Genomic DNA, 70,776 nt, shown 5'->3' with positions numbered 1-70,776 from the left:
GCGTGGGTCTGTCGGATACATTTTCCAAAGTAATGGAGGAGACGATAAGCCAGTATTCAGTAAACTGGTCCGCAGTCTTTCCCTTTTGCAGGAACAGTTCCCGGAGTGATTTGCAGAAAGGCATTTGGAATCCTGTGCAAGGATCCTGATGTGCGTATATCGACACACTAACCAGTTAAAAACATATTTTTTGTGACAAAAATAAAATAATCTCCTTGGGCTACCAAAAAATTTCACTTTTACATATGTCCCATTAAATGAATGTGTTTTTTCAGTAGCTGATTTTGGATTTGGGATGCATGTCATTTTATCTTAAGAGGGAGCCATTTCTTAAGGTAGACTAATAACAGTCCCATAACAATTTACATGATGAGGGCATTGCAGGCCTTCAGTACTGTAAATATTTTTTTATTCTTGATGTATGTCTATGTTCAGTGTAAATGTTAGGGTGGATGGCATGCAAATGTATATAGAAGTAGGTAGGTAAGGTTTCAGTGGCTGCTTTGTTTAAACAACTAATACCCAAGTGCAGGTGTTGAAGCATTTCAAAATAAATGCTTAGGAGACTGGCAGTTAGATTTACAATGAGTTTGCTAATGAAAAGTTTTGCTGAGTGGCATCTCAAAAGCAAAACTAGATGAGGTTATCTTTATTTTTAAGCAACAAGCACATTTTAATGTTTGAAATCAGTTTTGAAGTCATTTATTAATTTGAATTTATTAAATTAAGACATACATTTTGGTCATTTATATGCAAAGCATAAATACAGTTTTCAGGAGAGATAACACCATTTTTTGACTGACTGATTGATGTATTGATCGGATTGATTCAGAAATACAAACTCATCTATCTTTGGGAACCTGTGGGGATATGTTGCCAATCATTGGAAAGTCCTGGATTCAGAATTTCCACAAACACAGGCTAAATAAAGGTTAAATCAAAATAAGCATTTGGACAGACATATTCATGAAGGGTAAAACCAGAGAACACTTCCAGGAAACACATAATCTTTCTGGTCAGCAGGTATGTTGGTGTGTGGAAGCTTGGAGATGAATACCTGGAAGTTCATTTGTGGATGAAAATGCTTTGCTTTACCTTTATGACCTCTGCTGGATGGGAAGCATGTATTTTTGTCTCGCTGTAAATTGTGTGTGTGTGTGTGTGTGTGTGTGTGTGTGTGTGTGTGTGTGTGTGTGTGCGTGTGCAAATCACTGTTTTAAAATTTAAATATAAAACAACTCCTTGAGCTTTATTCGGTCATTTATTTATTTATTTAATCTTATTTTCATATTCAATGAATGACCAAATCATTAACAATGTCTAAAATACAAATAAACTTTTGTTGCATGTCAGCTATTTAAAGATCAAATAAAGAGGATCATAGTTATAGTATTTCAAGATCTAAAGACAGGTCAGAATTGATTGAATGTTTTGTGAATTACCAAGAGTAAATAGGATAACCTCAGCAAGAGGTTGCAAAATTGCATTTTTGATTATAAATTGCTGTATCTCCAATCAGCATTTTCCATGACAGACAAAACCATCTGACTGAAGATCTCCTTTGTCTCTCCTCTAGTAAGTGAGCAAATTATTATAGAAAATCTGCTGCAGTGTCAATTCAGTTGTAAGTTTTATGTTTTTGTTTGTTCAGCCTCATGGTTAAAATACTTTTCAGTTAAAAAGCTCATTCCCAATTTTATGAAGAGGTCAAGAGCTAGAATAGTTTTTTTATTAACTTATGTATGTACAAAAAAAAATCACCCACTTATCAAATCTATGATCAAATTTAAGAATCAAACTTTAAATCACCGTAATATTTTCATTCTTGTCTAATGCAAAGCATTCTACATTTCAATCAGGTTGCCCATTACACTTCATGTAGCAAATGTGGGTGCTGAATGTGTCACTTTGTCTTCAGGTGCAGCATTATGAGGTTGCAGTCTGTCAGTGACCTTCAAAAATCAGGCACTATGTAAAAGAAAGTATCACTATCTGAATGATATTATCCAAAACCACCACAGGACTGATCTGGAGTAAAATACCCAGATTTCACCATGGGATGACCCTGGAAAACTAAATGATTGTAAAGAATGGGCAGAGGGCTACTGAAGTCTCCTGATTTCTGGCTTGTCCATAACACACACATTTTGCTATGAATGGAGATTTAAATCCCAGATCTCAGGCATGTCAGTTAGAAATAGTGAAATTTCTGCGTGACCAGTCATTCCTTTCTCAGTGACTCATGAAAATGTTCTGCCTAGTGCTATCTATAACATGTCTCATTCATCACAGTTTCCTCTTTCATATTTTACTGGCACACTTTCAAATGACAAAAACAGCCCACTGTGCCAATTGCTGAAGGGGCTTTCCTACATTTTAAAAAAAGAGAATAGCAATAACAAGCAAATAAGGATGCAACTGTAATTACCATTTGAAATGAGCTGACCATTTGGAAAAAGGGCTTCTCCCACATCTTATCTTCTACTTACCCATTTCCCTAAATCCTACTTTTGTAAAAGTGAACACATTTGAGGATACTTTTACAAAGTTTGTAAATGAGTCCAGGGAGGCAACATATGGGGCTAAAACATGATTTTTAAATTTCTGACTGTCCTGAAAGAAAGAAAGAAAGAAAGAGTAAGGATATGAGAATATGAATCATAATTTACTCATATGTAACCGTGAAAAGGATACCTTCCAATTTCATTAACAGTGAATAGAGTTGTATCAAAGAGAATAGTATCATAAAGATGGTACTGATGATGACAATCAAAAATGATTTTCTTGTAATCACTGGCTATGCTGTGTCTTTATAAAAATGGGTAAAAATGGCCACTGCAGTATCTCTGTTGCCATGAGTCATCTTTGTTAGCAGTGGCAAAGCCATGTCTCCCCCACCCCATGTCAGAAGCATGGTAGCATTCAACTGCAGATACTCCATACTAAGACCAGGTATTTGTTCACAGCATTACTTTCAGCAGTACTTCCATGTCTATGACGTTCCAGTGCTATCTGCATTTAGATCACACCTATTCAAAAAAATTCATAGCAAGCCAGCAAATCAGAACTCTTAGATTTCCAACTTCAATAGAGACAGAACATACACTGTGATGCACATGGAGTTGACTTGCACATGAGGCGTGCATGCCAACTGCAACCATTTTTCATATTACAAGGCACTCATGTAAATCTCAGGATGCATATGGAGTTGTCATGATTTAGAATGCCTGTGGTCCAGCATCCAGCTACACCAAACAAAATATTCCCTGCATTCTTCATTTTATCTGCTTTACAACATCTTCAAAAACCAAGGACACATTGAGCCTTTTCACTTCCCAAATCCTATGAATAGAGTTTTCACCTCCCTATTGCATGGTTTACTGGTGTGCTGTGTGAATCCCGGTCCACCCTGTGAGCTGCAGAGAAGAAATGGAGGAAAAGCAGACAAGAAAGTGACCTCTTAGCCAGTAGATCTCTCCTAGTGGACTTCACTGCTGCTACAGCCTCAGCCAAGTTCAAATATTTCCAAGAAAAGTTTCAGAATGCAGCCAATGACCAAGGTAAGCTTTTCCAAACCTTCTCCTTTCTCATCTCCCTGCAGAAGATTTTGACAATTTCTTTGAGGAGAAAGTAGACAAGATCCGTTCATCTTTCAACCATATTCCAAAGTCTCTCCTAAAATAACCCCCAAGCTCTAACCTATTTTCTTAATTCACACCTCTCCCCGAATCTGACATCCTCAATCTGATTTCAGCTCATAAACCAACCAATCCAATACCAACAGCTCTCCTCCATGAAACTGCACCTACCATCCTCCCATGCCTCTCTCATGTAATTAACTCTTCACTAACCTCTGCAATTGTCCCAGAGTTTCTTAAGCAGGGAAGGGTCCACCCACTAATTAAAAAACCCACTCTGAACTCCTCTCTAGTCAACAACTATAGGCTAATCTCCCTACTCCCATACCACTCTAAAGCTATAAAACGTGCTGTGTTTAACCAAATCTCCCACTTTCTTTTTTACTTGGCCCTAACCAATCTGGTTTCAAAGCTAATCACTCCACTGAAACTGCCCTAATTGCTGTAACTAATGCACTATCAGCTGCCTTTGACACAGTCAACCACCAGATCCTCCTGTCTGAGCTGTCGGCCCTGGGAATCACTGGAACGGCCCTGGAATGGTTCTCCTCCTACCTCAGACGTCACTCCTGCCAGGTCTCCTGGCAGGACTCCACATCCTTGCCCTGGTTTCTGAAGACAGGCGTTCCACAGGGATCAGTGCTGGGACCACTCCTGTTCCCTCCACTTGGAGAGGTCATAACAGCACACGGCCTGTTGTACCATTCATATGCAGATGATACCCAACTGTTCATCTGCTTCCCTCCCAAGATGGACATGACTCCTCAAGTATCAGTCACACTGACATCTCGGGCTGGATGAACAAGCAACAGCTCGAACTGAACATTGTCAAGACTGAGATAGTCTGTGTCCCAGCAAATATGTCTCCTCTGAGGAACCTCTCAATTTGCATTGACAATGCAAAGGAAATGGCAACCACAGCTGCCAAAAACGTAGGGGTAATTTGGACAGCAATCTGCCTTTCAAAGAGCATATTGCAGCCTACAGATTCCTGTTGTTCAACATGAGGAAGATCAGACTCTCCGAATGAACAGCTCAAGTTGTGATCCAGACTCTCATCCTGTCACATCTGGACTACTGCAACTCGCTGCTTGCAGGCCTCCCAGCATATGCCATCTGACCGCTGCAGCTTATCCAGTACACAGCAGCCTGTTTGACATTCAACCTCCCCAAGGAGGCCCATGTGACACCTCTCTTTGAGTCCCTCCACTGGCTACCTACTGCAGTGAGGATCAAGTGCAAGACCTTGATACTAACCTTTAAGGGACTTAATGGATCAGCCCCCCAATGCATAGAGGACATGATCAAGCTACAAGCCAGTTAGGGTGCTGCGCTCTGCTACCTCGGGTCGCCTCTGTTTTTCCGAAATATAAGGGCAGCATCTCTTGGACTGCCTCTTCTCAGTACTGGCTCACACTGGTGGAATGAGCTTCCTGCCGAGATTCATACAACAGACTCCCTGGGCGCCTTCAAGAGAAAGCTGAAAACTCATGTTTTCAAGCTGTGTCTCTAGTCTACCTTCCTCTCTATCTATCTATCTATCTATCTATCTATCTATCCCTATGTTCTATAAAAAACACTCTTACATTAGATTAGCACCTAACTCAGTATCTTACTGACCTCTTGTAAGACTTCTCAATAACTGTTCTTAGCATAGTGATTCACTTATTTGGAAGTCGCTCTGGGTAAGAGTGTCTGCTAAATGATGTAATGTAACGTAACGTAATGTATTTTTTTCTGTGTTTCAGAACAGAGTTACTGTTTTGGGGACTCTGCTCCCTATGATATGGTACTTAAATCTTAAGGTGATTCAATCCTCTATCTTCTGCACAGTTATCATTTAATATCTGTTAAGAAGACAGTTGTGACAATGCATATGGATTATTTCAGTTTTAAACTGACAATAGTGCTAGAATAGTGCTAGTAGGCTTGACGATTACCTTTACTCCAATGCAGAGGAAGTTGGTCCTAAGGTTAATGGAGATGACTTTCCTTCCAATGCTGCCCTTCCTGTCCAAGAATGGCGCATGCTTCAAGGTTTCCAGTAACAAAGGAATAACAGTCAGGAGGTGGTGGATATTACTGCCTAGAGATGTTATCTAAGCCTTGTCTCTTCAACAGGGTGTGGCACATTTTTAATATGCCAAATCACATATTTCATGGTAATAACAGAGAAAAGGCAGGTAAATATTAAACAAGTGTTTATTATTTCTCAATCTGGCCTGAGCATTAATCAAGACTGAATTAAACATGGCTATGGGCCTATTAAGGGTGCTAATTTGGCCAATAATATCACACCATTACTTGTCTGAGTCACTGGAACTGCTTTGTTTTATAGTGTATACGAATATGAATGATCTAATATAATATCTAATGAGGTTTTGTGTTTGCACATTTATGTAGCTGTACCCCCCCCCCCCCACAAAAAACAATATTATTAAAAATAACCTTACAATGTTGATTGTTCATTTTCTGCTGAAGTGACCATAAAGTTATTAATATATTTTATTGATTTATTATGTTATTAATTAAGTTCAGTAAATCAGTAACTGCTTCACTTCAGATAAGAACACTTTTCATTAGACTGACTTTCTGTTCTTTTTTCAAGTAACAACATGATCATAGAATTTGTCGCATCGCTTCACATTATTGTATTTCTTATAATGGGTATTAAACATTAAATGACAACATAGTAAGTGTTATTCTTGTGTATGTATGTATACATTATTATTATTATTGTTGTTGTTGTTGTTGTTGTTGTAGTTGTTGTTATTTTTATTATTATAAATGTATTACCCACATTTTCACAGATGTTCAGAGTACAATATTTTCCTTCTGTGTTTAACACTGAAACATGAATAAGTATTAAGTCGTTCAGGGTGCTTAAAGTTCAGTTCAAGTGCATAAAGACACAATGGCATCGCCCCAAATGGGACTTCAACCTGCTGTCTGTTTAAAAGCCTGGCTCCTTGACCACTTTCACTGCATTCTGTAAACATATGCGACATATTCCTTCATTCCATGAAAAAGTGACTCATATGCCATAAATCACACAGAGAAACAACACCCCCCCCCCAGGTGATCACGTGTTTTATTAATACTGTTAAGAACCTCATTAGTAATTAGTGCTTGTTTTATTTTAAAAGAAATATTCCTGGGAAATAAATAAATTGTCCACTAAAATATGATGGCTTTTCCTTCATCTCTAATAGTTCTGTATGGTGCTGTGTGTAATAGTTTGCCACTTTCTTCTTAGTTGTCCATGGTGTGGCTAATTCTTGTTTTGGGAAAGTGTCTGGATTGATAAGACTGAGACTACTGTTTAGCTTGGTTGTGATCCCAGTCATTGTTCTCTGTGGGAATGGCTTCACAACCTCATGGCTATGTCCCAGAGGCTTCCAGTTAACAGACAGAGGGGAATGCCCAGCACTTCAGCATATATCATGTCAGACACGCAAGGGGATAGAAATACAATTAAGCCTCAAGGAGAGGATTTTCATTGAGTCTTTAGATCAACACATTGATACATCATGAATTAATAGGAATTAATAGCACCCAACGTGCACAACATACAAAACCAACAGAACTGTCTCAAAACAAGCTAGCTATAATATGCATACAGTGAGATGCAGGCAAGACAACAACAAGACAATCCTGCACCACCTTCTATGCCGAGCAAAACAACACTGCATGCAATAAAACTGCAGAACAAGGAAAAGCCTTTGTATCAAAGGAATATATCCCAGATGAGCCCCCATTCTTGATCCTCCCATTTTAATTACCCCCCCCCCCCCCCCCAGTGGGGGTGAATCTATTACATTTGCTGTTTTACCATCTCATGCATCTTGGTTAAAAGGCGAGCTAACACCAGCAGCTTTCTGTGATTCCAAATAGAACCTTTTTAAATGAAATTAAATTTCATGTAATTAATCTAATTTAATTTGGGAGCGCATGTGCATGTGTACTCCTCAAAACCACGTTTTTGACCCCTATCGCTCTGCTCATCACAGAAAGGGGAAAAGGGCTGTTGATGCAAAACCACCAACATCATTGGTGACGTAGCATGACTGAGTTTCATTGAATTATATTAACAATCCATCAGTGCAACATGTCGTGCTATGTTATAGACCCACACGCACCGCACACTGCACTCAGCATAGACAAGTGCTTTCCATGATGTGCCATGCCTTTTCATGAACTGAAAGTTGGGTGTAGTCCTCGTCTGATACATATGTGCATGTGTGTGTCATTGTTTTGTCATTGTGAAACAGAAGCTCAGTACATTCAATGAAGTGCCAGGCTGTTCATTCCAGGCTCCTCACTAATTTAAGGAGGCTGATTCAGGGGTCCGTGTGGTCATGAAGTAACCCTGAGACGAGACGTGTGGAAACCTCTCATACACGTGCACGCCAACGGCAACCATTTTTCATACTAAAAGGCATTCATGTAAATCTCAGGATATCGAGAGGGGTGACGAGCAGACCCTGGCTGACAGACACACCCCTTCCCTGATGGAAAAAAAACAAGTTGTTCTGGCGATGTGGGCACCAGATCATTGTCATCAAATGGCACTGATTTCACATGCAGGCCGTTGAACTCAATATAGAGATGGATTTACAATTTAGGCCTCATACCTACTGTATTAACAAAAGTGAATGTATGAAAACCTATTGTAGCTATATCATTTTGAAAACATGGTTTTGTTCATTCCTTTTTAATCATTTGTTTGTAAAATACAACACTTATTGCAATGTTTTAAATAAAAAAAAACTGTGTATGGTCAATAGATAAATAAGATCATTGACTTTTATTTACCTTCACCAGATGCAGGCATAGAGCACTTGGCATGTTCATTCTTTTCTTTCAACAGCTATTTAGTTCACTTTTATGAAGGACTTCTATCCCTGTTTGCATCTGTTTAGTTCAACTTAATTCATTTCCTGACTTCATCCAGCCCATCAGAAGTAGCCTTTGAAATAACAACAGTAACCCCATTTAAAGAGATGGAACCGGCAGTTCCCACAGTTACCTCCTTTTGAGTTAATTTAACAAGCATCTGTGAAACCAACAACCACAGCAATTGCTCTGTGAAACAAGAGAATGAACTCATCAGACATGGTAACAGTCATTAACATGCAGAGCAGGGTACCTCAACTACTTTTTTGAAGGGGTTAGATTTATTTTTTTGTTTTTAAATGTACAGGGGGCCCAGACATTTTTCACTTCTCATTGAAGTGAAACATTCTAGCTATTACTTATTGTGTTCATGAGAAAGCACCATGACCTTATGTTGATTATTATTTTTTTTAAATAATTATGAAAAATAAAGAACAGGTTTTTATTAAAAAAATAAAATGACACTGAAAAATACAATTCAGGACCAAAATCATTAACAGGGGAAACTGGAAAAAACAAACGAACAGAAATAACAGCACATATTGATGAGAAACAAATGGGTCCGTACGTTTTCTCATCTTTCTTATTTACTTATCATAATTACTTAGTTCTATCTTTTTCTATTTAAGTACAAACAGAGGTGGAAAACTCCAGCTTCAGAAAGTAAAAGTCCTGCCACATATTTGTTCCACCCATGTACTACACCACCTGAATTTAATTAGCACAACTCTTCGGCCAGGTAGAGGAGCTAATTAGTGAAATCACCTTGTTTAGTGAATGGCTAGAACAAATACATGGTAGGACCTTTACCCTCTGAAGCCGGGGTTTTCCACCTCTGAGTACAAAGCACAAAAAGAAGTAACAGTTTGACTTTCCTATAGTGACATTTCATCATTTCAGTGTTTGTTTTTTTCACTGAAACCCATTGAAGTAGCATTTTTGTTGAATGACACACCAGTCTTTTCATTTGTTTTCTGAGAGTGACATTTACAAAGAAAATATTATTTTTCATTGAAATAATTAACACAGCTGAGGTTTGGGTCCTGAACCAAACCCTGTTCTAATGTGAGCATGCATGCATAGGCCTTGCGTGTTTTATTGAATGTAATAAACCTCTCAGTGCTTTTTGAAGCACACGTTCTCGGGTGTGTGCAGACTGTTAAAGGCGCTTCTGGGGACGCGTGTGTGAAAGGAGTCGTCTTACAGGAAGACATGACCTCAGAGTAGCAGCACCATGCCAAATCGGGGAAACTCGTTTCCTCCCTTGAGATAGCACCTTCCACATGTTTTTATCAATAAAAGTGGATTTAACAACACTGCCCTTTTCTAAAAGCCTCTGCGTCATCCTGTGGGCAGATTATGAAAGCATTTGCTGTGTCGCTTTGTCTATCAGTGATGAATGGAAGCAACAATGGTTTCTAAAACTGTAGTTTACACACGGCTGTTGCTGATACTGTTTTTGGATGTCAACATACATGCCAATGGTAATCCTGGTTATGACACCTACAGTATGTGCAATGTGAGAGTATCGAAATCAGAAACATAATATTATAAATGTAAAGCATATATGTGTCTAAACGCAACACCTAAAAAATTGTATATTATATATTGAGGTGGTGGTAGGTGCATGAAATGTCAGTCAGAATAGGCTTGAATGCATCATGGTGCACTGAACTGTTTATAAAGACTACAAAAAGTAACAGAGAAAAGCAAAAAAACAACCCATTTCCTTTCTTTGGGGCTTTCACGTCCCAATAAAAAAATTATTAACTGAAATGACCAGTGGAAGGGAGGTCACCTACCCCTGGTAGGCAATGGGGTCCCCAGCTTCCTGGTCAAGGTCAACATTGGGGACAGGGTCGGGTTGGGGTTGAGGGTGGGATCAGCCATCGCCATTTTTGTAGGGAGCAGACTCTTTCCAGGTGTGCTGAGAGTCTGTTTGGCACATGTGGTTTGTTCCTTTGGATCACTTCAATGTATGTTGGAGCCTGAATGGGTCTGAGCTGGGAGGCAGCCCATGGATGATGGGCTATATGTACTGTATATATGTCCTGTAAATTATTGCAGGGGTCAATGTGACCCCAGGTACACTGGTGCAAGAAGCCTCGGATTTAATTCTGTTGCACTTGTATTTAATCATAAAAGCACAAGACCGAATTTTATCTGCGGTTCGACCACAGCATGAATCATCTGTGAGATATTTGACCGTAGCATTAAGAGAGGTCATAACTCTGACCAGAATAATAATAATTTCGAAAAATGACGTGAATTGAAATGGCTCTGCTTTGAATGGAGGCTGAACCTGTGGTGACTCCAGGCCCGTGTGCTACGGGAACATTTTGTTTTTTGTGTATTAAAGAGAAAGGTCGTGGCCCATGATGTCACCGCTTGTCTGTGTAAACACGCTTGTCTTGGTGCGCCCCCAGCACAGGAGCAAGAGTGTGCCCATTCTGAGTCCTGTCCCGGACACGCGTGGGCCGTCTGTGCCACTGCTGCGCTCAATTTGTGGTTTCACTGAGTGGTGTCAGTTAATTAAAAACGACCGGCCCAGTCAGACGAATCCAACCCTTTCGCAAGGTATAAAAGCCAGGAAGTGGCAATGACAACCTGAATGAGCTGGAGTTGTCTTTGTAAAGGTAACTCATTCTCTTTCCTTTTGTGACCAAAACATTTGTTGGATGTTATGTTAGCATTAGGAGAATGAATATGGAGTGTGTTTTAAGCTACATTAACTGTATTTAGAAAAGCCGTAGAAATTCTTGAATATATTCTGTACAATAAATGTGAGTGTTTTGGTCCTTCTTTTTTCTTGCAGTTGATCCAGGTGCTCATAATGGCTGGTTCATTGGTACTTGCAACACTTCTGGTGTTGACAGGTGTTCTCCTTCCATTCTGTGCTGCTCAAGGTAATATAACCATGAAGCGTTTTTAAGTAGTTTTTAAAAATCTGTCAAAGTGCTGCGGCAGAGGTAACCCAGGGAAAGGATTTGGTTGGGCATACATTGCCAAGCACACACCGTGTCAGTTTCCTTCTAAAGACGGATTTGTAAGACGCATGGTGGATCAGGTGAAACACTCCTCCTGAATTTAATATTCTTAATGTGCCACCTTAGACTCATCTCCCTGCTACAACAAACACAATTTAAACAATTTACTGCACATTTCCATGCTGCTGAAATTACTACATGTACAATGACATGTTCGGAATATTTTGTTGTTTACTATATTCAGTATATTCTAGCACAGATATTGTGTTTTTTATTCACATGTACATTTAGCTGTATAGCAGATGCCTAATGGTTTAGCTGCAGCAAGGAATAAAACTGGGAACCTTTTTAGGGTTGTGAGCTCTACTCCGTACCGCTACAGACCACTACTCTATTCTCTGAACATGTCTGTTGTATAACAGCAGTTGTACTGGTGTGGCTGTTTCCCATGTGGCAGTGAACACCTGATGTTATTTGTTCTCCAGTGAGCTGCAGGGGGCGATGTGGAGCTCAGTTTTCCAGGGGTCATGCCTGCAATTGTGACTACAACTGTCTGACTCACAATGAGTGCTGCCCTGATTTTGAGTCTGTGTGCACAAAAAGTAAGCTGGCTATTCAGTATTCTACCTCAGACTATTCTATGTAATGTATACTGGTGATAATTTTCTGGAGTCCGTCATTCAGGGATTCAAAATCAAAGAAATGGTGTCAAGTTGGTTCAACTCAGCAGTCAGTAGTTTTCCCAAGCCTGGCTTAGAAATGCATGGTGTGATGATGACGATGATGATGATGATGGTGATGATGATGATGATGATGATGATAATGATGGATTGCACTTATATAGTGCCTTTCAGTTTGTCAAGATGCTCAAGGTGCTCTACAGTGAAGGGAGGGAGCTCACCTCAACTGTCTCTAGCGTGTGATGCACAGCAGCCATTTTGTGCCATAATGCAGTGAAATGGTGCATTGGGTTCTGTTCCCAGGTGACTCGTGTCTGGGACGCTGCAGCGAGGCCTTCCAGCGAGGCCGCCTGTGTGACTGTGACCCTAACTGTGTTCTCTACAAGACGTGCTGCTCCGACTATCTGACCCAGTGTGATGGAGGTATGCCGCTTGTGTGGCAACTTACTGTTTTTAACATGACAACTTGAGGTAAGGATTGCATAAAAATTGATTATGATCTTTTTTAATTTCATTTTAAAAGCTACCACAGGGCCAGCAATCACAGCCTCACCTGTGACAACCAAGAGAGCCAGCTCACGCAAAGACTCCAAGAAAAACAAGCCCAAAGGTCTCCTAACCCTTTACGAAGAAGCTAAATTATGTTTTTGTTTGCAAATGTATAGTACACATAAGGCTTACTTCAAGGTGTGTTTTCCAAATGCATATACCAACTCTTCATTAAGATTTGAGGGGTAAATCTGATGTGCAACATTGGTAGAAGTGTTGAAACACAAATGTACCCCACCTGGACTCCATTTGCCATAAATATGCCATAAATATGTCTGAGAGACAACTTTTGCTTAATGACATTACCACCTTTCCACTCCTTCATGCCTTCAGATAGTTCTGTTAGTCAAGGGAGGCCTCGTGGCCATGTGTCTTTGTACGTTTTGAAAAGCCATTGCCTAATGTTGTTAAATTCATTCATTTAGAATCATCCAAGAAAAAACCCAAGAAGCCGCTCTCATCGACTGAGAAACCTCCCAACAGTGAAAGTGAGGAAACAGCTCAAGGTAAGTGAGTGATATTGCACTCAAACCACAAAGGGGTATTCAGTCTACCCGCAAAGTACTTAAACGCTTAGTTGCCATTTTGTTTAATGCTTTTTCAAATCCTTGCATACAGTTTCAGCAGTCACCACAATGAACGCGAAAAACCGAGTGAGGATAAAAAACGCAGCACTTGTAATTTGCGACTAACCACACGCATACACATTACAGTGAACAGTACTATAAGACGTGCATATTTATAGTAACACCTGAGGGACTGACCCAGTGGATGCAGTCACTCATGTTCAGTTCAGTTCTTCCTGCAATTTCATTAGGTGCAGTTTGAATGCATATTTGCATATTTTGTAAATTGGTGTGGATTGAAGCATTCTCTGAATGAATGAGTTTAACTATTAATGTGACTGCTAGCAGAAGAAAGGACCAGCGCTGCCTCCTCTTGAGATGAAGGTCTTTTATATATAAAACGAGCATTTGGGTTCCCCCTCAACATTTCAGAACATGTGCTCCCCAGATGCAATTTGCGGGTTGACCTGCTCCCTGAGGGGCTGGTCCCTGGGAAACGCGAGTAGCCAGGTGAATTCTGGGGAAAGATCATAAAGCGCTGCTTTACACTTGTCACCATCCCGGCATTTTATTTACCTAATTAAAGATTAATAACTGAGGCAGGCCACAATGTGCCCAAAGCATTGAACCATTTCCAATACCTAAGTAATAGTATGCGGCTGTTACGAGGTTTTAATATAACTCACAGTAAATACAGAAGGCACAATTAACTCATGTTAACTCAATTTAATCAGGGAGTAAGGTGGTAGTAGTCAGGTTGTATCACGGATTATAGCTACAGCACTTATAGTAGCAATTCCACCCTGGTGCAACGTATGGTGAATTAACATTAATTAAGTCTGTGTTATGTGTTAGTGTTGGTAAGTGGCATTACTGTGATGGTGTATCATTCTAGACCTCCTGCCCCTGTCCACTGTTCCCCCACCCACCCAACATGTTCCAGAGATACAAACAGACGGTGATCACATCTTGCAGGGGGAGACTGGCCCTGCTAGGCCTGCAGTCTTCTTGCAGTCTCAGGGTGTAGCTTATTGTGGAGGTGTACTGATCAGTGTGATGGGCATGAGGGTTGGTGGAGGTTTGGTGGGTGGTGTTGCATGTGCTGAACCCAGACGGGGCTCAGCTGTAGGTACTTAAATGTCTGTCACCAAATAATGGGAAACAGATGTGGGACGTAACCCATTTGGGTCACATTGGGATCAGGGTGCAAGCACTGTGTAAAGGCAGGTGAAAACATCATGTTGTTAATGGTGTGTTTAGCTTTCATGCAGGCCGAAGACTCTCCGCTGGCTACCCTGCCTCCGGTATTCCCCGCCATAGAGGATCCTGCCTCAGCTGTGAACAAATACGACACCTTGGGTATACCGGCCAATGCCCACTATGGCCCCGCCCCTCCAGTGGTCCCTTCCCTGGATAACCCTGCTTTTGGCCACACCCATCCAGCAGTGCCCTTCATGGAAAAACCTGCTTTTGGTCCTGCCTCTCCAGCAGTGCCCTTCCAGGATAGACCCTCCTTTGGCCCCGCCCATCCAGGAGTGCCCTTGCAGGATAAACCCGCCTTTGGTCCCGCCTCTCCAGCAATGCCCTTCCCAGATAAACCCACCTTTGGCCCCGCCCATCCAGGAGTGCCCTTCCAGGATAAACCCGCCTTTGGCCCCGCCTATCCAGCAATGCCCTTCCCAGATAAACCCGCCTTTGGCCCCGCCCCTCCAGCAATGCCCTTCCAGGATAGACCCTCCTTTGTTCCTGCCCCTGCAGCAGTGCCCTTCCTGGATAACCCCGCCTTTGGTCCTGCCTCTCCAGTGGCACCTTCCCCAGGAAAGCTCATCTCAGGTCCTTCCTCATTGCTCCTGTCTCCTGTGACAGGTAATAGATCTCTCTCACTGTCAATGGATGTTTGAAGACTGTTTGGCTGCTGTGGTATTTCACACATGCTAATGTGTTCCACATTAAGAGGAAATGATTGGACAGCCTCACACATCCCAGAATTCAGAGGTTATATATCTACATCTTTGGTTTCCCTGACACTGGGTGTTAAGGATGCATTCTGATTGATATTTATCAGTTGATAATCTTTTTAATGTAACTGGTGGGAGGGATCAGGTATGAGGATGGAGGTGGAGTTTCCTGATGTCATTTGTTGTATTGTAAAGAGATACAGGCGAGAAAGCAAATTTAAAAAAAAACTCGCCGCTGACTCACCCTCATAAGCGGGCCAACAGAAAATAAACAACTGGAACAAAGATGCTAAAATAAACCTGGCAGTAAAGAGCGTGAGCACTCTCCTTTTTCAAGGCTCTTGCTGTTAGTGTAGCCACTAATACTCTTGTTCCTTTGACAGCTGATGCTTCCTGTCAGACTCAGCCACCCAGTCTTGCACTTGTGCGCCAGGATCCTCTGTATCTGGGGGGGGGGGGGGGGGGGGGGCGTTAGCCTGCCATGGCCCAACAGACAGACACGTGCAACAGGATGAGATTATATTACATTACATTATTGTCATTTAGCAAACGCTCTGTCCAGAGAAGCTTACAATTTTTATCCATTTATACAGCTGGAGAATTACTAAAGCAATTCTGGGTTAAGTACCTTGCCCAAGGGTACAACAGCAGTGACCCAGCAAAGAATTGGACTAGCAATTCAGCTATCACTTATCACTGTGCTACACTGCTGCCCTCCATGATAGGTCTGTAGTAAAGTGTTGACAGTAGGAGGCCAGTGCTGCCTTAATTGGTCTTATTAATTGACTTTTGCCATGGCTCTGTGCTGCCCATACAAATCCTGGGAGACTACCACAATTCCATCCTCTCCCATGATGAGGACAGCACCAACAGCTGAGGGAGAGTAAACACTCCACCTTACTCCTGTTGGTGTGGTGTTAAAACCTGGTGTCTGTCGACTGACTGGCGCTGTCCCCACAGGTCAGGGGCCCCAGACTCCTCTCTTCATCCCTAGAGCAGAGAACCCAGCGTATGCTGGCCCGGTGTCAGCGATGTCCCTCGACCCCTCTCTCACACCCCAGAGCGGGATCATAGCGCCCGGGCCAGGTGACACGCAGGCACCCTCCCCGGACAGACCCCTCACCCTCCTTCTGAACGTTGGCCTCTCCTCCTCTGCCGGGCCGTCCACCGGTCCTGTCAGGCCCAGCACCCTGGCAGATGTTGCCGATGCCCTGCTCTCACAAGGTGGCGGCGAGCTGCTCATCGAGGGGACCATTCAGATCGGTCTGTATTTCTGAATTCTGCCCTTACCACATTGCCCTCACCACGCTCTTTTCTGTTGTATGTTTTACACTCCTGACTGTCGCATACACTGCTGTTACATTCCCCACTGTCACATTACTGTCACATACACTACTGTCACATTACTGTCACATACACTGCTGTTACATTCCTCAGTGTCATACATGCTACTGTTACATTACTGTCACAAACACTCCTGTTACAATACCGACTTTCACTTACACTGCTATCCTCCTTTCTCTGTTATTAATTTGCCTGCTAAAGGCAAAAGCTAAGTCCTGTTGTCCTGTCTTTTATTCATTATTACTTATGTATAACTTATGTGAGTTTGCACCTCAGTGATAATTTTTCAGAAAAGACATTCCTAAAGTTCAGAAAATGAACATGCAATGAGAGGGAAATGAAAGAATTGGAGGCAGTGGGAAAATTGCATGTCTTCATTACATGCATCAACATGTAATATATACAATATACAGACAGAGAGATAAGTTGTATAAACTGTAAATTCATTTTTAATAATGTTTCCTTAAATTCCTCCCTGCCTGCCTCTGCATGGTGTGACTATCCTGTGATGATGTCCAGGTGACTTCAACGACACTGACCTCTGCAGTGGCAATCCCATCGACGGCCTGACTGCGCTCGGCAATGGCACCATCGTGGTGTTCCGAGGTATGTCCGTGTGGGAATGCCAGTTTCACTTGTCCCACGCACTTTGCTACCTTGGGCTCATTCACACTTGCATCATGATTGGATTGAGTAGGGCTGAAAACAGCCCTTGTGTACTCACTGCAGTATCCGAGTCAGCTCGAGTTACTGCTTCTCATAATAAGGATTCAAAATGGATCTTGGTATCACTTTATTTTTTAATTCAACTTAGCTGTGCGTGTATGGTTATGCTGGAAGCTTGAAGAAGTGTGAACCATGCCAACATTTGACGAGCAGTAAAGTGTGTATACAAAGTAATTGAAGCATTTTGAGCTGGAGCATATCATTTGTGGTGATAAAGACTCTTGCAGTATGACAGCATGATTCTGGGGATAAATACAGGACTACTTAAAACAGGTAGATTGATTGATACTACCAACACATGAGAGTTTGTACCAACATGGAGCCAAAGCCAATACAGCCATTTATCATAGTGCTTGACTCAGAAGTTTTGTGCACATAGCCTCTGAGAGTCCTCTGAGAGTTTCCTTCTAGAGGTATTTGAAATGAGCTTTCTTTGAAACATATTCAATATTTCTGTTTTCCACCATGGGATTTAAGGGAAGGAGAGGTGTGAGTCCATTTTGCACACATAACACATTGAACTGAGCACAGTGTTAATAAGTCATCTCTGCAGGCTGACAGAAAGCAGAGACTGTGTGAAATCTGAAACTGTATCGGTTGACATAGCTGGCAATTTGACCTTTGATCCCTCTTGTCACCAGGTCACTTCTTCTGGACACTGGATGCCGACGGGTTGCCAGGCCCGGCCCGCAGGATCACAGAGGTGTGGGGCATCCCCTCGCCCATCGACACCGTCTTCACCCGCAGTAACTGCCAGGGCAAGACCTTCTTCATGAAGGTATGTGGGAAATATCCTGCATGCACCCTGAGAATGCCAGACTGCTTATAGGATGGCCAAACGATCTTATACAACAAAGCAGGTATTCAACGTTGCGTTGAAATTGTCATGGAACTCTCAACAGCAAATTTAAGCCAAAGTTACTTTTAGGTTACTTGAAACATTTTTTTTTTAATTTCCAAACACTCAACGTGTAAAAGTAACTCCTTTAAATGAAGAAATCAAATGCGGGGGCTAGGAGGAGGTATTCTATAGCCCCTGTATTTTATGTCTTATGGTTAACAAACACTGTTAGGATGTCCTTCTTAAAACTATTTTATTTGTCTACCCTCAGGGAAATAATTACTGGAGATTTGACAATGGGGTGATGGACCCCGGATACCCCAAGACCATCTCATTTGGGTTCCATGGACTTTCTGGGAGCATCACTGCTGCTCTGTCTGTGCCCGCGAGTAGGAGGAGACCAGAGTCTGTCTTCTTCTTCAAAAATGGTGACAGCCCCCTCCTCCAACACCACCCTCTGCATCACATGCAGTACACTCAAGAGTAAATTCTCAACAGAGTGATAAGTTGAAGTTTCATAGTAACCTCTCACCAGTAACCTTCACTGGTGAGAGACATATTCCTGTCAGTGCATGGCCAGAGTGAACAGGACAGAGGGCCTTCAAGTTCATGTCTTCTGAAATCTGTAGCTCCTGCACCACAATGTATCCATCACTGCACTGGGGCATTGCTTTTTTACTTGGTGCAGGGATAAAACTGCCCCCCAGTGGCACACCATCATCACTTCCAGCATCTTTCAGTTCCCACTGAAGTACTGTCCAAGCCCAGACTCTCTTATCTTCAGGTCAAAGGGTGATGTCTGCTGTTAATGTGTGTCTCTGTGGTCTCTTTGCAGGAGGCCTGGTACAGAAATATACATACCAACCTGGGAGCACCCCGACCTGTGACAACAATGCCCCGTCCCCTGCCTACGGTATGAAGAAACGACTCGCAAGACAAGCAGGTAAAATACCAGTATGAGAAATTTCCTTCCAGGCTTTTGGTGGCTATCTTTAATAAGAATCATTGCACTAAAACCTGTCTATGTGACTCACATTGATATCCTAAAATGAGAAATACTGAGGTAAATGGCTGAAGTACGTAGGATCACTCTGTTGGTGAGGAATGGCTGCCCTATTGTACAGTGCAAAAGAAAAATGACTCAAGTTATGCAAAAAATTCACTCAAATAATACCTACATAAGAGTATGGGGAGGGTAATGTGGGGTAATGAATAAATTATTTTATACTAGGGATGTAACGACACCAAAAACTCACAATATGATAATACCACGATAAAAAGTCCACAATACTTATGGTACGATACTATGGTATGGTCCATGATAGGATAAAGTTTATCGCGATATTAAAAAAAACGAAGAAAAATGATGACTTGAGAAATTTAAAAACTTGAAAAAGTTGTCCTTTATTAAATAATAAATCAGCATTTTTTATTTGTATAATTTGTTTTTCCTTTTAACTTAGTGCTTCTGCTTTCCTTCTTTAATAAAATAAAATAAAAGTAGCCAGCCATGACCTAAGCATGTGCAAAAATTGGCATGAATTGTCTTTGGCAATGAATGATTGAACTATGTATGTACAATTCAGTGGCGGCTCCTGCCAAATCTCTCAGGGGTGGCAATTGTTGCAATGATGGCTAAGGTGACCCATTCAATGGGCAAATTAACAGCTAGCTAACTAGACAATTGTCACATTGCATTGTGCAAATTAGTCAACTAGCTAACTAGCTATCCTTGAAATTGTCACATTGCAAACAAAGCATTGGCTACTTCGCAGCCTGCTAGCCACGTTTTCCGCTCATACCAGCTCCAAGAAAATCCCATTATACGAACCCCCCCCCCCCCCCTCTTTGTAGATACTTGCTTGATGTTTACATTTGGTCTGGGTGGTCCTAATTCTTTAGTTGCCAATGTATCCTGATTACTACAATGACTGAACGGGTATTTCTCTTAATGACACGATCGAGTTGCTCTGAGTTGAGGTAATGTTAGCCATATTGACCTTGAATGTGACAAGATCGCTGGCTGCCCCGGAGATCCCTACACCAGGTTACGTATGATGAAAGCACATTAGTGCAAGCCCACCCGGAACCCATACAGATTGCATTGCAGTGCCTGCAGTTCGAAAAAAATTGCCTTAACATGAGAGTCTTTCAGAGCAATCTAGGCGATTTTCAGCCAGACTGAAGTCGCCCGAAAGGGGCAGTACTCCACGGAACACGACTTGACACTGATTGGACTAGGATATTCAGAGGCAGGACAAACTGTCTAGAACAGTCACAGCTCGTGTAAAACTGTGGTAGAATATGATAGAAAAATTCACTCCCTTCTCCCCCTTTGGTGGTGCGTTGCCCGACCACCCTATGGAACAAACCGCCCCTTGTACAATTGCAAAACAAAAACAATACAATTTTCGACAAGGAGAGATAGTAGAATGCAGCTATGCTAGCAAAATAACCATGTAATATCCTGGTAGATTTCGTCACAGTCCCACGACGGTATCAAGACATTTTTTATTGCGATATCGCGACATTCGATGTATCGTCACATCCCTATTTTATACTGTTTTAAAGGGGAACTTTTTGAGATTAACAATTGAGTTTTGCTTTTGGAAACTTTGAACAATTTTAAAACATTTCAAGATTAATCCTGAAACTTTTAATCTCCAAAAATGAAATACTGATTGTGAAAAGTCAAAACCTTACAGAATAGTCACAAAAGATTTTACATTTATATTTTGTATTTTTTCTGTCCCTAACATCCTTTTATACTGCCACAACCTGCTTTGAAGAGCATACAAAAATAGGAATGTCAAAAGGCTATAAGCACAACTAAAAATGTTTCATGCTAACTGAATACAAATCGCTGTTCTTGGCTGTTCTGACCTTTAAACACAGATTACTGTGGTGCTTCCCTGCTGAATGCCAGAATGGAGGGGGGGGGGGGGGGGGGGGGGGGGGGGGGGGGGACGTGGCCAGTGCATTTAGTATGTAACAGACAGCAGACCTAAATGGAATTCACTGGTTTGTGTTTGGTGGCCAACAGGAATTCGCCTGGGTAAGGAGATCAATATTAAACTCTCCTGGAAAGGATTCCCCTCGCTGGTGACTGCCGCTGTGTCCATACCCGCCCCCAAAAAAGCAGACGGATACGACTTCTACATCTTCTCAGGGGGTAAGCAATCTATGACAGATTTAACATGCGCATCTAATATACAGGAAAGCTAATGAACTGCACACTTACATAATGTCTTTCCAGTGTATTACTTGTTGCAGATGTCTTTACCTGTTATCCATTAATACAAGACATTTGCTGAAGCTAATGAAGTTCACTACCTTATTCAAAAGGATAGCAAAGTCATTCCCAGGATTTAACCCCATCAAGTTTAGAACTCTAGCCACTATACCACATATTCCCCCTAGTATATCCCTGTGTTTGTTTCAGCAACATTATAGTTTTGAATTAGGCACAAATGAGTTGAATTAATTTAACACTGCCTTAGTAGCCTCGTATACAAGCCCGAGTGTCAGGAGAACAGGAGAGTTTGCTATGTGAAGAGCAGGAATATTAACATGAAGAGGAAGGAAAGTGCAACAAGGTCCAAATTTGGGCATTTGTGGTGTCATCTCATGAAGTGTATCCACACCCTGTGTGTATGGAAGGGATGTTAGATAAGACTCTGACCTCATGGTTATGTCTGAAAGAACCCCCAAAAAGGACTCCTGTATAGGAACACTCCTCCCATCCCAATTCCATGAAATTCTACTTACCTGAATGTTTAGAAAAGTCATAACTTTGGGGCAGGCGGTTAACCTGCAATTTACTGTAAAACACTGTTTTCCCAGGCAAAGTGTACAGTGTGAGGATTGATGGAGAGCAGCTCGCCCTGGTCCCTCCGCTGAACGTGGCTGCCCCACAGAACTCACTGAGGAGCTGGTTCAAGTGCCCTTAAACACGATTCCCCCCTCCCCCAAGACGGACCGGACCACAGACATCTCGCTTGAATTTTCTCAACTTTTATTAATAAACGAAAGAAACATTGCTTCATAATGACTGCTCACAAAAACATTAAGTAAAAACACCTTTAAGCATGGCTAGGCAGATGTATAAAAAGTAAAACAAAAAACACACGCTTTAGACACAGGCTAACTGCTAAAGCAGTTGAAAAGGACAGCCATTAGTGCATGGTCCCTCTGGGAAAGTGGCCACGCCCTCCCCTTGGAAAGCCAATACCTGAGGAACAGAGAACACCACTGTCAATCAGGACAGCAGCAATAGAACTATCTGAGGCTGGTTCTGTGTGTTTTACATTAGAACAATACCACCATCCCCCCAAATAAAAACAAGCAAAACAACAATGTACAGATAATTTACATATTTTGACCCCAGGGGGTGCATTTGTCCATGTGCCAAAAATGTTTAGCTTTTGCGGTCTGATTTCTGTACTGTTTTGTCTCTGCTGTTCTACTGTCATTAAAAAACAATTCAAATCAAAAAGGTCTTGGCCTGGTGTTGTTTGCTAAGACTCTGGGCTCGCTGGGATTGGCTCACCTCTTCTGATGAGCTGCCGTCCCTTGGGCTGGGGCCGAAGGGGCAGGGGCGAAGTAGGCAGTCGACCGCTGGGTTTCGGGAGACTGCTGCTTGTATCTGAAGGGGGCGGAAGGGGATTCTCCTTAATCGCAGCACAATAAGATGGCTCTGGTGAGCTTGACACCCATTAACGGTGGCACAGGGGAGTCTGGGCAACAACACCCAGCTTAAATAAAAAGGGCCCCAGACTGTACTTTGTTGAGAAGGTGACGCTCACTGGATAACAGGGGAGCAGAGGTTTACATTGAGAGGGGACAGGGGGAAAAGCTGACATTATGATGTTAATAAGATAACGGGGCAGCAGATGTTGACACGGGAGGGGGGGTGGGGGGGGAGCTTGCTCCTGGCACGTTTCAAATCTGGTACCTGCAGAGCTGGAGGTGGGCTCCTGGCTGGTGGAGGGAAGGCTGGCGTCGTCAGAGGGCTGAGCGGACTCCACTTCGGCCTGGCTGTCGTGGGACACCTCGCCGCCAGCCCTGCTAAGAGGAACGCGAGCGTGTGAGGATCGCGAGTGTGTGAGGAACGTGACCGCTTTCCTGAGGTTATGGTCAAAGAAGTTCTCTTTGCACGCCACCATCCGATTCAGCAGGAGCTGCCTGAGAGAGCCATTCTCCAGACTCTCAACAATAGCAAAGATGGGGAGAAGAGTACTGTCAGTGAGTTAGAACGCTTGAATGAAAGAATGAACGGGCTGCCTGAGAGTGAGCCTCTGGCCCTTTCGGAGGGCAGAATGAGCCTCACCCTTCGCTCTCGGCCTCCGCGAACACCTCGTCTCCGTCGTCCCCCGGGACAGCCTCCCCGGGAGCCGCCAGCCCCGCTGTCGATGTGGTCACCATGGGAACGGACTGGGAGGCGGTCTCCGATGCGTCCGAGGGGTGCATTTCGCTGAAGACGGTTACTGAGGGAGGAGAGATGGATGCAGAGGAGCGCTTTAGGTTGCTGTGCAAAATGCACAGAGAGAGGCAGGACACTGAGCAGTGAGGGACTGCCTGAACACTGAATGGGAATGAGGGTCGGTGGGGAATGCATGCTCATCCACAGCCTCAATGTAGAATAAAATACAGAATAATACACACTATGTAGATATACATAGAGAATATATTTTATTCAATATAATACTTTATTCGATATAAAATTTCATATACGTATTATATATATATATATATATATATATATATATATATATATATATATAAATAAATTTTATTCTATATTAATTATTAATTTTATTCTATTCTTATTGTACTATTCATTTTATTCTATACTATTATTGTTAAAATAGAAAATATAATTTACTCTATATAAAATGCATTTCATCCTGTATTTAAAGCCTAAAAAAGAATAAAAAAGTCTGATTTAATTCTATGTGAAGAAACTCGGTGGTCAGAGCAAAAACATGTGTGCATGCAGTTACCAACTGTGCTAGGCCAACTCTTACATGCCAAACTGGACACTACAGGAGGCCCATCAGAGCCGAAGTGAACATCAGGCGAACTGAATCAATGGCAATTTCCAAAACTGACAACTAATTACAGTACAGGTAAATACAACGTGGGTGTGTGCGTGTGCCCATACCTGGGGCGGCCACCTGCAGGGGCGTGGTGGGGACGCTGCGGCCCCCGGACTCCTCATCGTGCGCTGACAGGAACAGGGGGCTCTCGTACATTCCCAGACCTGCACATGTGAGAGTCACAGTTACCACGGAAATGGTTTCCAAGGTGGAGCTTACAGCAGCTGAGGGTCGCGATGGGTTGCAACGTGTGAGGCTTTCTACCTCCTTGTGATGCCAGCTGGCCCAGGTCGGAGTGAGAGGAGCTGGCCTGAGGCATGTCCTCGGGCGGGCCAAAACGGAACCGGGGGACACCGGCCACCTGGGGCGAGCTGAGCACACAGAGAGGAGTGAAGGGGGTCAGAATCGGCCCGAGGACGGACCAGGCCTGCACACAGGCCACACATTCAGAAGCACTGGAGAGATTGGGTCAGAGCAAAGAAACCAAACACTAACCCTGCCTGAAACACACAGGACCTTCAGAGACTTAAAAATAACCTTTAACTGATATCAACACTAGACAGTAATACTGTAATAGTAGACTGCAAGTGCAGATTAACACTGGCTAGTGACTGATGGTCACAGGTGTGACCCCGCATGAATGAGTGGTATGCAGAGCCGCAGCGGGGCGGTAAGCTGGACTCACTGGATGGCTTCAGCGAACCCGTCGGTGCGATGGGGCACCACCAGCGTGGGCGTGCTGGGCACCATCCGGTCATCGTCATCGAAGAAGTGCTGCTGCGGTGACACAGAGACGGGACACTCGTGACCAGCTCATGCGAACTAGAGCGGGATTGCGCTACACGATTGGAAACGTTTTCCCCGAGACGGCAGCACGTTTGTAAAGGAATGTGAGGGAGAAGCATTTTGTAATGTGAAAAGGGGTCTCTGTGATATTCACTGGTCTGAATAGGCCTGGACACTCATGACAAACTCACCATGCTGCCGATGCCTGGCGTGAGCTGGGGCCCTCGGCCGACAGACTGGCGGCGCATTGGAGCAGACTGGCGCTGGGGTGGGCAAAAACACAAGGGCTTTACTACAACACCAACATGCTGACACTGCTGTGCAATGACATGACAGTGCAATCTCACATTATTGTCATTTAGCAGGTGATCTTGTCCAGCGCGACTTACATAGGTTACAATTTCATCCATTTACACACAACTGGATATTAACTAAGTAAGATGATTTAGGTACCTTGCCCAAGGGTACAGCCAGTGTCCCAGCGGGGAATTGAACCAGCAATCTTTTGGTTATGAGCTACACTATGCTACACTGCTGCTGACATTTATTTGATGACATTATGGCAAAATTAAACCCGAAAGCGCTAAAGCTCAGCAGTCTATAGGACTGGGACGAAGCCGCAGGGTTCTACAAAACAAAGTGGAGGTATGTACTTGTGCAGGGGGTGGTCCCAGCTCCTGGGCAGGGGGCTGGATGTAGAGCCGTGGGGGCAAAGGGTGGGGTGGTCTCCGTGGCGACTGCGGCAGGCGGGGGGCCTGCCGGTCCGTGGGAGTGGTGGTGTTGGGCATCAGCTGCTGCTCCCTGGGGGCGTCGGTGGAGGAGGACTCTGTGGTGCTGCTGCTCCCCTCGCCTGTGGGGTGTGGGGAGCGAGGTGAGAGGGTGTGGCTTACCCAAAACCCAGCACACGGGAGGGGTGTGGCTTACAGCACAGGGTAGGATGTGGCTCTTCTCTGTACTCGTTAAGCCTCTTACCACTGCTCTGGGAGTCGGCTTGCTTCTGAGCAGAGTCCGGGGCTCCAAGGCTTGCCTCGTTCTCAGTGCCGGGGTCAGTGGCATCAGGGCCCTAGGAGACGGGGAGAGAGAGAGAGAGAGAGAGAGAGAGAGAGAGAGAGAGAGACAGAGAGAGGGAGAGGGAGAGAGAGAGAGAGAGAGAGAGAGAGAGAGAGAGAGAGAGAGAGAGAGAGAGAGAGAGAGAGAGAGAAAGAAAAGGCAAGGCTGATGGGCGGAGCTCGACAAATGAGCACACTGCAAACACTGCCCACTGTCTGCAGTCCCCACGCTTCCATTATGACTCATTTCCCAGGCCTGACACTTCAGCCCTTCAAACCCACACAGCAGGCGTAATGCTCTTCAGCGTTCTAGTAAATCTCACTAATGACTAAGCCTGCAAAAAGGACTCCGTCAGGCTTCTGGTGAAAGAGGAACAAGGCGATACACATGCTGTCCCCGGGTGTAACATGAATGCAAATCGGTGGCTGTCTGCTTTAGTGCTAGTCACAGCGCCCCCCGGTGGTGAGGGGGTCCTGGGGGGTGGGGGGGCTCACCTCGGGGTCGTCTCCCTCGTAGGGCTCGTTCCCATCCCTGCTCCCGCTCCCCTCGCTGCTCTCCTCTCCCTCCTCAGCCATCCCCGTGTCGTCGTCTTCATCCTCGTCATCATCGTCGTCCTCCTCAGGGTACTCCTACAAGAGCAAAGGGTCTGACCGCTACACTTCCACAATGGCTGACAAATTAAACTAACCCACTCAACCAATGTAAAACCACTACTGTGCATGCAAGTTAATGAGGATACCGATACCACCTTATTACAGTGACTGGTGCATTATATTAAACAAAAGATACTATACTGCCCATAATCACTGTGTTTTCTGTATCAACGTTATGTACCATTTTGTAGTAATAACTGTCTGGATGTGGGTTAGAGGCTACTGTTTATTCGTGCCGACAATTACAGTCTCAATATTTTATATAAGCCATCTGTAATGAACAGATGTTATTTTAATGTACTAGTACTGATATTTGTGACAGCTGTGGATTTTTACTGCATCCTGTATACATATCTTGGTTACACAACCACAGCTGGCGTGTTCATGGGACATTTGGACGTCGTACCTGCTCCTCCACCTCCTCCTGCTCCTCCTCCTCCTCCTCCTCCTCTTCCCCCTCGCTCTCACTCTCGGTGTCGATGACGATGACATCGTGCTGCCGGCCCTCTGGCGAGTTCTGGTTGCTGAGCTGGGACTCGGAGGGCTCCGCCGGGACGGCCTGGGACTCGCCGTCCCCCAGCATGGGGTAATCGTCCTCCTCCTCCTCCGGCAGCTGCTCAAAACAGGGGGGTGCAGACAGAGGGAGGCTCAGTGTGGCTGGCCAACAGATTCCAAGCCGAGGGCATCCTCTGAGCCTGTCTTACCTGGCTGGCATCCGGGGCCTCCTGGCTCTCGAGGGGAGCCTCGTCCTCAGCGTCGGGGCTGTCTTCAGGGACAGCTTCCTCCTGGAGAGAGGAAATGGAGGCTGACAACTGGAGGACGCTGAAACAATTTGAGCACCCTATGCACACAGTGCAGCTTAAGGTCTGTAAAGCAACTTCAGCTCCTTCAGTCAATACTTACCTACAGCTGTGTACATGAGAGGACCTGTAAGAGGAAGCTCACCTTCACACCCACATTCAGAATGTGATTGTGGACAGCTCATCCTCAAGACCCACTCTACGGATGAGGATTGGTAGGAGGTCACCCCAAGACCCACAATTAAGGACGAAAAGGTATGGGTTTCTCTCCATCCAGACCCATTTCAAGGATAAGAACCTGTGGGTAGCCCAAAACTAGGCCAATTCCAAGGAGGAGACAGTGTGGGGAGCTCACCTCCAGACCCACTCTACAGAAGAAAACCAGTGGGATTCTCACCTCTAGGCCCACCCTCTGGACGATGCGTAGCTTTTTGGGAATGGGCGCTTCATCAGGGTCCTCTGTGGTCTCTGTGTCCCCGACGCTCTCCTGCTCCTCTTCACGAGACCTTTTGGGCATTGAGGTGCCCGGTGTGGCTGAAACTACAGAGCACTACAGTCAGAGCCAGCTGCAGAAACACGCGGGGGAAAAAAAAACACTAATTTTCCTGCGAAAAGGCGAGGGCAGCGCTGCCAACATCGATGGGTTACTGGGTCACTGCTAATGTCAACAGGTTAAATGCTAATCCGTGTTCCAATCTACAATACTTGATCTTATTCCAAAAGCAGCTACCAACCTAGCTAGCTTTCTAGCCATCAAGATATAAGGAATATTGCTCTCTAACTTGTGCAACGACCAACCACTGAACACTTACTACTCCATTCCTGTACACAGTAAGAAGGCAATTAACCCAACTATGAACCTGTCTGTAGAAGGGACAAATCGCACAGACTCTGTCTCTCCCACACCTGTGCCAAAGACTGACGTGGACGTGGAAGGCCTCTCCATTGGAGTGCTAGGCCCCGCCTCCATCATGACCGGTGCTGGCTCCTGATTGGCTGGCTCAGCGGCCGGCAGGCTCTGCTGAGTGGGCTGGACGAAGGCAGTGGCCTGGGTCTGCTGTTGCCCGGGCAGCACGGCCTGCGACAGTGCTGCCGGGACGTTGGGGCTGGTGGACCGCACGGAGACACTGGTGCTCCCGAAAACCATCACATGCTCCACAGGACCCTCGGTGGACTGCATGGCTGCGGACGGGGAAAAAAAGAAAAAAAAAAAAAAAAGAAGAAAGCCTTACATCTCTGACTGCACCACAAACCCACCCCTGGAAGCACAGTCACAGTGCCCTTCCCTTTGCAAAGTATTCATGGGAATTTTCTCTTTTTTTCTTTATTTTGCTTTTATTTATTTTACTTTCATTAAATATCTTTTACAAGAGATACCTGGCCAAAAAGAGAAGCACATGAAGTTTCAGGCAATGACACATTTACAACAAAAACACGAGGCATTACAACTGGTGCCGCTATGAGTTAAAACAGCTCCAGTCTATTTCATTTATTGTCATCAGTAGTGGCTGCTTGACTTGACTTGCTTGACATGTGGTCTTGCCTCATGGTAAAGTTACTGGTTCTAAAGTCACTGAGCTTGCCCTAAAGGCTACAAATAACAAATATTTATTTCCCTTTAGTGCCAAAACCTCCTAAAATGATGGCATTCTCTAAGATGAAACCACAGTGTGTTCGCCTTTCCGCATACTCTTAGTCATACTCAGAGTCAAACCATTTCTGAGTCAAAGCAGTAAAAACCCCTGGTTTTCTGTATGGATTTCCAGAAACTGCAAACGTACGCCACCTTTTGGAGACGGCCGTAGTCTCCCAGACTCACCTTCCTGCGTCTCCACCTGGGTGGTGGGCATGACGGTGGCAGTGGGGGTGGGCGTGGTGACGGGGGCGGGTGTGATCATGGGCCGGATGCTGGCCCTGGGGGTGGACTTGTTTCCTGGGATGGCAGAGGGCTTGCTAGGGGTTGCCGCCACAGGGGTGGGCTTAATGTTGGCCGTAGGGGGCTCCGACGTGCTCGCACTGTTCGGAACAATGGGGGACATTTTCAGCACGCCACACACCGCTGTCGCAATAAAAAGCGTGTGTCCTGACAGCGATTCCCTCCGGTGCATTACCTTCCTCTGTCAGTGGCTGGTGTAGTCTTCAGGGTGATCTGTCTCTGTTCAGCTGGCCTCTGCTGCTCCTGCGTCTGAAAAAGAGTGGTGTGTCACAAGCAGAACCCAGAACTACCACTCATGACTTGTCCTAGGTGTACAGGAAGTCTGTCTATAATGGCAGATCCTGGATCAGTCTCCACACTTCTCACTAAATGGTTGGAATCTAGCCTAGGGGTTCATCAAACCCATCCTGAGGGAGTACCAACATTTTCCAAATAAAAGGTTGAAAATTACACTTAGTGTAGATAAACTGATCCTGAATCTGTACCTATACTTTCTTAAAAAGGTTGCAAATTACACTTGATGTAGGTAAAATAATCCTGAATCAGTAACATTTCTTCCAAAAAAAAAAGTAATACACTTGGTATAGGTTGACTGATCCTGAATCAGCACCAACAGTTTGAGAATTACACTTAGTATAGGTGAACTGATCCTGGATCAGTACCTTGCTGGGCCCCTGCTCCGGGGACTCGTCCCTCTGCTCGCCATGCCTCTCCTGCTGCTCGCGGAGCTCGCGGAGCTCACGCTCCTGCCTGCTGAGCCGCCCCTCGTACTGCGACTTCAGTGCGCTCAGCCGCACCTCCAGCTCCTCCCGCTGCTGCTTCAGCTCTTCGTTCTCCTGTGCCAGCTGCTCCTTCGTGCCTGCGAGGACGGCAAAGACAGGGTTCGAGGGGTCAGGGGGGCCGGGACAGGCGTGACGGGTGGCCGCTGCCGGGGCGGTTCTCTGAGGGCAGCTCACCGTTGAGCTGGCTGATCTTCTGCTTGGCCCCCAGGAAGGCCTTCTTGGTCTTCTCCTCCTTCTCAGCCATCTGCTGCCGCAGCTGCTCCTCCTGCGCCGCTCGCTCCTGCACCTCCTGCCGCAGGCGGGACAGCTCTGGCTGAAGCTTGCTCACCTGCTCCTGCAGGCCTTTCACCTGGCCGTCCCGCTCGCCCACCGTCTGTCACACACACACAGACACAGAGAGAGACAGAGAGACACACACGGCTACATTAGGCACTCTGAAATGTGTCCATTATCCGGTTACACTCCGTTAAACCACTGTTTTCCCAAATGTTTAACACATTCCACCAACCCCTCATTCAATTCAGTGTGGAACTTCAGAATCCATGGAGCAGAACAGATTATTACCTGTATGGGTATATGGCGTATAGCTCAATCTATGTCCTACCCATTAGTATTTGCCCTGCATTAAGCCCTAAATCCTAAGGCCAAGGAAATAGCACAGATTAATAAGAGAAATCCAGGCTTAACATCTGAGTCTTCAAAATGTGTTGTTGGTCACATAAAATTTATGCTCTGTAAAAGCAATCACTTTTTATTTCAAACCAACACACCCCCTTTCGTTAAATTAATTAGGTGGTTTTCATTAGACATTTTTTACGAGGTCAAGCTGTGCCTCCAAAAAACAAAGAGAAACCACATGGTCACAGTGCATCTGCAAGGAGGCACTGCAGTAAATATCTGGACCAATTCCCATGCAGGGTTACCCTATAGTGTGGCCCTCGCCCCCAGTCCTCACCTTCTGCAGGCTCTCCACCTGGCTCTCCAGCTCCCTGATCTTGGCCTCCCCCTGGCTGAGGGAGGTCTTCAGGGCCTGGATCTCCTGAGCGGAAGCCTGCTGCGCCTGCTCAGCCTCCTGCTCCCGCGCTGGCTTGGCGGCCATGTCCGCCACCAGCTGAAATTGGAAAACGGACTGAGTCCACAGCCGTGCTTTTATACCATGAACAAATACAAAATAAGGGTCCATTACAGGCGCGCTCTTTTTCTGGCTCCTGATTGGACCTCAGGAATTATACCCATTACCGATTCGTATTTCACTGATGGAGGCTGGGGTTCCGGTACTGAACAATTTATTACATTGGTACATTATTTTTTATTATTATACAATTACTACATTATTATATTTCATTACTAGTTATCACACTTTTTAAATTTATTATCACTTTGCAGACACTCTCAGTCTCAGGTACCGACCTTGTCGTGCTGCACCTTAAGCTCCTCGTACTGGGTCTTATACCGCCGCCCAATCTTCTTGACCTGCGTGATGGTCTTCGCCTTCTCTTGGATGTCCAGGACTTTGGCGTCCAGCTCCTTCTTAAGGTTGTCCCTCTCCGTGGTCACCTTGCCCAGGTTCTCCCGCAGGTTCTGTAGCTGGCTCTGCACGGTGGTCATGGAGGCTTGAGCCCTGTTGGGTGGGATGGGGGGGGGGAGAGCAGAAAAAACGGTAACCTCTACAGCAGCGGCTTCCACACCAAGCCATGGGGATTCACAGTTCTGGAGACTTCAGAGACAAAAAAAACAGACGTTCCGACACCTGGAACAGCAGGTGATTCAAGTAATCATCCAACCAATGGCTCCAATGGATCCAAGTTTATAATTAATGCTTGACCAGAAACATGCAGGTTGTTGGTGGACAAAGGACAGCTCAGTCTTTTTTACCACTGACCTGGCGACCTCGGTCTTCAGCTTGGCGGTCTCCTCGGTCAGCTGCTGGATGCGCCTCAGGTGGGCTTCCTTCTCCGCCAGCAGCTTCTTGTGCTCCTCCGTGTCAGTGTCCTTTTGCTGGCTCATGAGATGCTGCACAGACACAGACACACTCAAAACCAAACTCTGCCTTCAACCTGAGGGCCACAGAAGGGTGGGAGCAGGTGGCTTGGGATTCCGCGGTGAAAGCATTTGCACAACTGGAATTAATTACAGGGCTGAGTCCCTGTCCCCACGCAAGGGCTTCTGGCAGCTCCTTACCTGCGTCCTGGCTTTCCAGCGTTTGATGTCCTCCTCCAGAAGCTTCTTCTCGGCTTGAAGCATGCCGCTCTTCTCGCTCAGCTCTGCGTTCGACTCCTGCAGGGGCGTGATGTCCGCCTCCAGCTTCCGCACCTGCAAATCAGGAAGCCAATGCCAGTCAGTGCAGGGACTCAGAGGACCTCAAAGAGACACTTTCAGTGCCGGAACCGTACTTAAAGCATGATACACTGAGAGCACTGCGCTGTGCTATCTACTTGCAATTTGATTTAATTGGTTGCTTGCACTGTCCTCATCATCCATGTCAAATCCTGCTCTAGCCATTTTCACCCCCCAATATTCTGAGCATATAGGCCATGGTCTGCACTGGGAGAAGCGGCCTTGCCTTAGCCTGTGTCTGCTGCAGCTCCTGCTCCAGCCTCTCCTTCTCCTCTCTCAGCATCTTGTTGGTCTCCACCAACACATTCATGTTCTCCGTCTTCTTCATCAGCTGATCGTGCTGCGCCAAGGTCTTTGTGGTCACCTGCCGTGCAATGAAACGTAACCGTGACGTATGGGTCACCACATCCAATGGGGATCTGAAGAGACTGCAGTTTCCATTTCTGCTTCTGGTGGTATTCCCAAATATCAAACTTTAAACTGTCAGCAACTTCAGCTGATCTTTCCATCCTGGATGGACTGGAGGCAAGCTAAAAAGACATGATCCAAGCCTATCCAGACAATATGAAGACCCAGCCTGGCTGACATCACAGCCAGCATTTTAATGCAGCTATCATAGTCTCACCTGCAGCTTCTCCCGCTCAGCATTCAGGCTGTCCTGCATATCCTTCAGCTCCTTCTCCAGGTGCTCCACCCTCTGCCTGTAGCGCAGGCTTTCCACCTGGGCCACCTCCAACTGTGTCTCGGCGATCTCCTTCTCCCGGCGCACAAGCCTGGGGAGGGGAAAATTTTTCCCGGGGCAGCGATGAGTCCAAACGGCTTGCGGATGAATCAAAAATCATTACGTTCGGTCTGGGACAGAGAGGCTAGTTTTACCTGAGGATCTCCAGGATCTGCTCGTGGGACTTGCCCTCCTCGCTCAGGGAGACTTTGGGGTGGCTGTCCTTGGCGGCTTGCTGCACGGACGTCACCAGCTTGCTGCCGAGGCTCTCGATCTGCTGGTGGAGCAAGCTGTTCTGCTTCTGCAAGTCCTCCATGCGGGTCTTCAGGTTGGACACCTCCTCCTAAGTTTTGGGGGAATTGGGGGACAGCAGTAAGGGTCTGGGGTGGGGGGGGGGGGGCACAACCAAACCAACATTACCCAGAAGCCTTGGAGGCTCGTCCCACTACCTTCAGCCTCTTCTCCTGCTGCTCCCAGGCCGTGCGAGCTTCCTGGAGCTGCGCACCAGCCTTCCGCACCCTCTCCTCCAGCTGCTGCCGGGTCTGGGACACCTCAAGGGCCTGCTTCTTGGCGGCCTGGAGGGCCTCCACGTCAGCGGCGTGCAGCATCAGTTCGCGCTCGTACTTGTTCTGCGCTTCAGTGGCCAGCTTAGCCTGCAACCGTGACCACAGTCATAAGGTGATTTGGACACATACCCAACACATGTACACAGTTCGCTCAGACTAACTGTGGTTGAATAATGTATGCATGGGGATTATCGTGTCAGAAATTTACGGCCACGCGTCTCTGCTGTTTCATTGTGTCGCAATAGGCTTCCATGCCTGAGGTCACACCTGCTGCTGACTGTCCTGAGTGGCCTGCTGCTCCTGGACTGCTGCCGCTGCCGCCCTCTGGAGGGCGTCCTGGAGCTCCGACTGGATGTTCCGCAGGCTCTTCTTCAGCTCATTCATCTGCCCGGACAGACAGCGAGACACAAGACTCCTCAATGCAACCCCCAAACAGACCCCACCACAGATTATTCACAGTGCGTTTCTGAAGCAGAACCCTCGCAAGAAGGCCTGCAGTCATAACACTGGGACCAGTGACATGGCTTAACGTTGACGCACAGACATGTCTACCTCTGCTTGAGAAAGCAACCTTGCTTATAAGTAAAAATAAGGACTAATCTCAAACTCTTTACAAAAAAATGCAGGCCAATTCTGTTGCAAACCAAACAGGGCCAGAAATGCGATTTCCTGACTCCCCCTGTCGATCTGAAGCTAATGAAGCTCTACCTGCTGTTCCACAGTCTCCACGGCTTTGCGCTTCTCCTGCTCCAGGCTCAGCTTCTCCTTCTCGGCCTCCATCAGCTTGGTCTCCAACTGCTTGTGGTACTCCTGTGCCTCCTTCAGCTGGGTCTCGATGGAGGAGCGGTTCTGCTCAGTCACCTTTCAGACAGAGAGAGAGAGGGGGTGGGTCAATGAGAGGCCCTTCCATGGCTTAGGCCAGGCCAATTGTACGCACCTCCTCTTTCCCCTCAAGGTTTTGTGCCCTACCTGCTTCTCCTTGCTGAGGGACTCCTCCAGGGTGAGCACCATGGACCTGTACTGGTCCACGCTGCTGGTGGCGCTCTTCAGACGCTCCGTCAGGTCACTGTTCTGCTCCTCGGCCTGTCGGAGGCGGGACCGCAGCTCCTCTATGTCCTCAGCCACCCGGGCCACTATTACGGGGGGGAGCAAACAATGGATCGTGGTCACCTCGGCAGTGATATCACTGACTGCTCATCAAACACATCAGTATCTGGAAACAAACCTAGTGGCATATGCTCAAAAAAAAAAAACAAACATTCTCCTGGACTGTTTCATTAGTTTCCCATAAACCAGTTACAAGCCCTTTGGTTCCATGGAAAAGCCTAGCCTCCTTTTCCTGCAACATTAGAACCTCCAAATATTGCTTTTATCTAACACACCAGAAAAACAAAATAACCAGCCCCGACTAACTGAACTCCTGTATCTGGACCGTAGACCACAGCTTAATGTGCTACTCTAAAAGCCATTAACACCACTAAACACAACTAAACTAGCAATTAAATGCATTCCATTTTTCACAGCACCCAGACTACACTCTCATTAGCACCACACACTCTGGAATGTGCTGCCTGTGGACCTGCAGAGGACTCACCTTTGGGGCCGGGGCGCTGCGGGGGCTTTGGAGCAGGCTGGTTCTCGGCGTTGTTGAGCTGCTGTCTCAGGGTGCTGTTCTGCTGCTCGGCCGTCTTCAGCAGCTCCTTGGTCTTCTGGTGCAATGCAGTCTGGGTCTCCAGCTGCCGCCTGACCTCCAGCAGCTGCGTCTGTTAAGAAGGCCACCAGAGAGGGGCTGAGTGAGACAGACCTGCCATAGCGTGGAGCCCCAGGGCACTGTCCTGCTTTTTGGTGCTTACATCTTGGCTGCGGCCCAGGGCGTGCCTCTGCTCCACCTCCTGCTCCAGCTTCTTCTTCAGCTGCACGATCTCCCGCTCCAGCCGCTCAATCTGGCTGCTGAGCCGCTGCCTGGTCTCCGTCTCTGAGCGCTCCAGGGTCAGCTTTAAAGGATGCAAGAGCCCAGCTCAAGCGTATGCTTCAGTATTTGCAAGGGCTTTGAGAAGCTTGTGCGCTATTGATTCTGGTCCTCTGGCCCAAAAGTGGCGGAAAGGGCTCCCCAAAACAGTCAGCTGGGCACTGTCCATTTTCTCCACACACTGAAAACCCACCTAAAGAATACATCTTGACCATACAAACTCTGACCTCTCCTCCTCCTAACGCTGCGGTAATATCATGTAGCCAAGATAATAAGCATTAGAGGCAAAAAGTCTGGTGGTAGCCTATATGATAAATACGGCACTGATGATTATATACTTACATGGCCAAAATATCTATTACTTATTCCCCTGTGTTTACAGAAAATATTAAATAAAGTACAGCAAATTTACAATGTTGAGTCCATTGACCAACATTTTTCTTGTGTGAGAGCTACACATATAATTACTTATGTGGCTACACGCCTCATCTTACTGCACTTTTCGCCGTGGATAAGAGTGTCCACTGAACAAATGAATGTAAATGTACCTGGATGGACTTGAGGTTGGTGAGCAGCAGGTTCTGCCCTCGCTGTTCGGCCAGCATTGACTCCTTCTCCTGAGACAGCCTGGTCTCCACCATCTTCATCATGTCCCGCTCCTTCTTCAGGTTCTCGCTGCGCACCTGGGGACAAGGCAGCACGTTCGTACACCATGGCTTTGACGTATTCTCGGGAGATACCCCTGTGATCAACCTCAGCCGCTCCATTCCCCCGCCCACGGCCCTCACCTCGGCCAGGGCCAGCTTCTCGTTGGCAGCCCGCAGGTCCTGCGTCATGGTGTGGATGATCTGCTCCTGCCTCTGGCTGGTGGCAGCCATCTTCTGGCTCTTGTCCCGCAGCGATGCGATCTCACGCCGGTAACCCTCCATGTTGTCCTGCAGCATCGCATACCTGCCAGGACCAGGACATAACCATGAACGCTGGGGATGACATGAGCTTCTGTGTAGCAGCATGGTGCAACTACAGTTGTCCCATGAAACAGTAAAACCCAGGACATGAGTTTGTTTGGATGTGCAAAGCATTTACAGGTGTGCCACATAAAAACCTTTTTCTTTGTCTCCTTAATGTGTCCAGTAACACTTGTCTTACGGTTCTACTTGAAATACTGGTTTGGATAATATGTGCTTAAAAATGCACTTAGGGTTCCCACTAGATACATGTTATAAATGAAGTAAACTACTAATAATTCTTCAGAGAGCAGTAACAGTTGTCCTGTAAGGTTTTTAGTTCTTGTTAGTAAACAGACATATAAAGTAGCTCTTCAAATCCGTATGGTATGTGCTGGCTTACCGTTTGGCAGCAAAGTCGAGCTGGGTGGACAGCTTGGCATTCTGGGAGCGGAGTCCTGAGAGCTGCTCCTGGAGCTTTTCATTCTGCTCGTTCAGAATCTTGTCGTTTTCTGCCTTTTCCTTCTTGTATGTGTTGAAGACCTCTTGCAACTATACATATATTAACACACATCAACACATCACTAACCATCATCTCAACAGTGCAAAAGCATACACATACACACATAAGTATACACACACATATATTTGAACTTTATACATTTGTAAACGTACACACACACACACACACACACACACACAGACAGACATACATACATATACCAGAGACACTATAAAGAAAAAAGATACCTGTACTGTATGTCTGAATAACAGTCCTGCAAAAATATTAGGTACCATATTGCCCTCTAGTGGCTAGCTTGGAACGACACATGCATTTCAAAATTGCAAGATTTACACAGGGCAAGTTTAAAGTAGGTAGCAATAGGGCTGGGTATCCTTTAATATTTTTCGGTATCGGTGCCGATACCGGTACCTGGAATTCAGTGCCGCTACCAAAACAATACTTTTTTCGGTTCCTCATTATGCTTGTTGTTGTTGTAAGTTTTTTGTTGAAATTTTCATTTCATTTGACAAAATAAACCAACACTTCTCAATTTCCACAGTGCAAAGTACTTATTGTTCTCTAACTGAACAACTGCAGCTTTTATAAATAATGAAATATCAAATGTACAGAATTATTTTACCGTTTTATTATTCTACCAAAGGGCTTTACAGTCAGGTTTACAGTTTATTGTCAATCCATTTGTAACAATATTTTTGAATTTGTGAATCCATGTGGCTTGAACTAGCTAATGTCAGAGAAAATGAAAAAAAAATGACTTCATTTGTAGCGAGCGAGTAACGTGTACTTTTTTTTGTAATGGCTTTATATGCAGTTCACAGAAATTTATATATATATATAGTTTTATAATGAATCCTATATCTGCCCAGCAAGCTAGCAAGCACAGTTAAAAGTGACAACAGTCGCACTAACGTTTCTGCAATTTTCCACTTTTAGGCACTGACAAACGTTTGCAGCTAGTTAGCTCTATTTTTGTCTGAGATTTTTAGTTGAGAACCCATTACAATGAGGAAACTAACTAAGTATCTACGTATTGGAATGTCAGTAACCTTGGTGTAGCTGTCCACTCATTCATTCAGAAAGTTAAAACAATTCGGCGAGGAACTCCCTTGCCACGGGAACTGGCAAGTGCTGGCTCGATCCGTATATATTTCAATGTTCATACACAGTTCAGTAACCATTAAAGTTCAAGCTACTTTATGACTGTAAATTCTTGTTTTCCTGTTCCTGTTTCTTCTTGCTGTATGCCGTGCTGTGTGCTGTCAGCCAATCAGAACCTTTGGTGCATTTTACAAAACATCTGATATTTGTTGAGAATTTCTTTGTGAGCAAAGCCTTAAATGAGAAAGCTAACAGGGAGTCCTCATCACAAAGTACTGAAATGTTGCATCGAATGTGTAAACAGATTTCGATACTTGGTAGTACCGACGTTATTCAGTCGGTGCTTTAGAAGTACCTCGATACCCAGCCCTTGATAGCAATGCTTAACAGCAGGAGAACATTACATAAGTAGTGGCAGAGCCCAAACGTAGTTAAACCAACTCCCACCAAAAAGGTTTGGACTTTTCCTCCCATAAAACCTGGCCATGAAACTGACACTGCCTGCTGAACTCAGGCCAGCTGCTTGTTCGCCGGTGCTGTGCAGACCCACTTATCTTTATATTGAATGCGATACTGTAATCTCTTATCCTGACGATATACAGACCCACTCATCTGCGCAGAGCCTGCTCAGATCTGGCTCATGTCAAAGCGGAGCAGGCCTGTCACTGCGAGGGGCTAGCTCACCTGTCTGAGCGCCGTCCTGGCCTCCACGGCCTCCCTGGTCCCTGCTGCCGCCGCTCTGGGGGGCATGGTCCTGGCTGGGGTGCCAAGCAGCGACGAGCGAGGAGCCGAACCCCCCGGGGCTCCTTCTGGGGGGAAAAAGGCAACAGAGTCTGTCATAAGGCCATGAATCAAAACCACGGGGTCAGAACAAACAGGGTGAGAGGGTCATATCCTGACTGACTTAGAGTAATTAAGGGAATGTGTACTGGGGGAAGGTTTGGGAGGACTATAACAGATCCGAAAATTCATACCAGTCCCTCTATATCCAGGCCACAGAGGAAGAACAATGTCATACTTCAAATAAGATTTTTTTAAAGACATTCATTTAACACATCTCACGAATATCCAACCAAACCCCTCCACTAGAGTCCATTGAGAATTCTCCCCAGTACACCTTAAATTCCAATATTCAGGTGGAAATGATGAGGAAAATCTTCTGTAGTTTCTCGCAGTTACGGTTACTCCTAACAGGGAAGGAAATGGCACTCATAGTACACAGCAGTTGGAGCCTCTCCAGTTCATACCAGCTCAGTATACCACCTACTACACAATAGGTGTACCACCTAGCACAGAACCCACTCATTACACCCACCGGCTTCTGGGAAAACCTAACAGCTCAGACTGCACTGTGCCACTTCCATCCCTGTGAACGTACGTTAAACGCAAAGGGCGTGGAGGGCTTGTGCCAGCAGATAGCTCTGACCGCACTGTGACACTTCCTTGCCTGTAGACATATGCGTAACGCTAACCACAGGGAAGGTTTGTGCCAGCAGATAGCTCTAGGAGCCATTGGGGTGCGCTCACCGTGGCCCGGCAGGCTGACACCGGTGGTCTGGGCCAGCAGGATGCGGTACATGTCACGCTGCCGCGCCGCTGACTCTGCCAGCTGCGTCTGGTGGCTGCGCTGCTCCTTCAGCTGCTCCACCTCCCTCCGCGCCGCCTCCAGGCTCTGCTCCAGCTCCGTCTTCCTGCAAGGGGGGAGAGGAGTACCCTGTCAGGCAAAGACCAGTCCTCTCTGACCTCTGCACCCCACTGGTCCCTGTCAGACTGAGCTCACTCCCCTGGGTCAGATCCTCCACAACCTCTACACCCCACTGGTTCCTAAACTACGGTAGGAGTGCTGAAGGCAGTGTGTGGCTTTTCTCTATGGATTAATAATAAGATGGCTCATTTCTGCCAACAGCGTCCTTAAGTACTGTAGTCATACTGGTAATGAGCAGGGCTCATAACCGAAAGGTTGCTGGTTTGATTCCCCGCTGGGGCTCTGCTGCTGTACCCTTGGGCAAGGTATGTAACCCAGAATTGCCTTAGTAACAATCCAGCTGTATAAATGCACAACAAAAAAAAATTAAGTGGCTCTGGATAAGACAATAATGTACTGGGACAATAATGTGATGTAAGCTTCACCCTCCCTTGGGAACTTTCAAAACTTTAACAATGCAAGCATGATACACATCCTTCATATGTATCATCACAAGTACATTTTGAATTTTCTTCTGTCTTTGCCTAGAGGAAAGGACATTTTCATCATTATGGGTGGGAATCAGAGTAACTCACGATACAATACTATCACGATAAGGTGCCCACGACAACGATGGTACCACGATACAGCGATTCTGCGATACTCAATACATTCTCAAGACAATCATCTACAATACATCACGATATCATATTCAGCAACGTAATGGTGTAAATTCACGCGCTAGCCGTTAGCTAGCTAGTAACACCGTGGTGTAGGTCTGGAGCTACGTTCAGGGTAGTCAGGGAAAAGTCAGGGAAAAGGTAATGTTAGTTAAGTAGTTGCTAAAGGGAACCCATGATGAATTCGAGCTGAGACTGTGATGCTTTAACCACTTTCTGTTTTTTAGATAACGTTAGGTAGATAAGCTTTTGTTTAAATACCTGATCACGCAGAATACTAGTGATACAATTGTAAAGTACCTTTCAAATTAGACAATTTTGAAAGTAGGAGCTACCTAGCTAAGTTGGCTCACTACTCAACTGAAGCTAGCTACAGTCTCTACCATCCAAACCGCTTAGTCTGCATTTCATACTGAAATTGATTTGGACAGGTCTTATTTCCAGGGAGGACTGAGAAAGAAAAGTTGCACATTTCTTCACTGCAAGTTTACCCTCGTTCATTAGATAAGCGCCACCACGAGGAGTCATGAAGTAGAGACTCTGATAAGGCGAACTGGTGGGGGAATCCGTTTAGAGCGCCTGTGTGTTTTAATAAAAATCAATATTTGGCGCCAGTGTATCGATAACGTATCGCAATAGGAAGTAATACAATATATTCCCATATCAATATTTTGTCCCACCTCTACTCATCCTCATGTTGTACAACTAATATGATGATTAATCATATCACTACTACAACACTACAACTAATGTGTGCCTGTGAGGGCATCGGCTGTTGGCAGTATTGGAGAGGGTTTCAAAAACTTGGCAGGTCTGGGACCTGTAGCTACATGGCGCAAAATCTCACTGGGCCAGCTGAGTACCTGGAGGCAGCAGTCTCGGTTTCCTCTTTGGTGCGGGCCTCCTTCAGTTCCCTCAGGGCCACCAGGAGATGCTGGTTTTGCTGCTGCAGCTCCTCCACGCTGCGGAAGGTGACCAGGCGTTGAGAGGCCACCTCGGAGCTGCTGCTGATGTCAGCCGAGCTTACATCCTCCCCCTCACGCAGAACACGGCTCCCGCGGGCCTCCTCCACCTCTAGCAGTAGCACACGGATCTGCGGCCGCAGAGGCAGGGTGTGTCATTTATCACAGCAGCCAGAAAAGGGGGGGGGGGGGGCGGTTGGATTACTGGGACCGCCAGGGGTAGTCTGGCCTCACCTGCTGGGACTGGTCGGCCAGCTGCAGCTCGAACTTTTGGTTGTCCCGCTCCACGACCGAGGCACGCTTGTTGGCCTCATCTGCCTCCTTCTGCAGGCGGTGCATCTCCTGGAATGGGAGCCCCAGCAATCAAAATGACTCCACCCATTAATATATTACTGCTATATATCTGCTTAGCCAATGCTCTTATTAAGACTGATTTACATAAATTGTATAGTGTCCATTCACATAGCTGGACATTTACACAATTCAGCTTAAGCACTTCTCTTAATGGTAGCGCACTGCCTGGCAATCTAACAGGCAGCTGTTAGGATGGAAAGACCCACCCCTTACCACTGGGTCACGCTGCTCCCCTGAGAGGCTCTACATGTGCTGGCACCCAGCTCACCTTCATGGCCTGCTCCAGCTTGCCGGACAGGCTGGTCATGGATGCCTGCATGCTCTCGTACTCCTCCCTCTGCCGCTTCAGGACGGGAGCCACTGTCTCCACCTCCCGCACAATCTCGTCCAGGTACTTATTCACCCGCTTGTTCTCCAGGCGCTCCAGGAGCAGCTTATCTTGGGCTTCCACAAAGGCATTGTAAAGCTGAGGAAACAGCGTCCATTAGGGAACAAGGGGCTGCCGTCATGGATCAACAACACGCATCCAAAACATGGGAACAAGCAAGTGATGTGCAGGAATAAGGCAATGTCACAAGACACTGCAAATGTATACCTCTGTTAGTTTCATCCCAGGCTTCACGATCTGGGCCACTGCTGCCGCAGTTGGGGACATACTGGTCAGCTCTTCTTCTGTGAGGGCTGCGACCCCTGATGAACGAAAACAGACTTATTACCCACACGTCTCCACCACAACCAGCCCGATACAGGTAACATGAAGGGTTAAAAGCGCAGCCCTCTCTTTTGTGTCTGTTTCTGCCACACATCGCACCTCTGCGATTGGAATCTGAGAGCAGCGTCTTGGCATTCTCCAGCTCCTTTTCCAAGGACTGGATTTTGTCCTTCAACTCTGCCTCTGTCTTCTCCTTCGCGGCCACCATTTCTGTCAGCCGCCCCTCTGCGGCTTTGGTAGCTGTCGATGAAAAAGTTAAAAAGTCAGTTAAAAACATTTCAGATGGTCTTGGGAAAAACTAAAATCCTGGGAAAGTCCTTTGGTTGCTGTAGCGAAGGGCGAGAGCAGTCACCCCACCCGGCCTTGAACCCGGGTCTATGGGGTACCAAACTGCAGCTTTGAACGCAATGCCAAAGTTGGTGTGGCAGTCAAAGCGCATACTCAACCGTAGTGACAGCACTCTGTCACAGCTGCACACACCCATCACTCTGAAATCTGCTTTGTTAAGCCCCACAACCTGGTTTGTGTGCTTAGAGCTTCCAACCACACCCACACACTCTTTAATGTGATTCTTTTCTAGTTCTTGGCTTCATCCCTACACAATAAAATTTCACTGTACCCAGCCTGCCTGCTACGTAAGTAGGCAGCTTGCTATCTTGTTAGTTATTGAATTTATCAATTAAGTTTAGCAGACCAACATCTTGTGTTCTAATTAGCTATGTGCAGTGAATGGTACGTAGCCCTCTACTAGGTTTTTGCATGCCCCATGAGATTGCTGTGAGTGCTTCCTGTCCCCGTTAGCGTTCCCTGCCACTGCTCCGAGCATCTCTCACCCTCTCCGGCCTCCTTCAGCAGCCTGTGGAACTCCTCCACAGCCCGATTCAGCTCCTCGTTTTTCGCCTCAGCTTCCGTTGCTGCAACCTTTTGGGACCAGAACAGCAGCAAAAGATGAAAGACCCAAGAGTGATATGCCCTACACAACTGCATGCACACATACAGAAAGAAAACTCCTCCCCCATTAAGCTCTGGATGACACGCTTGCCTTGTACAAGTTGGAGAGCTTCATGTGCGCGTTCAGTTCGTTTCGGAACTTCTCCTCCATGGCAGACTGTTGGTCTTTCCCCTACAGAGAAAACAGAAGGACTGAATGAGAAATTAACGTAGAAAGTGCATTTAGACTGCACAATGAAAACAGTACTACCAGTGCACAGCAGCTGGAGCCATTCCAGCTTTTGCCAAATGCAGGTGACTGTGGCAAGTGGAGGCTTCAGCTCAGTATGCTTGCTTCTATAAAAACCTGACACATCTCAAATTGCTATGTGCTTTCCCTCCCTGGACTTACAGGTGAACAGCAACTAAAAAAGAGCCAAGACGCCTACCTCTTTCAACTTCTTCATCGACTCTTCCACTTGCTTCTGGAAGCTCTCATTTGACTTCTTCAGGTTATTGACTTGGTCCTGGAGTCTAGCCACCTGCAAAAGAAAGGGCACAATGTAAGGAAACTTACATGGTAGCATACAAATGCAATTTTCATTTTCATAAACCTGAGTTCATCTGATCCATAGACAACCAGCAGTGTAAATTACCTTTGATCATTCCAGAGATGATAATAATGTTCAATGTAATAATTCAATATCAAATCTGTGATCACTGTCAAAGCATAGTACTGTCAAAATATTATTCTTTAATTTCCATATTGTGACTGTTCACAACTTTATCACTAGAAACCCATCTAAGGGCCTAGTGGGATTTTGTCATTTGTCTGTCACAGCTTCGACAGCTCTCACTAACAAATAAATGCATCTGGTACCTCATCTTTCTTGCTCTCCTGGCTGCATTTGAGCTCCAGGATCTCCTTGCCCTTCTCACGGGAAACAGAGATGAGCTCGTCGGTTTTGGCCTTCAGCTCGCTGTTCAGCCACGCCGTCTGCTTCTGGAGGAGCTCCTTCTCCTGTTCCAGCCTCTTCTCTCGGTACTAAAACACAGCCACAGTCTTGCGGGTCAGTAATTGAGTGCCTACCCAAACAAGATCTCGCTGCTTCCACTCCATCGGTCCAGAGCACTCCAGGGGAAAACACACAGGGCTTACCTTGACTGAGACCCCGGACGACTGGAGCTCATCCAATTTGAGCTGGAGCTCCATCTTCGCAGTGTTCGTCTCCTCAAGTTTGTCATTGAGACGTTTCAACTCCTCTGCAAAAAAAAAAATGACCTACTGAAGTCGGCTAACGAAATACGCTACTTGTTTTCAGGCCAACATAAATGTTTGCTCTGTGAATCCTTCCCCTAATCTAATACAATCGATCTTTGCTGCATTGGTTTGAGTGCTGACAGGCATTCTGAAATGCCAGCTGTTGCCTTTATCTGCGATAGTCCCATACCGCTAAAGTGCTCCGCTTCTTGCGACGACTTCTCCAGTGTTCGTGTCAGCTCTCGGTTCTCCGCCTCAAGTTCATATTTTGCTTTGGACAGATTGCTCTACAGCAGAAAACAAGCAGAGAACAGACACAAAAATTCACTATTTTAAAATACGGGCGTTATAGGTAACTTAACGCACGTGTTTGTCATTTCTTAAGATACTTTTTTAAACGCATAATGCAACCCCAGAAAATGAATGAACGCCAACTTAAGTAAGAATGCGTTCCCGGTCTTAACCTGCTGTGCTTTCTCTTCTGAAGTTTCATGCTCTTGGTTGCTGCTTTTAAAACTGGCCAACTCATCACCTGCAGAGGCAAAACAGTTTACCGTTATTTTGCGGAAGCGTTTACACTGCTTTCCACTAAACCGCATTAAAATGATCAATCCTTGCTATCAGTCGTAATTGCACTCACGGAGTTTGACGTGCTCCTCCTTCAGTTTGTGATGATCCTGTGTTTGCGACAAAAACTGTTCTTGCGTGTGCGCCAGCCGTTTCTCAAGTTCAAAGTACTGTTGCTCTGTGAGAATTTGACAACGGTTAAGTTTTATGGCATGCATATGCAAACTACTTAACTTAAAAATCAAGCATTTCAAAATGGTACAGGAAAACGATACGAGTTTGCTAAAACACGGATAACCAGCCAGTTAGATAGCAAAATACACATAATGGATGTTATTAAGAGATTGAACATTTAGCAGTCTTGCGTGATACATAGCAAATGAGCTGGATCAAGCACCAGTTATCGGCTTAAGCATAATGGCTAGTTACCTTTAGCCATCTAGCTACTGACTGTTAGCTACCCAACTAACTAGTACAAAACGAATGTGATTCAGATCATTAGCTGGCCCACCAATATACTGTTCTGCTAGCAGCAAATGAACAAATAATCAAAAAGAAAAAGACTGAAGTATTGAAAAGCGGAGCTAACGTTATGTCTTTGGCTAGGTCGCTAGCTAGGTCTCAAGGCCTTCCTGTTGCTGCCTAGAAATTCGTCACATGTAAACAAAAAGTTTCACATGCATGTCTTTTGGATACGTTAGCGAACTTGTCTTCTGTGTCCAACTACTCTTAACATACCAGAAGTAAAACACCATCTTGGTTAAGCTAGCTCTACAGCAAACTCTGATTGCCCTCCATGGAATGAAGTCCTGCAGCTAGCAAGCTAAACTCTGCGTAACGCCAGCAGAAACGCAGTGCCACTTACCGCTGTCTACTTTGAATCGCTCATGTTCAGATTTTTGAGAATCTATTTCTGACTGCTGATCAGTGAAGAACTTCTCTAGTTTGTTTTGAACGGCTTTGGGGAGTTTAGCGATCTCAGTTCGCTCCAATATCTGCAGCAGAACTGACGCCATCGTAGCCCCCCCTTGTCCGAACCAGAGCAACGCAGATCCAAATCCACCGGCTATCCGAGATAAACTACAATGTACAATGAGCGGATGCAGTATGACGACATCTTCCAGCGACGGAAAACGTACAACGTAGTGCACCACGGTAGCTGGAGTATTCACCGTCCAATCACCTGAGGACAAAGTTGACACCAAACGACGTTTTTCAGCGAGAAAAATGGTGCACATTGTCCAATGATCCTCCAATATAGGAACCGGTATGTGATTAGTGCTTTATTTGGTGGCCAGTTAATTGCGTTTGTGTTACAAAAATGTTTTAGGTGAATATCCAGTTGTAAAAGTGCATAGCTAGCAAAATAGCAAGTGTGTAGCTAACAAGCTAATTTAACGTTAGCGAATAATTGTAATTACCAGCAAACTAACTGTTATCATGACAGGGAGAGGCTACTGAGCCAACTAAGTGGGTAGCTAGTTGCAAATTTCATTGCCATTATGTCTGGTTGAATCTGTTTTACATGAAGCCAAGGCGATGACGTGTTCTTGTTGATGGCGCTTAGACTGAGTTAGTTAACGTTAGCTATTTTAACGTTAACCAATCCTCAGTAGTCTAATGCTACAAGCTACAAGAACGTAGCGTAGAAGACTGCCTTTCAGCTATACGTGTAAATTTATAATATTTCACACATAATATTTCGGAGGATGTTGCTATAAGCTTGGGATGCAGTGGCTGTAGCCATACGTCTAGCTAAATAACTAGCTACGTGGATCAAAGGTGCCAAGCGAGCAGTGTGTTACAGGAGCTACAACCTAGAAGAGGGGCTTCGAAATGCTGGACGCATTTAGTTGATAAATAAATAAATATGCTTGTGACCCACCCCACCGGAAAATGTCCCCTAAGTCAAATGTATATCCTTTAAAAATATTGTCATAGTACAGATAGTTGCATAAATTGCACAGTAGCCAAGTGTAATGCTTGGTCTGACAAGTGGTACGCGACAGTACGGTATGTTGCTTCATACGGACTCACCAGTGCGTCCGATTTACAGTTTGACAACCACACGGACCTTTTGGAAGTGAGCGGTGACACCCTTTGTGTCATTACTAAAGCAAAATGTAAAATGTGCTTTGATTGTACATGTGTGCAGTGTTTACACTGCTGTTTCTACTCAAGATGATAATGATAGTGATTATTACAGTCACTTAGCAAATTCTGTAGATGATTTAACCTAATATGTATTTCTTAATTTCTTAATGTGTTTCCAATTGTTCTTTTTGCTCTAGTTTAAAGTCAGAATGGGCCGAAGCTACATCGTGGATGAATTGGTTGAGAAATACCTCGTAAATCTTAAGACCATAGATGCTTCCTATATCACAGGACTCTTAATTGGGCAGGTAAGGTCAATGTGTTTGGTTCACTTGTTTGCACCATACTATTAGATTATTGAATGATCACCTGTATGGATAATGGATATGTCACCAAATGTCTCATTTGATTCAAAAGTAAATCACAAGATTATGGCCCTATTTATATCAGCTACAAAAGGGAGAACATTAATCTTGGGAGAACATTAAATGTGGCTTTCATCTTTGCTACATTTTATCTCCTCCTGGAGGGGTTAAACTGCATCATGCCATGTACTCCTTCACACTCCCATATAATTGTTAAGAGGTGGAGTTACCCCTTAGTCACAATGAAAACCATCCACAGTGGTATCACAGTGGGCCGCATTTCCCATTAGCACAAGTATACCCATTCAAAACAAAAAAAGACAACATTTACAGTACTCTGTATTGTACTTACTTGTTGATAAACTGTGATTTTCAGCTCAGCTGAAAATCATCATCTTTTCTGATCAACTCACTGATTGGCAAACCTAGGATTGGGGTGGTCCTGTATAAATGGGGGAACCCAGAAAATTTCTGGGTTCACAGCGTGGTATAAATGACAACAGTGGGTAAAGAAACAGGTATTAAAATCCTGTGTTGAAGCTGGGTTTCTGTGTAACCCACACCCGAATGTCTTTCTGAAGTTTTCACCACAGAAAGACTTTGTGGTGCTGGCAGCACGGACCCCACCGAAGGAGAAGGAGGCTGGGGGGTCCTCGTCCGATGGTGGCGGGATGGTGAGCTCACTGGACGACATTGACGTCCAGTGGGTCTCTGAGCATGCCAAGCAGGTGAGTTAGAGGTGAAATGAAAAGCATAAGTTGGAAAATATTGGTTGACACTTCACACCACTTCACATGGTTGACACTTGCTTAGCTTGTTTGTGGGTCACTTCACCATTGCTGTGTGTCTGTCAATGACCACACGCATAGTGCACCAGTCAGGCACCCAGTGGCTTTTTAAACAGGATCTGAAATGGGACAGTTCTGCGCTCCAGTTGTGTGGGTTTCAGCTCTCCAGCCTTGCACTGCTGTCACATGCCAGATTCCTTTGCCTGATGTTCACAAAGTCCTCCTTTCAACCTGTCTCTGTCAAAGGTTTCCCACATGTTACCCGGCAGTTTGGCAGTCCTTGGTGTATTCCTTGTTCATCCACCTGAATTGTCAAAAGAAGCCCAGAATTCACTGAGACGGGTGAGAGATTCATTATATGAATATATATTCATGTCATTGTTGTGCACTTACTCAAAGTGTCTGTCTGGCCAGTCACATGTAGAGAAGTCTCACTGGATGCTTTTATTAATGTTCATACTGTACATCTAGAGGGAACTACTCAGAGGTCTTGGTTATTTAGTTGTAGTTTCCTTCCATCACCAGAAATGACACCCCCAGTGCATAGCAGTTTCAGTCATTCCAGGTTTTGCTTAAAGCAGGTTAGTGTGTCACCCATTGGGAGCTTCTGCCCAGTTCACTCATCTCCATCTAAAACCTGCAATGGCTCAAACTGGCTTTGCATTGGCAGTACTGTTTTCATTCCTGGTTTTCTTCAATGTTCAACAGTGAGTTTTATAGTGGACTCATGTAGGGTTTATATGTGAAATTATCCATTTGTATTTCCAAAGTGTTTATCTCCTGTGTTCCCACAGCTGATCTTCGCTGTGGACAAGCGCTTATCGAAGGGGCGGCTGTGGAAGCTCACAGAGGATGACGTGCCAGAGAGAGTCATGCTTCAGATCTGCTCAAAAACAAGGAAGTATCCTTCTCTTCCCCGGGCACAAATGAGTACATCAACAATGTGTGACCTTGACTGATAAATACATAGAATTTTGACTCTTGATGTTAACTACATAGACTAAATCTGTTATGTTGATGTTTTGTGCATCTCTGGTTCATTTGCTTTTGGTAAGAAATGTATGTATTCAATTCTTATGCAAATGCTCATTTCTTTTCAAAAGTCAAACATTCCTTCATTTGTAGTGAGAGTCAAGGTACTGGCTTTATGCAATGGACATCAAGAAGTGAAGGCATCTTTCTTAACTGAGATATTACAGAGCAATCTGTCGGACATTTGATGTGCAAGACCCCAAGGTGAGCCAAACACTTTAGGCATTTTTTGTTTTTATGAAACACTTTTTACAACAATGATGGATTTGTTCTGTAATCTGTAATCAAGGCCTGGTGCATTCCATACAAGGCAGTCGTGTTTCCCTAAAGAGTCATTCCATTTACAAATGGGAGAAAAAGTCCTGCAGATCCCACTCTAGACCTTTCTGAATCTGCACAATACAGTGCCTACAACAGCGTATTAAAAATGAGCAAAATTCATCGTTGTACTTTTTCCAGAGTTGCGTCACACTCCTGTATTTTGAATAGGAACAGGAACATGAGTTCTCCTGCATTTTGAATAGGAGCAGGAACATGAGTTCTCCTCTGTGTTGAGTAGGAATGGGAATGTGAGCTCTCCTGTATGTTGAATGCTGATTTCAGAGCTCAGCAAAGCCTGCAGATTGGAAGTACCAGGCCGGAGTGTCAGCCTCCTGGCAGGTTCTGCAATGTTCAGTGGATCTCGACGTGCTTTTCCCCATGGCAGAGACGTCGTCCTCAAACTTGGACAAGTGCACAAAGGTAATGCCCATTTCCTCCACCAGGAGGCACTGTATCATTTGAGCATGACCAAAAAATGCATGGCAACAAATCACAAACCAAATGCATCTGTGTAATGAATGTTTCCATGGACTCAAATCATTCCATGTTTGAGGAGGCAGAAGCTGGTGATGTAATGGGAATGGTACATAAGTAGTTGTGAACCAGACAGATTTTCTGAGTGAAGATGGGAATTTTTTTGATCCAGTTTTGCATGTTATATTGTGTCTGGCATGTGTTTATGTTCTAGGACGGGCTTCAGAGATGGGCAAATCAGATTGAAACCAGTATTTGTCTCATTAATGGTAAACGTCTGCCCGATCACTTCGATGTGACAGCGGGACAGGTCAGTGAAACCTGCAGATGCTCAATGTGTCATAGTATAAAATGCACCTTATGCATAACAGAACACATTGTCTTATTCACAGTGGTATCCCTTAAACAAAAGAAAATTTCCTTTTTAGAAAAAGAACTCCAAGGCGGCCCAGTCAAAGCTTCAGGCCCAGATCCTCATTCCAACCGTAGGAATCTCATCGTCTTGCTTTTGTTTTTTGTTTATTAGAAAGTGGCTGTGAAAAATATGTAGATACTTTGTCATTATCATTCAACCTGTATACATGTAACGTGACATTGAAATAAATGTTAAGTTTTGTGCAGTTCATGTATAAGTAAATGAAATCCGAAATCCGTGAAAAAGTGTTCACATGGATGCACCATGTCCAAACAAGATCAACAGGCCTCACATGGCTTATTTGGCAGGTCCAACCAAACACTTTCCCTAGGTTGTACAGTAGCTATACAGGAGATTCTTTTTAAGTGCTTGCAAAGTCTCCCATTGTCTGAAATGTAAAGCAATGAAAGGAGGGAAAGAGTAAACTTTAATAAAGTTAAAAGTAAAGATCAGGCCAGCTACGTTGCTACTATTTTGCATGTTCGAGATGCAGTTGCAACCCATTGTACATTTGTGTCTGTCCCCAGAAGGTGGGGCTAAAGGCGGACCAGAGGTCCACGGCGTCGGTACAGGCATGTAAAGGGTTCCTGACTATGAAGGGGGTTATGCACTGCAGGGCCTACATCCATAGCAACAAACCCCGGGCATGCCAGGCCGTGGAGGTAATGCAACCACACACACGCACTCAAACACAGGCAGACAAGCCACAGTGTTAAAATAATGCCTTGGCATGTTTACTGTGTCCTTTCACAGTACCCCCTCTGAAAGAGACCCAAGTGCCTTCACTTCCTTAATGTTTGGTGTCGTCCATCCCAGAGTGCTTTGCATTACCTTCGAAAACCCTGGCCATAGCTGGGCGATTTTAATTTTAATTTTAATTTTGAGTAAAAGAAGATTAGCATGCTGTTTGGATAGAACTCAAACAAACCTTTTTGAGATTCAGAATATTAGTGGTGGATGGTAGGGCTGGGCGGTAGAGCCGTCGTGATATATCGAATAGCTATTTTTAGCACAATAACAGCTATCCCCGGTATGCGGTGGTAGGTTTCTTCCCGTATTGTTTTCGCTTTAGTCATACCTGATGCGGGAGCACACCTCCAAAGTTCAGTGAAATTCTTCCGGGGCAGAAAAATATCACTTGTATCGATATGTTGGTTAACTTACCTGTTAGCTTTGAAAAACACATAGCATGTGTTTTCACTCTTTATCTTTGTAGCCATGTGTTTCTATCTACCACATGGAAGCAGAACAGTGCTGTTGCTGTGGTATCAACATTGAATAGACATGAGCAGTGGCGGCAGGTGAGCTGGAAACAGGGGAAGCCCGAACACTACCTTTAGTACTACTACTATCATTACTTTCAACCTGTACCCCTTTATCCTCATTGATTAACAATAAAAACAAATAATGCGCAGAATAATCGACACCAATAGCATAATTAGAATAAATGATTATGCTTGCGAAACACCGCAGATTGTCTGAAATTTGTGTGCTATTGCAAAAGCTACAGCATGAGATTGTTTATTCAACAAGGATGACAATTTGAATAATTAAGTGGCAAGTAATCCCAAAGCTTCCTGTTAAATGTTCCACATTATAGCTTTCATGTGTTACAAAATTCAAATTACAAAACGGAGCTAAATTTAGTTAAATCTATTTAAATTACTGAGAATAAACTTTTAGGTTAGATTGAGTGCAGTGAACAATAACATTTAGAACACAGACCTCACAAAAGCTGTGATGTGTCATGAGCATTTAACATAATTTAAATCGATAAGTGCCATCCTTGTTAATTAAACAATCTCACGTTGAAGCTTTCGCAAGCACACAAACTACAGACAATCTGCGGTGTTTCGCGAGCATAACCATTTATTCTAATTACATGATTGGTGTTGATTATTCTGTGAATTATTTGTTTCATTGTTAATCAAGGAGGATCAAGGGGAACAGGTTGAAAGTAATGGTAGATTTAAAGGTAGTGTTTGGGTTTAGTGGTGTTTTTCCCCTGGAAGAATTTCACATGGCCTCGAAAAACTGGAGGTGTGCTCCCGCATTAGGTATGACTAAAACGAAAACAATACAGGAAATTGAACCTAACGCAACATACCTGGGATATCTGTTATTGCACTAAAAATAGCTATTCGATATACCGCAACGGCTATATCGCCCAGCCCTAGTGGATGGTCATTTTAAAATAGTAGCCATTATGAGAAATTTTAGCCATGTTTTCTCACAGATTCTGTCCATGCTACCAACAGGCTATCAAGAGGGACCTTATGAACACGGTCTCCTGCAGGACCGAGATGCTGTTTGAAGACCTCTTCATGAACGAAGGCAGTTCAGACAGAGGTACTGGCCGGTTGCAGATTCAGAGTGGTATTCCAGAGTGGTAGACCAGCAAACTGGCAATCGCCAATTTCGATTTTGAACAGCACATTTATTTGGCAAGAACAGTAGTTCAATATGTTGACAACGTCACATAGAGGACAGAAAACAGGTAGAATTTGACCCATGTGAAACTGAATCTCTCGCACCCTTTTTCGCTCTCAAGTGATTCCTCAGAAACCGAAAAGTTCAAGTTTGAGTATCTTATGTAAAAATGCTCTCAATTTTGGCTCTTTGATTGACAGTCCATGAAATGTAGTGTCCCCAGTGATCACAGAATCAGATTATTCCTTTGTACTGATGAACATGTAGACCTGGGTTCAAGGCCGGGTGGGGTGACTGCTCTCGCCCTTCGCTACAGTACCCTTGGGCAAGGTACTTAACCCAAAATTGCCTCAGTAAATATCCAGCTGTATAAATGGATAACATTGTAACTGATGTAAGTAGGTCTGGGTAAGAGAGTCTGCTAAAAGCCAATAATTTAAAAGATGGGACTAACTCTTAAGAAATGGGGACTAAGATGGACCCAACTCTGGGCTATGGGGATGAAGATGGGGTCTAATTCTGGTTTAATTGGAACTAAGATGGGCCTAACTCTGGGTAAATGGGGACTAAGTTGGGCTGAACTACGGGTAAATGAGGGCTAAGTTGGGCCTAACTTTGGTTGCGGTGCATTTTCCTGCAGGTGCGGTGAGCGGGCAGCAGCCCCTGCCCCAGCGGGTGTTTGCACCCGTGCCAGGCACTGGCTTCTGCATCTGTGACTACATGTTCCCAGATGAAAGCCTGGTGGACGTCAGCGAGCGTTTCAAGGAGATGCTGGACTGTGACATCCTAGAGGAGACGATAGACACAACCCAGGAAGCTGCTCTAAGTAGGTCTCTTTGCTGTCAACAGGCAAAGGCATGGCAGTTTGTATTGCCGTCTGTGGCCGAAAATTAAGATTAATGCTACTGTACTGGTCCACTCCACTCACATAGTTAAAAATACATGTGTCTGTACTTTTTCAGGAAATTGTTATGAATTTAAGGTTGTGTTACTGGTTAGTGTGTATTTGCTGCCTTGCGTGGTGGATTTAGTGAAAGATAAAAATGTAGCACTAATCGAAAAATAAGAAGAAAGGACACAGCATAATGTAACAAAAGTATTAAAGTGAAGATACTAGCAATCTAACTTGTTATTTTGGGAAGATTCGTATTCACAGTAATGCAGCCTTTGATACTTGTGACCCTAGTCAGTGCAATGGAATGATGACATGTGGGTTGAAATGGCAAGGTTGTATGATCAAACAAAGAGAGGTTCTGGAAACGGTAATTTGTCTTAGTCTCGAGATGCCCGGCTTTTATCTACTTCAAGCCAGTTTCAAACTTACCCGCTTCCCTTTCCTCTTAGTCATCAGTCTGGTATGCAGCAGTGTTCTGTTCAGACCAGTTCAGACACACATGATTCAGACACGTGTGCCATAGGATTGAAAAGGAAAAGTAATGACCTTAGGAAACTGCCTATCTGCACCATCTGCCATGAAGAAACATCTTGTACCCATTCTCCTTTATACCCTCTTTTTCACCCTCCTTCCTGTCCTTTAATCCTCCTCTCCAATTTACTCTACTTTTTCCTTTCATCCTCCTTTTACCCCCCTTTCCAGTCTTTCCCTCCTGTCTCAGAATAGCGCAGCTGTAGTGTTCTCAGCTCCGGCCTTGAGGACACTTCAGTGCCCAAGCTTCACGTCTGTGACTGCGTCTCTGTGTGAAACACAGCTAGTTTGCCTTGTCATGTAAATGTGGGAACTGACATAACATCATAAACATTCATGTTGATTTGTATATTTGTATCTTTCCGGAACTTTTTTTACTACTTCTTTTCAGAGCAATCAAATATAGTGGATAATTCAGAAGAATGCACAGATAACATAACATCAGAGATGCCAACAGAAGCCCCTGAGAACCAGAGATCCCTTCAGACTTATGTTGGTATGTTTACCCAGTACTTGCCCCTTTGGTTCAATGCTTACAGTTCATTTAGTTGTCAGGTGAACGTGTTATTAGGTTCTCTGGCTAAAGTTTTATGTGTGCACACAGCAAGTTTCCAGGCTCTACCCAATTGGTCTTGTTTGTCAACAGCTATCATTGAACACATCTAAACTATGATTTTAGGTCATACCCAAGCCCAGTGTTTTTGTTGTAGACCAGCTTTTATCAGACCAACTTGACTCTTATTATTTGATTATGAGACTTCTTGCATGTACCTTCAAAAGTTGCTCTGGATAAAAGCATCTGCTAAATGACTAAATGTAAATGTTATATCAGATTGCATTCAGTGTACCTTTTGCATCTCTGCAAGCGAAACTAATGATCAGTAAGTCCATGTAAGTAGTAAAGTGGTGACCTTAGCTGTGAAAAATTTCTGCCTTTACATTTGCAAACCAAATGTACCTTTAAATAGCAACACCCTGACTTCTCTGGAGTAGCCCAGCATTCACTCTTCTCACCTCCCATCTTTTCTCTGTACCACTTACTTCAACTGCTTCTGAGACCACCTAAAAACATTCTTACATCACACAGTTGGAAACATACCTCATGCACAAAAATGGGAAATCCTGCTGATAGGTCATTTTTTCAGAGAACTAATTAAGTAAATTAAGTTGGTTAGCTAGCATGATCAACTAAAGCTAGGTAGTTAAAGCTGCTAGACCTTGTGGGTATTTCTCTGAAAATGCCTTTTATTGTATGGCTGGTTGGCTCATTACCTTGTTTAGTAATATCAGAATAAGTGCTACTTCACACTATTATAAGTCAACAGCTAAAGATAATTATGTTTTTCAAGCCCTGTGTTTGTAAAGTAGCCTGGTTAAGCTGTTGGATATTTAACATTATGCTGTTTATGATGCACTGCAGAAAGCCCTAGCACTAACCCACACTACCCACAGAAAGACAGCAGAATCCCAGCAGTTTCTCTAAGCAACATCAGAAATGTGTCGTTACAGAGCACGCTGGGCAAAAAGCCCATTTTTTTATTTTCAGGGTTGAGTTGTGCTTCAGTCGTGCATCAGCAACAGAAAAATAACTTTTTAGTGGGGATAATATCACAAATAGACCTAAAATGAATGCTGTAGTCTATGTCTGAATATGTACATACTACACAACTTTTTGTGCAACTGTTGCATAAGCTACTCAGGGCTTTTTTCCCATGGCAGGAAGTTTGTCATTTGTATTCTTGAATAATCCCTCAGGTGTTTCCACCCTCACTGTTTACCATTACTGTACCTTTACTCACCTGGCCTTTCTTTGTTGTTGTTTAGGCGTGGCGGTGGCCACTGGAGTTGCCCTCCTCGCCACAGCTGCCTCGCTGCTTTATCTCAGTGACTGAAGAAGGAAAAGAATACACCCACACTGAAGGGAGGGGAAATTTTGAACGGAGAACAGTTCATAATTCAAATACAGGCACTTTTTTTATTCAAGCAGTTATTCCTCTCACATCGATTACATTTCGCAGCGTCAGCAGGTCACTAGTGGCAGAGGGAGAACATTAAGCAGAGCTAAGTGTCGTGTTTCTCTCCAGGGCCCACTGTGCAGGCGCGCATCTCCCCTGTCTTCACCATCGCCTTCTGTGCATGCCGGCTATAAACGTCACCTGACATCTTGACGAGTTACCTCATGCCAGGTTTGCCAACGCCCAAAGTCAGGCTGAAACGCGATCATTCTTGGCAATACTGGTTCACTTCATGTTAACGGATTAGATAATTTAAGGACCTCTGGCATGGAACATCCTAAGCATCCCAAAGGATGACGTGTCCTGTAGTAGTTTAGGAATGCAAAATAAACCCATCAGAAGGGCAATTGTCATTATAAGACAGAACTCTGTTCAAGTTTCTGTTATGGAAAGCTTTGTTCATTTTAATTTGATCGTGTTGACTGAAAAGCATACAATAAAATCGTTGATTTTTGATTTCATTTGTAGAATTGTTGGGTCTTTTTGCCACCACTGTGTGGGTGTTACACTTGCCTGAGCATGTTGTCTGTCTGAAATGACAGTTCAAAGGTTTGACCACTAGAGGCCAAAGTTGCATCAAACCGGGGAAGGTCTGAAATTACTTTTCTTATCCAGCGGTTTTGAAAAGTATTCAGACCCATTCACTTTATGATACTTTTTAACCCATAATGACAAAGCAAAAACATTTAGAAAATCGAACTGAAATCTCATTTACATGTATTCAGACCCTGTAAGTACATTGTAGAGGCACCTTTGGCAGCAATCACAGCTTCAAGCCTTCTTGGGTAAGTCTCTACAAGCTTTGCACACTCTTCCTGGCAGATACTCTCAAGCTCAGTCAGATTGGATGGTCAGCATCTGAACTGCCATCTTCAGGTCTCTCTGCAGATGTTCTATGGGGTTCAAGTTCATACTTGGCTGCTCAAGGACATTCAGAGAAGCCACTGCAGCGTTGTCTTGGCTGAACGCTTTGGGTCATCATGCTGAAAAGTGAACTTTCGCCCTAGTCTCAGCTTGTGTGCACTCTGGAGCAGGTTTTCTTCAAGGTCCTCTCTGTATTTGGCTGCATTCATTCTTCCCTCTATTCTGACCAGTCTCCCTGTTCCTGCCACTGAAAAGCACCCCCAAAGCATGATGTTTCACTGTAGGAATGATATTAGCCAGATGAGCAGTATCTGTTTTTCACCAGATGTAGTGGTTGGAGTTCAGCCCTAAGAGTTCAGACCAGAGAATCTTTTTTCCTTATGCCCTCAGAGTCCTTTAAGCGCTGTTTGGCAAATTCCAGGTGGGCTGTCATATGCCTTTTAGTCAGGAATGGCTTCTGTGTCAACACAATTTGATTTCAAAGTTGATGGAAAGTTCCTTGGACTTCATGGCTTGGTTTTTGGTCTGACATACATTGTGTATTGTGGGACCTTATATACATACACTATATGGACAAAAGTATTTGGCCACACCTGTTAATTATTGAATTCAGATGTTTCAATCAGACTCTGTTGCCACAGGTGTATAAAATCAAGCACCTAGCCATGCAGTCTCCATTTGCAAACATTTGTGATACGATATGGGTCATTCTGAAGAGCTCAGTGACTTCAAGGGTGGTACTGTGATAGGATGCCACCTTTGCAATAAGACGGTTCGTGAAATTTCATCCCTGCTGGATATTCCACGGTCAACTGTAGGTGATATTATTAGAAAGTGGAAGCATTTAGGAACAACAGCAACTCAGCCACGAAGCGGAAGACCACGTAAAATCACAGAGGGGGGTCAACGACTGCTAAGGCGCATGGTGCATAAAAGTCGCCAACGCTCTACTGATTCCATAGCTGAAGAGTTCAGAACTTCCACTGGCATTAATGTAAGCACAAAAACTGCAGCAGGAGTTTCATGGAATGCGTTTCCATGGCCAAGCAGCTGCATGCAAGCCTCACACCACCAAGTCCAATGCCAAGCGTCGGATGGAGTGGTGTAAAGCACACCGACACTGGACTATGGAAGAGTGGAAACGTGTTCTGTGGAGTGACAAATCACGCTTCTCTGTTTGGCAGTCAAAAGGGCGAGTCTGGGATTGGTGGAAGCCGGGAGAACGTTACCTGCCTGACTGCATTGTGCCAACTATGAAGTTTGGTGGAGGAGGGATAATGGTATGGGGCTGTTTTTCAGGGTTTGGGCTAGGCCCCTTATCTCCAGTGAAGGGCAAACTCAATGCTTCAGCATACCAAGACATTTTGGACAATGCTATGCTTCCAACTTTGTGGCAACAGTTTGGGGAAGGCCCTTTTCTATTCCAACATGACTGTGCCCCAGTGCACAAAGCAAGGACTATAAAGACATGGTTTGATGAGTTTGGTGTGGAAGAACTTGACTGGCCCGCACAGAGCCCTGACCTCAACCCCATTGAGCACCTTTGGGATGAACTGGAACGGAGATTGCGAGCCAGGCCTTTTCGTCCAACATCAGTGCCTGATCTCATAAATGCTCTACAGAATGAATGGGCACAAATCCCATACTGTCGCTATACTTACTGTATGCACGTTTGTAAGTCGCTTTGGATAAAAGCGTCTGCTAAATAAATAAATGTGAATGTAAATGTAAATTCCCATAGAAACACTCCAAAATCTAGTGGAAAACCTTCCAAGAAGAACGGAACGTGTTATGCCTGCAAAAGGGGGACCAACTCCATATTAAAGTGTATGTATTTGAATACAATGTCATTACAGTCCCTGTTGGTGTAATGGTCAGGCATCCGAATACTTTTGTCCATATAGTGTAGGTGTGTGCCTTTCTAAATCATGTCCAGTCAGTTCGATTTGCCACAGGTGGACTCCAGTCAAGTTCTAGAGACATCTCAAAGATAATGAAAGCAAACAAGATGCACCTGATTAAACAGGAACACTGGTTAAAGCTCACCAACAGAGATAGATGGACACTTAACAGGACAAAATTGGACATTGTGGGCTTCACAACGCTAGTGTTGTCGGCCTTCAGCCAACATTGCCTTCAGCTATTAAACATGTTGACAGGCTTGTTATGGTATGGGCAGCCATGTCATGGGAGTCATTGGGTATGATTATTACTCTGCATGGCAGAATTACAGCCAAGGAATACAAAGCCATTTTAGGCGACCGGGTACACCCTATGGTGTAAATATTGTTTCCTCTAGATGTTCTCCTATTCCAAGATGATAACTCCCCCATGGATTGGATTCGATTGGATTTGGAAATTGGAAATGGATTTAAGAGTGGTTTGATGAACACCAGGATGAAGTCAAAAACCTTCCATGGCCACCCCAATCACCAGATATAAAACACCATTGATCTTTTAGGGGAAATTCCGTAGCACGGAGTGCAGAGTACATTTCCACCTCTATCTCTCAAAGAACTAAAGGCTTTCCTTCCTGAAGAATGGTCCTTTATCCCACTAGAAAGGGGTCAAAGGGCAAAGAACAGCTTAACTACTTATCAGTTAATAAACATTCATATATTGTTTGGGCTACCTCCATGTGTGCTTTGTTTTATCATAGCTTTTTATTCAAGGATTCAAAGTTTGCAATTGTTCCTGAAAGGTATGCATGGTTGTTTGATGATAACATATTTGTAAATCTGCTTTTTATGTGCTTTTTAAGTTGTACATTCCTGTTGTGTCCAATTAAACAGTTCCTGTCATGCTCATTTTGACTTTTCAAGAAAATTTGAATTGACTTGATTTTGGGTCCCATGTAAAGGTGCACATTAAATGATTAAAGGAGCATTCACAGCTCCCTCCATATTTTTTCACGCATCTCATTAAATAGAAACAAAAACAAAATATAACTGAAATCTACATATTGTCCACATTTCTGCTTAAGAAAACGGCAATATTATTATTTAGTCTTAATAGCATTTCATGGATAATGCATCATGTTATTTCTCACCAGTATGACTTAATAATTAAAATACATTTCGGTAGCACTTTTTTACAGCCACTTATTTAAGTGGTATTTACCAGAAGTACATGGCAACAGCCTGAACCTGCTTCTGAAGATTTTAAGGAACTGATGAACAGAATGATTTATCACAAGTAATATCTAGAAAACTATTGAGCAGGTATGTGGTATTGTTTGAGGTGATCACTGAACATTCCACTCCAGTTAGTTTTCAGAGAACAGCTTTACCTGCCCTACTCTTGCTTTAACTTTCATATCCTGTGAGATGACAAGAAAAGCTGTAGGCTTGTAGATACATGTGAGAGAAAGTAATTGTAGTGCGCACACACACACACACACACACTGACTTTTGATTGTGAGGCGTGTGCCTGTGGACACTGTCAGAACCTGTCCCAGCATTCAGGTAGCTGCCCTTCATGAAACCCCCTTGGTGATTATGAGAAGGGTGTATCTGAAACTACTGCTGATAACATCATGTGCTCCAGAAAGCAGTAGACTCACTGGCTTATTTGTCACGGCAACAGCTGTAGGGATTCCTCTGAAAAGGAATGTCATTGTCACTTTTTCCAGATGTTTCTGTCCAGTTGTACAAGACGGGTTATAGAACGGGTGTAAAGCTCTGGTTTAACAATGATACAGTACAGTATTGCAACGATGTGATTTATTGGAACATGTCTAAGAATTCACTATGATATGATATAAAATGTTTTGATAGGACACATTTTGATACAATATGATTCAAAATAACCTTGAAATTATTCTATGCTTTTCAAGAAATATAAAGTTAATTATGTGCCTTTGAAATATCACTTTAATTAAATTAAAAGTCAATGGTATGAATCGATTGTCATATGCAACATCTTTATATATGTATCCTTGCTTTTGCATTGATATGAAGTGATTCATCATTACAACTCTGTTAGATAAGTAGTTTCTTCTGACAATCCACAACCATTTTAGAATATTTTACCCTCATTTGATACTGAGAACATATTAGGCTTAGGGGCATTAAAATTCCATAAGATCATCACATCACAGAAAGCTCAGCAGATTTCACATGAAAGTTTTATCTCATGAACGTTTACATATTCAGACTAAAGCTTATATATGGTGCTTTTCAATTTATTACTCTCAACAGCAATGACAAACCAGACCTGAAACAGCAGTATTCAGGCAGGTTCTCTCATATAAAAAGAAGTCAGTTAGTTTTTATCATTATATTTTATTGTATATATCCAGCTGTATAAATGGATAACATTGTAAAGAACGGTAACCTATGTAAGTCGCTTTGGATAAAAGCGTCTGCCAAGTGAATAAATGTAAATGTAAATGTATTCTGTCTGACTGTGTTTAGCAGCTACGGAAATCAAATAATAATTACAAAATTTACTCTTTTTTAGTTTCTGATGAAAGCTCTCGTCAGATTTTCCATGCACGAATACAGTTTTGGCCAAATAATTATGCAAATAGGATGGCACAGGGCCTGGATTACATTGTTTCTTTTAAGTATCAGTCAGCACAGTGGAAAATTTACCCTTTGGCAATAAATGACTATTTTTTGTCCCTAATTTTGGCAGGTGGGGTTGTCAGCAGATTGGATCAGGTTTGTGATTCATACAGACTATGGGTAAACCTTGGACTTGGACCTGCTGATATTGTTTTATACCAGCAATGAGAGATGTGGATTGTTAATATTGGCAACAGGATGAAAGTACTTTAGTGAGTTACATAAAAGCTTATGACATGAATGCGTACACAATGCCTGTCAAATCAGTAATTAAATGTCATTATATACTTAGTAAGGATGGATCAGTCTTCAGCACAGCACAAAATTAATTACGACAGTTTAGATAACAGTGTGTTTACAGGATTGGAGACGATTATAATTTGAGCTGCCTCAGAAAGTGAAATGTTGACATTTATTTAATTAAGAGACTCTATCAAAACTGTCATTTAGCTTTGTTTTATTCTAATTTATGTCCCAGTTGCAATTCCCTTTTTTCATAGGTTGATGGAAACTATCATACCATACTCAACAGGCCTTCAACATGGGTTACATGAAAACTGCCACATCCTTGATGGGTAAATAAATATAGAAACTGCCAATATGGAAGACATACAGGAAACCAGTCTACAGATTTCCATTGTAATTATTTATTTGCTTAGAAGAGCCCCCCCCCCCCCCCCCCCCCCCCCCACAAACAGCACACTACATGATACCCCTTACATCCAATCAGAGATACTTCCTCCCTGTCCTCAGTACTAAACAGCAAAGGATAGTAAACAATGGGACCTGTGTACACAGCCTTGTAAATGAGTTGTTTGGATGGGTGGTGGGCGTGGCCATGTTGCTACCTCAGGCAGGAAGCCAAAGCCCAGGACTGCTTGAAGGCTTGAGAAGATCTTCATCGAGCAAACGGTTACCAGGGGACATCCAAGAAGCAGGATTCTGAGCAGCCTCAGTATACTTAATTGCTATATACTTTCATATACTTACCTCGTTTTAATTTTTTATTTTTTTACAGTTGGTAAAAAGAAATCACAGAAACCATTTCTTGTTTTCCATCCACTGACTGTATTCTCTTCCTTTGAGAGTGGTCTTAGTGGATTCCTTATTGTTAGTTTTGCAATCTGTTTTTTTTCTATTAAGCACACTGGTATTTGAGGAAAATGTTAGGGCTGTAATGTATTTATACATAGAAAACAGAGTGGCCATGAGGGAGAAAAGCCACTGGTGGCACTACTGCATTGGGTCAGGAATGCCCACCTGTTGCCCCATCCCAGAATTCCTGGTCTCTTTCTACAGACCAATAGACTTATAGTAGAGTATATTAGCTTAACCACCCCATTGATATGATACTTTAAGGGTAGACATAAAACTGCAAGTATAAACTTAACAATAGAGGGCTACCACTCACTTAAAACTAAGGATTATAGCCAATGGGATATCGCTTGGTTTGCACACTGTGTGTGTGTGTGTGTGTGTGTGTGTGTGTGTACATGCGTGTGTACAAGCATGTGAATGTGTGTTTGGTAATATGTGTGTGTGTGTGTTTTGTGCATATGGAGCGTGCAAACATTATGCATGTGCGTGTATTTGTTGTTTTTTTTTTTTTCCTTTTTCACCATAAGGCTCATATTACATGGATCGCCCCTTTCAGCCCATATTCCGCATCCATAATTCCTATACAGACAGCAGTTTGCTGGGTGTCTCCCTACAACCTCCCCACCCCCCAAAACACTCTCCCGCTCACTCCACATTGGCCTCCTCCTCGTCCTCGGGGCAGGCAGCGAACTCCTTCTCCGGCAGGAGGCCGTACTCATTGAGGAAGGCCTCCACGTCCACGGCGAAGAACTCCTCACTCAGGTGCTGCGTGACATTCAGGAAGTTGCCCAGCAGCTCGCCGCCCTTGTACACCAGCAGGGCTGGGAGCACGCCGGTGGCGAAGCGCTCGCCGGCGCCCGTGCGTGACGCCCGGATCCGGCAGAACTTGACGCTGGGGTACTCGGCAGACAGGCAGGTGAAGCAGCCGTTGAGGGCGTCGCAACCCGGCACGTCGTCCTCATAGACGTGCACCACCACCACGGTGAGCCGGTGCTCCTTCTCCACAGCCTCCAGGAAGGCCTCGCCGCTCTCCAGCTCTTGCACGCCGTCGAAGGTGGGCCCGAAGCTCAGCCGCTCGTGCATCTCTTGCATGCACTGCTTGCGGTACCTGCGGAGGCAGTGCTCATCTTCCTCCTGGATCATCTCATACTCCTGTGTGCTCATCTGCAGAGTGGGTATACAAAGACACGCATGATGAGGGACTCACCCCAGCAGGCAGCACCCCTTTAAGCTGCAGTCATTTAAAATCTAAGCAATTATTTAAAGTTACAATTCTTTCACAATGTTGAGTATTTCGACCCCACCCAACCGCTGAACACTTTTCTTTCAGGAAAGGTGATATGGGCAGCACCTCAGAGCAGAGCAAAGAAGATGTCGTTTGTCTCCCTATCATTTAAACTGCTTAATTCTCAAAGGTCGCCACTGACAGGGATTATGGTATGGATGGTATGGATAATTACCACTTGGATGATTACCTCTTTGCCTTCAAGAGCTGTGTTTATGATATCTTTCTATTACTATGTGTGTAATGTGTTCAATTTTTATTATGTCAGTAATTTCTGAAGGGGGCATATGCATATATGCATGCATATACTGTATGTCTTTAGCTTTGTATTCTATCTGTACTTATTAAATTGTCTATGTAATGTATTGTAAATACAGGAGCACTTTTGAGTGTTCAAGACAATGTATTTCTCCCTAGAGGATAACAAAATGTAGTTAATCATCAGCTAGGCCTTCCTGATGAGGTCAGCACCAAAGCGCTCCGCCTCACACCAGCTGTTCTGAGTGGCAGGTGCTGTCCCCTGTGGCCTTGCTGTCAACCGCTCCAAAACCAAAACACCAAGGAGATGAGGCGGCCACAGTGATTTCAGATTGCAGCTGAGCTCCACCCAGAGCTTCAGGATTGATTGCAAGGATGAGGTCATGCCTGCCAGTAAGAGATGTTTCCTGTGTTTGTTAAACTGCATTCACCAAAGAGGAGCAGCCTTGGGCATGCAGGCGCATCCCTGCGGCAGGCAGGACAGCACATCTACAGCGTACTTCTAAAAACATTACGTTACATTATTTAGCAGACGCTCTTACCCAGAGCAACTTACATACAGTAGGTCACGGTTCTTTACGATGTTATCCATTTATACAGCTGGATATTTACTGAGGCAATTGTGGGTTAAGTACCTTGGCAACCTTTCGGTTACGAGTACAGCTCCTTAACCACTATGCTACACTGCCACCCCATAAAAAGCCATTATAACAGGGCATTCCCAGAATATGTGCTTGAAGGTGCATGTACCACCTACATCTGAATACCGTAAAACTTTCAATAAACGCTGAGGCATTTATTTGCTTTAATTACTTAACTTTACCGGTGTTTGTTGGAGACTTGGTGATAATAAGATACCTGCGTTTATTTCACCTAAAGCCCTCAGGCTTCTGCAAGTTATTGGTAGCTGAAATGACCAGGAAAATTCACCATATTTTTTTTTCCAAAGTAGTCTACTTATCAAACATTATACAGCACTCTTTGGTAGCAGCTCAAACAGGAATCACTAATCAAGTAAGTTAAACATTGTCATTGCAACTTATGATGGGAGAGCACAGTCTGTAAGAATAGCAGTATCACTGTGAATGAATACCATGATCCGAAAGACAGCTTGTTTTGTTTGTTTATGTTTAATCTAATTCATGAACAGATGAACACACATAAGGCAAATTGAATTCACTAAAACAACCTCATTTAGCCTAATGCAAAAAATAATTTGTTTGTGCTGCAAAGTCATTAAGAAATAGGCCTAAAGCATCTCCAACAGAAGACATAGGAAACACATTGGCTAAAATTATGCTTGCAAAACAATTTAATTTACAAAAACCAAATTCCATTTAGCATTTCAGCTTTCAATGCTATGCTGTAATGTTAAAATTAGCCTACTTTATTGTCTGTTGTGATGAAACTTCAATAGGCAGAATAGGCTACAGTAAAGCATCTTCAACATTCCCTATAATTTTCCCAGGCGTTTATTTGAGGCAGCCGTTTATTTCACTGAAAGGATTGTGCATACCGGTTATTATAAGAGGCTTGCATTATTGGAGACTCCGCTATTATTGGAAGTTTTATGGTAATTCAGCCATCTGATTGTTGTGTAAGCTACATGAGGTGTTCAGTTCAGTGAGGTGCACAGTGTTCAGTAAATCTTTTCAAGCCAATAGTGTTGTAGGATGTTCCACTAGAGCATATTAATCATCCTGTCTTGGCGAGCTGAGAGGTCAACTGGTTTTGAAAATTTTTTCCACATGTTTGTCATTTCACTGGTTTGGCCCAAAAGCCTGGTCCTTTCTCAGAATACATGGCATAGATTTGATGCTAACTTCTTATCTGAAAGTATGTTGCTTGTTTCTCTCTTGTCCAGTAGGCCTTTATCAAATAATTAGACGAATTTGCCATAGTACATAGTGCAGCATACAAAGTGCTATGGATATAGCATAGTGGATTTTCCAGAGAGAATCCAAAAAACTGAAAATCCCAACTGGGAGAAAACTTTAAATTTATTCCCTGACCTCAGGAGCGGACGGTGTGGAGACTCCTGGAAACTAGTGCAAATGTTAACATAAGGATAACTCAACTGCAACAATTCCATTCTACAGCCAGTGAAGTGGACAGGGGATAGCATGGAGGCCTCAGGTAGGGTACTTTAACTCTGACAGTACACACTTTACAAATGTAGGAGACCTGTGGTCAGGTTCCCTCCTGCCTTGGCTTACCATGCGGTTGAGTCTCTCACGGTTGTCCTCGCTGGGGGGTCTGGGGTTGGACATCTGTCGCAGCAACTCACGCTTGTTGGGAGGCAAGGAGTCATGGTCCTCGCTCTCAAGCTTGAATTTCCTCCAGTCATGGATCACCCCTTTGGGACCTGGAGTCATTCCGGGTGAAACAAAACAACAAAGCCAGAAACAGCTTAGAGCCGCACAAACATATGGATGTTTTACAACAAAATGGATGACAAGAGAAAATTATGATTTTCTTGCGTTGCAGTCATCAGTTGACATACACGTCTGCTGAGAATTTGAAATCAGCTGCAAGTTTTCTCAACAACATCAATAAGCACTTGTAGAACGAGCTATGTGGAGAGTGCTTGGTGGGACAAACCATGCCAGGCAGAGCACCAAAGCCAAAGGCCCTGATTAAGTTGACACATAAATGCTTAGTATGCCCAACCAAGCACTTTCCACTTTGACGTGGTTTTTTTTTAATGCTGGTCCCACACAGCCTTGAGGTGACTAACTTTTTTTGTGCAACAGCTTAAGGTTATGTATGTCAGAGCTAGAGCAGCTTAATTTACATGCAGCTGCCAGCCCAGTTGTGTTGTTAGATCAAGGCTCCGATGGCAGTTCACAACACTCTCTGAAAAGAATTTGTGGTGGTGTGCAACAGAGTGTAAAAATAGCATTTTTTGATAAGGCGGATATGCTGTGAAGTGGAAAAATGCATACGTGAAAGGGAAGGGGGAGACTGCACAATTGTTTACAATGTGGGGCACATATTATGAATTAAAGTAGCCATGGATGTGTGGCAAAGCCCACAGCTGCTAAATTTGTTTGGAAGAAGTAGGCTGCGCTCCATAAATAAAGACAAAGCTGGAGCTCCTGTTGGACTAAACTTGTGTTGTTAGGCAACACTGCTTTGTTTCAAGGTTGCATTATACAATGCCAGTTTTTAAGTTTTTACGCTCCGAAAATCAGTAATTGAGAAGCATTGCACATCATATTTCACAGAGGATTTTCTTCCATTTAATTTACCGTCATTCTTCATGTTCCTTTGAATTATGTTCTTGTTACTTAAAAAAAAAAAACGAAATGACACCAATACTGTGGCAATAAGGCCACAGCTCTGCGGTTTTGTTCTTTATAACTGCATGGTGACGCAAAGACGCTTAAGGCGTTGGCAACCACAGGCCTGTGGAAATCTTTAAAAAAATTAGTGTATGGGACGATGAGGCATCTTCTGGAATGTGTCTGCCCAGAATCCGTCAGTCGTCACTGCAGGGCTTATACGCTTGTGACTGCAGTGATGTCAATCATGCAATCGTTTGGCTTAAAGGCTTCTGTGCTTTACCTAACTAGCAGAACTCTAAAACTTATAAATTTATAAAATTTGACAAAAAACCAAGGATAATTGTAATTATCATGGGGACAAATGCATCTCTTTAGCGCTTCCCCTAATTGAGATATCAACTACATACCCCCTGTATGAATTATCATTCATTATCAAATCATCAGTTATTATTATTAATAGTAGATAATCTCTGGTTATTCTGACTCTTAATATTATTGCTGACAGTGTTTTGTTGTATTGTATTATAATCAGCCTGTGGATAATGGAACAGGTTGGCTGAACTTGCAAAACGGGTACTACATTTATTATAATGATAAACTACTAATGATCCAGTTATTAGCCCGGAAAATATTATGGCATTGCTCATACAGTTTGGAGCTCTGGCCTTCCTCACAAGTGTCCTAATAGTCCCTGGGCTCAGCGGTCTCCGGGGTTCAGGTCCACACCAAGTGCAGTCCCATGGCCTGCACTGAAACACCTCACCTGTGTGCGTTGCTGGAAGCTCTTCCTCGTCCACAGATGCGCTTGACATCTTGTCCTGGTGTTCACTGTCAAGAGACAAAAGGAAAGACAAACGCTTGAATTCGTGTTGCTTTGCAATTCCTGGACCCTCCTCCCTCAGTGCTCAAGGGTAATGTAGTTTGAGGGGAAATGATGTTCTTGCACTTATTACTCTGTGGTTCCAGAGCAGTGAACATTTCTTCTTTTATGCTTTTTACCCCATTAGTATGTCTGTTTTGGAATCGGCAATAGCACATTATGCTTGTCTCACTACGACTGTACTTTGGCAAGGGACACAAGACAAATGCAGTCCTCCAGTACATTCACACATGGCCAACAGATAGCTTTTGCGCTACAAGTCGCACACAGTGCACCACAGTGGAGTGGGTGCTTGTTGGAAGATAGACACTACTTCACTGAGGTCATCCCAACACCTTGTAGGTGCCTGAGGAAACGTAGGGTGCCTGGGAGAGGACACACGAGCAACCCGTGCCAACATTCCCACCCCCTATCCCAGGCAAGATCAAGCCAATTGTGGGCTCCTGGTCATTGTCAGCTCATCATGGGCCATAGAGCTCAGCTTTCCTTTCAAGGAAAGTAACTTAATCACTGCAAACAGTGAATTGATAATCTTCACATATATTAATGGGAGTCTTCTGTTTTCACAATTAGCCTGCGATCAGGTGGTGTGTGGGGCCTGGATTGGAATCGACAGGCAGGGACTATGAATAAGAATTCCCCCCCAGGCTTGGATGTGACTATGCCTTTCCTATATATGGCCTTTCCAGCAAAATATAGGTTATAAGTGCTGTCTCTGAGTTGTAGTATACATAATTTTGTTCCTATAGTTATCATTAATAGGACAGAGAATGCTTATTAGTGCCATCAATTGACAACTAACCCAAGGGCATAGTTTTGGTCTCAACATTGGTAGGGACACAACAGCCGAGAGGACATTTGAATTATGTAATATGACTTCACTCCAAAGATAATGCGAACGAGTTCGCTCAAATATTGGTAGGGACATGTCCCTACCGTCCATATGCAAAATTACGCCCTTGAACTAACCAATTACTTAGATAGCTAATTTACACATGATGAAATTTGGTCACAGATCCTGCTATTGAAACTAATTTGCCTCACTTGCTGGAAAATTGACCCAGCTAGCTAGCTTTCTGGTTGACCTAGCCAGTGTGTTTGAAACAAGAAACAAAACTACAAGTAATGGTTATAATTAGCTGTTTATGTATTTTCTGGCAGTTTAACTAGGGAGCTAAACGCTTTTGGCTCTTGCTGCTCGGCCTTTCTGTTTCAACAATACAAGCAACAGCTTGTGGATGTCCGGAGTGAAGCAACCATCGGATGACCATCAGATTTCATCAGGGTTCAGCTTATTGAAGAAGCCTTGGCACTCCAGAAGCTTTCCACTAATGCTCTATGGTTATCAGGTATGGCAAAATGGTACAAGGACATTTCCATTTTCTTCATACCAGCATAATGACATTCTCAGTGGCAAGAGTAGTGTCACAATGTAAAGTAATGGTTGGATTAAATGGCCTGACAGGCAAGCTTCAGTTCTGGATAGTGCACCAATGTCAAAGTCTTGAATCACTTTGCTTCAGAAAACAGACAAAATGTTGATCAGACGAGTTAAATGAACTTCACAGGAAA

The 70,776-nt window shown here is 44.3% G+C and overlaps 4 protein-coding genes across 8 annotated transcripts in view; 1 reads left to right on the top strand and 3 right to left on the bottom strand.

The window, feature by feature from the left end:
* Window positions 1–10,430, bottom strand: part of LOC118796035 (L-selectin-like) — a 16,257-nt gene extending 5,827 nt beyond the window's left edge. Inside the window, exon 1 of the mRNA XM_036554867.1 lies at window positions 10,337–10,430. Coding sequence (XP_036410760.1) covers window positions 10,337–10,430 — 94 coding nt within the window. The remainder of the gene's footprint in view (window positions 1–10,336) is intronic.
* Window positions 10,431–22,242: 11,812 nt separating this feature from the next.
* tpra (translocated promoter region a, nuclear basket protein) lies at window positions 22,243–46,671 on the bottom strand. 4 transcript variants are annotated; one of them, XM_036553929.1, is made up of 51 exons: window positions 46,470–46,671; window positions 45,678–45,782; window positions 45,502–45,569; window positions 45,228–45,324; window positions 44,936–45,039; window positions 44,657–44,821; window positions 44,226–44,318; window positions 43,889–43,969; window positions 43,680–43,767; window positions 42,946–43,086; window positions 42,730–42,824; window positions 42,403–42,600; window positions 42,015–42,122; window positions 41,682–41,911; window positions 39,982–40,145; window positions 39,139–39,263; window positions 37,234–37,382; window positions 36,672–36,834; window positions 36,432–36,566; window positions 35,768–35,908; window positions 35,509–35,677; window positions 34,884–35,047; window positions 34,623–34,775; window positions 34,182–34,298; window positions 33,798–34,001; window positions 33,504–33,691; window positions 33,253–33,400; window positions 32,854–32,991; window positions 32,472–32,603; window positions 32,173–32,303; window positions 31,701–31,911; window positions 31,246–31,401; window positions 30,465–30,663; window positions 30,171–30,367; window positions 29,684–29,757; window positions 29,392–29,588; window positions 28,479–28,754; window positions 27,970–28,112; window positions 27,477–27,557; window positions 27,179–27,385; window positions 26,614–26,748; window positions 26,042–26,132; window positions 25,723–25,919; window positions 25,261–25,332; window positions 24,969–25,060; window positions 24,548–24,654; window positions 24,349–24,447; window positions 23,515–23,671; window positions 23,140–23,252; window positions 22,735–22,830; window positions 22,243–22,416 (listed from the first exon to the last, which is right to left on the bottom strand). In XM_036553929.1, exons 1-51 carry the CDS (start codon window positions 46,618–46,620, stop codon window positions 22,361–22,363), a joined length of 7,101 nt encoding a protein of 2,366 aa, XP_036409822.1. In that variant the 5' UTR covers window positions 46,621–46,671; the 3' UTR covers window positions 22,243–22,360. The 4 variants fall into 4 exon arrangements, with proteins under 4 accessions (XP_036409822.1, XP_036409824.1, XP_036409825.1 ...); XM_036553931.1 differs by having other exon boundaries at window positions 23,140–23,249; XM_036553932.1 differs by having other exon boundaries at window positions 24,969–25,057.
* Window positions 46,672–46,771: 100 nt separating this feature from the next.
* odr4 (odr-4 GPCR localization factor homolog) lies at window positions 46,772–57,369 on the top strand. 2 transcript variants are annotated; one of them, XM_036554449.1, is made up of 14 exons: window positions 46,772–46,871; window positions 47,896–48,006; window positions 48,645–48,791; window positions 49,098–49,193; window positions 49,646–49,752; window positions 50,051–50,087; window positions 50,487–50,624; window positions 50,893–50,988; window positions 51,107–51,163; window positions 51,624–51,755; window positions 53,352–53,442; window positions 54,164–54,349; window positions 55,341–55,445; window positions 56,774–57,369. In XM_036554449.1, the coding sequence occupies exons 2-14, from the start codon at window positions 47,908–47,910 to the stop codon at window positions 56,839–56,841; spliced, it is 1,359 nt and encodes a 452-aa protein (XP_036410342.1). In that variant the 5' UTR covers window positions 46,772–46,871; window positions 47,896–47,907; the 3' UTR covers window positions 56,842–57,369. The 2 variants fall into 2 exon arrangements, with proteins under 2 accessions (XP_036410342.1, XP_036410341.1); XM_036554448.1 differs by having other exon boundaries at window positions 51,621–51,755; window positions 56,774–57,368.
* A 6,770-nt stretch (window positions 57,370–64,139) lies between these two features.
* On the bottom strand, window positions 64,140–69,136 carry pdca (phosducin a). Its single transcript, XM_036553786.1, has 3 exons — window positions 69,088–69,136; window positions 67,254–67,402; window positions 64,140–64,658 (listed from the first exon to the last, which is right to left on the bottom strand). Exons 1-3 carry the CDS (start codon window positions 69,134–69,136, stop codon window positions 64,140–64,142), a joined length of 717 nt encoding a protein of 238 aa, XP_036409679.1.
* Between the last annotated feature and the right edge of the window lie 1,640 nt (window positions 69,137–70,776).

The sequence above is a fragment of the Megalops cyprinoides genome, chromosome 20 (assembly GCF_013368585.1).
Source record: "Megalops cyprinoides isolate fMegCyp1 chromosome 20, fMegCyp1.pri, whole genome shotgun sequence".
Lineage (NCBI taxonomy): Eukaryota > Metazoa > Chordata > Actinopteri > Elopiformes > Megalopidae > Megalops > Megalops cyprinoides.
Note: the sequence above shows the minus strand (reverse complement) of the source record. Positions and strands in the feature narration are given on the sequence as shown.

Bases quoted from the DNA above. Each gene is read 5' to 3' on its own strand.
- odr4 (XM_036554448.1), top strand. From the start codon at position 47,908: ATGGGCCGAAGCTACATCGTGGATGAATTGGTTGAGAAATACCTCGTA. The intron at 49,753-50,050 runs GTATCCTTCTCT...GAGATATTACAG, and splicing joins ATCTGCTCAAAAACAAGGAA to AGCAATCTGTCGGACATTTG. The intron at 55,446-56,773 runs GTATGTTTACCC...GTTGTTGTTTAG, and splicing joins ATCCCTTCAGACTTATGTTG to GCGTGGCGGTGGCCACTGGA.
- pdca (XM_036553786.1), bottom strand. From the start codon at position 69,136: ATGTCAAGCGCATCTGTGGACGAGGAAGAGCTTCCAGCAACGCACACA. The intron at 67,403-69,087 runs GTGAGGTGTTTC...GAATGACTCCAG, and splicing joins GCTTCCAGCAACGCACACAG to GTCCCAAAGGGGTGATCCAT. The intron at 64,659-67,253 runs GTAAGCCAAGGC...CCCACTCTGCAG, and splicing joins GTGAGAGACTCAACCGCATG to ATGAGCACACAGGAGTATGA.
- tpra (XM_036553929.1), bottom strand. From the start codon at position 46,620: ATGGCGTCAGTTCTGCTGCAGATATTGGAGCGAACTGAGATCGCTAAA. The intron at 44,319-44,656 runs GTACCAGATGCA...TTTCTTTTGCAG, and splicing joins AGGAGAGCAAGAAAGATGAG to GTGGCTAGACTCCAGGACCA. The intron at 35,048-35,508 runs GTGAGTCCTCTG...CCCCCGTAATAG, and splicing joins GCAGCGCCCCGGCCCCAAAG to TGGCCCGGGTGGCTGAGGAC.